The sequence below is a fragment of the Protomyctophum bolini genome (assembly GCF_963924005.1).
Source record: "Protomyctophum bolini genome assembly, chromosome: 2".
Taxonomy (NCBI): domain Eukaryota; kingdom Metazoa; phylum Chordata; class Actinopteri; order Myctophiformes; family Myctophidae; genus Protomyctophum; species Protomyctophum bolini.
Window position 1 is genome coordinate 20,359,380 of NC_137863.1, and position 54,083 is coordinate 20,413,462.

General features: G+C 42.7%; 3 protein-coding genes and 1 long non-coding RNA gene across 6 annotated transcripts; all 4 read right to left on the reverse strand.

Moving 5' to 3' along the window:
• Positions 1-9,564: 9,564 nt before the first annotated feature.
• LOC308333138 (BOS complex subunit NCLN) lies at positions 9,565-23,857 on the reverse strand (the record flags this gene model as incomplete). Its single annotated transcript, XM_080789333.1, has 15 exons — positions 9,565-9,673; positions 9,833-9,911; positions 10,491-10,544; positions 11,054-11,226; positions 11,664-11,702; positions 11,808-11,895; positions 13,078-13,256; positions 14,261-14,400; positions 14,547-14,635; positions 15,134-15,237; positions 15,458-15,535; positions 17,452-17,549; positions 18,861-19,005; positions 19,472-19,662; positions 23,710-23,857. The coding sequence occupies 15 exons, from the start codon at positions 23,855-23,857 to the stop codon at positions 9,617-9,619; spliced, it is 1,662 nt and encodes a 553-aa protein (XP_080645459.1). The 3' UTR covers positions 9,565-9,616.
• On the reverse strand, positions 22,236-22,577 carry LOC308324053 (dolichyl-diphosphooligosaccharide--protein glycosyltransferase subunit dad1-like; the record flags this gene model as incomplete). The annotated part of the gene is made up of 1 exon (XM_080775958.1): positions 22,236-22,577. One exon carries the CDS (start codon positions 22,575-22,577, stop codon positions 22,236-22,238), a length of 342 nt encoding a protein of 113 aa, XP_080632084.1.
• Positions 23,858-24,828: 971 nt separating the features above from the next.
• On the reverse strand, positions 24,829-27,978 carry LOC308332339. The gene is made up of 2 exons (XR_013965701.1): positions 27,276-27,978; positions 24,829-27,227 (listed from the first exon to the last, which is right to left on the reverse strand). It is a non-coding gene; the product is annotated as an uncharacterized lncRNA (long non-coding RNA).
• A 2,416-nt stretch (positions 27,979-30,394) lies between these two features.
• fam219aa (family with sequence similarity 219 member Aa) lies at positions 30,395-53,854 on the reverse strand. Of its 3 annotated transcripts, none has more exons than XM_080788166.1 (6): positions 53,559-53,854; positions 43,248-43,347; positions 39,102-39,195; positions 36,852-36,932; positions 32,839-32,893; positions 30,395-30,655 (listed from the first exon to the last, which is right to left on the reverse strand). In XM_080788166.1, the coding sequence occupies exons 1-6, from the start codon at positions 53,622-53,624 to the stop codon at positions 30,500-30,502; spliced, it is 552 nt and encodes a 183-aa protein (XP_080644292.1). In that variant the 5' UTR covers positions 53,625-53,854; the 3' UTR covers positions 30,395-30,499. The 3 variants fall into 3 exon arrangements, with proteins under 3 accessions (XP_080644292.1, XP_080644291.1, XP_080644290.1); XM_080788165.1 differs by having other exon boundaries at positions 30,395-30,658; XM_080788164.1 differs by having other exon boundaries at positions 30,395-30,658; positions 32,818-32,893.
• Between the last annotated feature and the right edge of the window lie 229 nt (positions 53,855-54,083).

Genomic DNA, 54,083 nt, shown 5'->3' on the forward strand with positions numbered 1-54,083 from the left:
AATGACTGGTATAATGCAAGAGCTTGACTTCAGGACAGTAAGCATGGGCCAACAATATAGTTTTAGATAACTTCCTCTGGTTTTGGAGAAATAGCCAATATGGAATGCTTTACCCATGTGACAATTATACCCGGGCCGGTCACCCAAATGGATGAAAAAAGAAAAATAATATAACATGAAAAGTATAAGTCAAGGCAAATTTTTTCTCAGCCAAGGTGCACAGTCAACAGCTATTAAAAAGGCCTGTGTCACAAGTATCATACAACTGCATTGGCACCTGTTCTTGTATAAAGCCTTTAAAAAAAAAAAAAACCTTGGTGAGCATACAGATACACACAATAGGCCTATATGTAACTGTTTTTAGATCCTTTTGAAATTTGCTTTTATTTGTAACCTATGGGGCGCTCTTATCATCATACAATCATCCATACATTGTCAATGGCAATGAATGGCAAGTCTGAATAATTTTTTTGTGCTGGGCAAAAATACAGATTTGTTCAGACACATAAATGACATAAATGCTCCATTCATTGTCAATGGTATTTAATGTTTGTGCTAGGACAAAAACAGCTGAATATAGGAGGGGCTATAGCGCCCCTCAAAAATATATACGTCTGATAGATTTTTGGGGAGACCTGAGAAGACCATTGCAAGTCTAACTTGCTTGAGATTTTCTGGATCAAGGCTCACTTCAAATATTTACTTCAATACTTCAATCAAATACTATAGGCTATATTAACAATACAATCTTATAGTGTTTTGCGGCCCCACTTGTAATACCCACCCACAGGAAATGGAAAATGGTGTAAAAAGCCAAAAAGAATTAGGCCTGACATCGAAATTAAAAAAATGTCTTAAAAACCTTATGTTTCTGTATCAGAGTGGTGCTCAATATTTCATATCAAGGACCCCAAAATGTCATATGCCTCCGCCCCCGCATCTGAAAATATATTGTTCCAGGAACCTCCCCACTGTCCCTATAAAGAAGCAAAGAGCAAGAGTTAAAATGTTCACTCTGTATATATTCAAAGATTTGAGGCACGATTTTTCTAAAATAGCAGACCTACACGTTCATAGCGCGGCACCAAGTGCCGTGCTATGAGCTTGTAGATCTGCTATTTTTCAATAGCTAAAGCATAACATAATGCTTAAAAAACCAAAAGGGGTTCCCGCCCCCAAAATGGGTTAACCCATTATGACTCAAGGCCTTCTTGCCCGAGAAATGTCTTCTATTAAACCCTTTTTTCTGAATAACCTATGTTGCAGTGGTTCTGAAACCTTTTCATGTCAAGAACCGCCCAGAATTATATGCATTTGGCTGCGGCCCCCCAGAAGCAAAGATTTGAGTTTAAAAATATATAATTCATATTCAACACTGAATTTCAAACAAAATAGCAGATCTACAAGCTCATAGCGTGGTACAAAGTGACACACTATGAGCTTGGAGATGTGATATTTCTGTTAAAATCATGACACACACACACACACACACACACACACACACACACACACACACACACACACACACACACACACACACACACACACACACACACACACACACACACACACACACACACACACACACACACACACACACACACACACACACACACACACACACACACAATAGCTAAACTCCAAAATGACACAGATGCTTTCCCGGCCTTAATGGGTCATGTTGAAATGAAGTTTTTCATCGTGCGGCAGTGAAGCGCAGGCTCTCAGACACAAACTGAGGGTGAATGATGTAGTGTCCAGACTGGAAGGGCTTCACCACCTGGAAGCAGCTGTAGCCTGCACTGTGTGTGGACAAAACAAACAGCACAGTGCAACGTTAGCACCACCAGTGGTCAGTGGTGGGTATGTTTTAGATCGGAATAAAAAATGTAAAAAATAACAAAAATATTGCTATCAAAAGTACATAAAGTACCAAAAGTAAAAAATTGTAAATTATAAATAGGCCTACTGAAGAAAAAAAAATTAAGTACAGTACTTTAATACATGTACTACACTTTGGGCACCTCATTTTACAGGCGAAAAGTCGCAAATATTTTCCAAAAAATGTCACAATGTGTCGTCGTGCATTGAAGATCGGCTATTCATCATACAGTGAAGTATAAAGTATAGATAGGGCTTACATCTTACTGTAGCCCTACTATATTTATACTCCAAATGAATGGGTTGTGGGTGGCTCTGTTTGCATGCGTGCGTGCGTACCATGACTCCTGCAGGCTGCTATTGGATCGAGACCTCTGGTACTGCTGTTGTGGAGACAGGGGGTTGCCAGGTCTGTATTAATCAAACAAACATGAAGAAATATGAGAATGTGTGTGTGTGTGTGTGTGTGTGTGTGTGTGTGTGTGTGTGTGTGTGTGTGTCTGAGCACACTTTAGATTCCATGGGCGGACAGAAGAAGCTGTGCATCATTTCCGTTTTTTTAGACAGCTGGTGGATGGAAAAGAAGCTCCACCCACGCGGCAAATTGCCGCGTCGGCCAGATTCCCGGAAAAGCTTGCCCCAACGGAAATGACGAAGTTCAAGTGTGCCCTGCAGGCCGTCTCTCTCACCGGAATCCCTGTGATGAGCGGCTGTTTCTCGGGTAGCCTGGCTGCTGGTGGTGAAGAGGCCTAAATAATTGAGAATTTTATAGAAATTAACCAAACCCTGAAGGACATTTTCAGAATTTACAAACTGACGGGAAAGGTCTTGTTCGTTCCTCCAATATTAGTATACCCATCTGATAGGGCTGGGCGACGTGGTGACTTCAAATCATGATCATTCCAAACTTTAGCCTTTGATTAATACGATTCGTGAATGTTTATTAAATATAGTGTCAATAGTGTCAGCAGATCTACAAGCTGTACACCTAATCGACTGGATGGATTTAGTCCATCATAAAAGAAATTGTAGGCTAATCTTTCATGTTGATTCATACATTAAAACAAAAACACTGCTTGGTGATTTTGATTAACCTGCATGAAAGAGATTAGGCCGATTATTGCTTCTAAATATTGGTTTATAGGCCCATATATTTGTTTTTTTGCATTGATTGCCCAGCCCTACCTCCTGATCGGTGTGGTATGTAGTTGTCATCATCATTGCTAAAATGAGTATTACAATAAGCAGACAATCTTAATCCAGAGCAAAAATTTCAGTAAACAGGTAAATATGAAGTAATACTTGAAATTGTAATCTAGGATCATAGATAAACCTAGAACCTATCATCAGTCTAAACTGTATAATATATATTTAAATAAAATCTCGCCTGTGTGAAGTGAGGGCGCTCTTATCATCATACATCATCAAAAATGAATCATCTCATTCTGGCCAATCACAATTTGTGTCCTCACTTTTGTCTTCAATGTTTGTGTTTACACAAACACTCAAAGCTGGACATAGGAGGGGCTAATATTAATCTAAATCGGTACATTGAAACTATACACACTACTGTATAGGTATAGTAAAATGTCAGATCTACAACCTGTCTAAGATGCTATATGTAAGCTTCATTTGAGCCTTTGCATAAGCCTGCAAGGTCGTCAAGGCCAGGGCAAGTGCTATACATACAACTTATGAACTATGTTTGTTACCTGAGTGAGCTCCTGTGGATTGTTTGAAACTGACCATCGCTGGCAGCAGGAGGCTTTGCAAGCTGCAGTTCTCGTGCTTGGTCAGCAGAGGGCAGAGCAGGAGCAATCACTGGCTTGATGATAGGCTGAAGAGGGCCTTCAAAGGTGTGGTTGTTGGGTTTAATCTCTGATGGATGAGAACCAGATCAGTCAGATCACGGGAGTAAATGGAACTATTGTGAGGGTTTTACATTGTCGTAGTTCACTCAGGATGTTGCAGTGCCCTTTGGTTGGAAGATACACTTTATGTGGCACACTTACCCGTTGAAAAAGCAATGTGAACAAAGGTGCCGATACTGCTTATGTGATGGGGGGACTCAAATAGCTCTTGATCTTTATAGTCGATGTTTATAGTCAGATGTGCAAGCTCACATAATGTGCTGTGAAGACCAAGTACAAGCTACTTAGCTGCAGAATACATAGGGCTGTAATACAATTGGCCAATGTATGTTTGATTATAATACCTAAATCTACAAAGTAACTACAGTATGTAACAAAAGTGTTCAAATAGTTGTACGGTAAGTGGAGTAAAAGTACAATATTTGGCTCTGTGAGATGTATAGTGGAGTAGTAAAATTTAAGTATTGAAAATTGAAAACACTATACAGTTTTTAAAAATCCTCAAATTTGTACTTACAAAGTACAGTAGCCTATACTTGAGCACATACTTTCCACCACTGCTCCATAGTCCATACACACTATAGTCCCTCCATATATACGCACGCACGCAAACAGTGATGTTTACCTGGGTTATGGAAGGTCAGCTGTCTAACGGGAGGGAACAATGGACCACCATCATCACCGTCATAGGAGCGCAACACGGAGCGGGTCGGTCTGTAGCTGGACTGAATCCTCCGTGGTAACAAGAAGTCCTCAGAAGTAATAGGGGAGAGATGAAGGACAAAAGGAACAGGAACGTTTATATATATATTTTTTTTTTATCCCACGATTTTTGCAACCCATTTTTTTCACCCAGTGTCAATTGTCTAATGTAATCCTGGACGCTACACACTCCCTCTGACAACCTGGGGAGGGCAGTGGACCTCATGCCTCCTTCTATGCATGAGGAGTCCAAGCTGCTTCTTTTCACCTAGAGACCAGGATTACTGCATATACTGTACTTTGTGAGGGTACCTACCTACCCTAGGGGACACGGGGAGAACATGCAAACTCCACACAGAAAGGCCCTTTCGCCAACCCCGCCTCGGTATGGGTACTGATGCCCATACCCGGAGCAGAGAACACGCCCCTAGCGCCCACAGTGTCCCCGGCGGGAATCGAACCCAGGAACTTATAGCTGTGAGGCGTGACTGTGCCACCGTGCTCCAGGAACGGTTCTTTATGATTCACTTTAAACCATTGAAACCGGGAAAGCATTTGTGTAACCACTTCAACCATTATTTTACACGTTGGCTATTCAAAAATAGCAGATCTACAAGCTTATATAGCTAAGCTAAGCTCACACTAAGGTTCAGAAAAGATGGGCACCACCTTCAGTGCTTTAGAGGAGTTATTATTGAAAGAATATTGCTCAGGATGTAACCTGCATGGGGCCTATTTTCACCCCTTATCCCTATGTTGTTGTTTTTGTTTAAGTGCAAATAAGTTTAAGGATAAGGGGTAGTAAGGCACTGGCAAAAATAGGGCCGTTTTGTTGGTCAGGATGTAACCTGAGCATCATGTTTGGTTGTTCTTGAAAGGATAATGTTCAAGACGTGACCATAGTATTATGTTACTGTATGTAAAATGACTGTAAAATCCACTACTTGAGCAGTTCTCAACACAAAAAGTAGCCTTACTTTTTGCTCAAGTTATATTTAGTCTAGTAACCGTAGCCTGCTTTTGTTTAGGATATTCTAGCAGTTTCCATCCCTGCTGATTAACAGGGCAGACAAAAACACACTAATTATGTTTATACTATTCAATAAATTATGAATTGAGTTTTGTTTTCTTCGTCCGGGTTGGTACTGTCCTAGTTTTCTTTTGCAGTGGAACAAACACTCTGTAAAAATAGATGGACATGGTGGAAGTAGTGAATAATACATGACACAGCTTTCACCCTGTACAGGTTGATGTAAACATCCTAGGAGTTCATTAGTGGAAGTGCTTTAATGTCAATCAAAGAGCGGAAGAGACCCAGCAATTACAGTAGACCACTAGTCTGCCCTTACAATGTGAGGGCAGACAGTTTGTGGTGTTAATTGTGTTTGGGGTCATTGTAAGGCTTACATGAATGAACCCAGACCAGAATGAACCTGCTCCATTTCCCTGTATTTAAAACAAAACAAATACAGGATAAAGTGCAGTGCAAAGCAGTGGTGTAATTAAGTACATTTACTTCAAGTAATGTACCTGAGATATCTTTACTGTAGTATTTCCAATTATCAGTACTTTTACTTCTACTCCACTACATCTCACAATTATTTGAAAACAAATGAGTTACTAGTTACTTTGAAGATTTTGATTATTATTACAAAACATGCATTAACCACTTCAGTCCTATATACATTTCAACCGTTTGAAAATGGTCGATCTACACTCACAATGCGTCGCCATGTGACGTGTTTTGAGCTTATAGATCTGCTATTTTCAGTGTTTCAGTGGGACAATCTGCATAATGAGTATTTTTTCCACTACTGGTGCAAAGGTACTGTATCCAATTACTGTAGCTTTTTCAGGCATGCATCTACTTTGCCTTTTCCAAGGCTGGAGTCTTGATGAATTGAATATGTATAGGACCACAAATGGAAACAAGCCCTCCAGGCTTGTTGTGTTACCATTTTAGCATCACTGTATAACTTGCAATAAAGTTATACAGTTAAACTTGTTAATAAAGTATTCAATCGATCAATCAATGGAGAGATCTCACATAAATTATATATAATCCACAGCTTACTTACTCACTAATCAGAAATGATTCTGAAAGTCAATCACTAAATATGAATGATGAAGTCAAAATAAGTTCTTAAAATATCTGTGGAGAAAGGTTTTATGCATATCAAGAAATTTGTCTGTGTTTGAAAAAATAAAAACATACTTCTAGGCCCGTCCTGCAGTTCTGGCAGTAGATAAAACAATTATAAAACTTGGTTGCACACTGATATACTATTACATTGTATACCGCTACCTGTTTAGAGGATGTATTAATGTAGTCATTTTAGTCATTCTAACCCTTTGCAAAGACATTTCAAACGTCACAATTACTAACTTCCATGAATATTTTTTTTGGATGAAGTGGTCTGTGTGTATAGGCTACTGTAGTTCCTTACCGGTCGGGGGTGAGGGTTATTCCTCCGGTGGGATGAGGTCGGTCGAAGCTGTGCTGGTCTTCCTTTCCCAGCAGAGCCAAACTGCTCCGAGTACGTACTGATGTGCAACTGGGGAGCCATCGTCAAACACAACACAATGCTGCAAGTCCACTTAACCACAGTCTGTCTATACTCTGTACCTACTGTTGACCTGCAGTCTACCAGTCAGACCTAAAAGCCATTCATATCCCTTCTCCTCCCCCTCTCACCTGCTAGCTCCTCCCTTCGTGGATTCTGCTGTGTAACAGTACACATACAGCCAAATCCAGAGTGTTACTTTAACAATGAGAGTTAACACTTTCAGAGAAAACTCAGATGTTGCTGGATGTGTACCATTACTTCCTTCTGACCCATTTTGACAGATTGAGTGGAATGTTACCCCCCTGTGGTTAACTTTAAATGTGTTTGCATCAGTGATTTGCACATTGTGGTTCCGTCTCTGCATGACTGCTGGTTTGCCAGGCATGTAGCGCTTTGATGCATGTCCCTTATTTGCATATATGAAAAGAGAAGGGAACCCGCACACTCGTATGCTCCAAAAGATAACTTTTATAATTAGTTATTTGCATATAGCAGTGGTTCTCAATGTGTGGTCCAAATGGACCATGTACGCTCCAAGTTATTGGAATCCTTGAAATTAAAATGTTTGAAAACCAAAGGCATATCATGCTCAATTCCACATCACTGCTTCTGTATAACCAGCCCAAGAATCCTAGCTATAAAACCCATAGGCCTACTACAACAATACTGTATAGCAAACAATTACAAACAATTAAGAACATTAGGACAGTGGAATGTGTTAACTATAGGAGCAACTGTGATGAATCTGGTGCTGTAAGTGGATTTATGAGAGTGATCCTCAGCGAACCAGAACACCTCTCTCCTACTGTAGCCGTTACCTGAGCTAGGCTGTTAATCCCCCCCGCAAGGCCCCCAGCCGAGATGCACGCACCTGGGGTCACTATCCATTACATACGTCCCTCGTGTGTGTGTGTGTGTGTGTGTGTGTGTGTGTGTGTGTGTGTGTGGCCTCAATATCTTCCAAGGCATGGAACCAACCACTACGGTCTGTTGTTTAGCCAGTGGTGGAAGTAACCAAGTGCTCAAAGTACTGTACTGATTTAGAGTTCTTTACCTCAGTACTTACGATTTTCAGTACTTTTACTTCTTCTCCACTACTACTCAGAGGCAAATGTTGTGTACTTTTTTGTACTACCAGTGCAATTCGTTGAAATCTTGAGTTACAATTTACTTTGTAGATTATTAGAAAACGTGCATTAACCACTTCAGCCTTGTATACTTGCCTATATGAAAATAGCATATTTTCAAAAGTATGTATACTGAAATGGGACATTCTGCGTAAATGAGTACTTTCACTTTGTGTGCTTTAAGTACGTTTTGATGCCTATACTTTTTCAAGTATAGCCTACATTTTGAATACTGGACATTTATACTTATACTTATGTAACAGAGCATTTCTACATGGTCATTACAAGTAAAGCATCTCAGCACTGTGTTCAGCTCTCGACTGTAATCGAGACAGCGGCCCGACGACGTTGCCAGATCTGTGATGATGGCGGAACGTCCAGGCAGGCATGCAGGTATAGTTTAACGATGTAAGGAAGGAAGGAAGGAAGGAAGGAAGGCTTCTTTTCTGGACCGGATGGATGACCGCTCGCTCCCTCCACCCTGGGTCACCTCTATTCACATTCAAACAGGGCTCACGTCAATCAATAATTCACCAGGGCTCTACAGGGCTCCCTTTGTTTCGCCACACGCTTTCTTCCTGTGTTATCTGTGACAGGAGATCTGGCTGTTGGTCTCAGCGGAGCGCTCTGACAGCCACAACTCCAATCAGGGTCCAGACGGAGTGACGTCCACGCATGAACAGTCATAATAGCCGTCGCTGTCGTCAGGCGGGACCAACCTCGTATCTCTCCATATTTTCAACTTGCTATTGTTCTTCATAGATTATTAATGGCCTACTTTGTCATACTACGGTGTCACGGACAATAAGGAAAAACAAAGCCCATCTACAAGCTCACAACGTGTCGCATGGCTTGTGGATCTGCTATTATTGCCATTTAAAAGTGTGTCAGTGGGTTTTATGAATATTTAACCAATAAAAAGTATTAACAAGAGTTTGTGACTAGCCTAAATAATAATTACATTACGCAGCTTGGGTTTTTTTTAACTGTTCTGAAAGGTAACAGTTTGGGAATTTGGACATGCAAGGTTTCCACCGACAGAGACGATGTGGAGATGATGGTATGGAAGATGTGGAACACTGCAGATGTTCTGATAAAAATCCAATCCGAGGCCCCTAGCTGCCGAGATGCGTTCAGATTGATTGCAAGATGTATCGTGTTTCCGATTACCTTATTGGGTTTGTTTACTTTTCATCTCATCCCCTGATGAGACATGTGTTACAAGACTGTTTTTTGTTTGTTTGTTTTCTTAATGTTTTTATTATCATTATTATTTCCTTTTTTATTATTCTTTTTTTTGGGGGGGGGGAAGCAATGTACAATTCATTGGATTTCTGTTTATTGAAAAGAAGGAATGAAATTCAAATGATGCAACACAGTCCATGATGTACAAAAAGGACTTTTGAAACACCTCTGATTTATGAATGCATTAATTTCCATTTTACAGTCCATATTACACATCATCAACTCACTGGTGCTTGGCCTTCACTGCTGCTTTGAGTTTTGTGTACAGATAGCCAAAGTTCTGTGAACGAAAAATGAATAAAATCATGAGCAAAATGAATGTTGACGGGCCGGTTCATGCATTTTTGGTGTATCTTGGTATCTGGGCTTCATATGAACACGAGTGAATTCAATAGCCCCTCCTGGACAATAACAATGAGTGCATTGTGTGCAAACCAACCTGAATAGCATAATAAATAATGCCCAAGTAAGCTGCAATACAGCCACCGAGGAACAGATCAAAGGCCGCAGGTTTCACTCTGACGAGACAAAGAAAAGACGTTCAACTAATCTTTAATTCTTTATAGATTATTTTTGAGGGGCGCTAGTCCCTCCTATATTCAGCCATTAGTGTAGATTTCCGGCCTGCACAAACATTAAATTCCCATTGATAATGAATGGAGAATTTTACGTCATAGTATCTGAGCAAATAGGCATAGTGTCAATTTAACGTCATGATAAGTCATGATACGATAAGAGCGCCCCTCACTTCACACGGGTGTGATCTTTTAATAATATTTAAATTACATAAAGACCTGGATAAGTATCGATTTCCCTCCATGCAATGGATGATCGCCTGGTTTAACCACTCCCCCTTGAAATTGCAATGAGATTAAACCAGGCTATATGGATGCTGCAATAACATAACAATTTCACAATTTTGTATATTATACTATTTGTATTATGTTATGGTGCATTGATGTTGTCTAAGTTGTGACAGTGAACAACTGCATAATTTTGTATTGTAATTTGTACTATTATGTGAACCGAGACACATTCCTGTCAAGTCTTTTGAAATGGCAATACACTACTGAACGTAAGCTCAAAGTCATCCTTACCTGTACATCATCACTGGTTGGTTCATTTGATCAAAAAATGTCATGTCAGGATCCCTGTAAGGGAGATAATTAGTATAAGTAAGTAGCATCGAGCCATGTGGCCACTGGCCCATAGACATAGGTCAAGACCCTACCAATAAAACCCTTGATGCTGAGTGCAACACAGGTATGTAAATTGTAATTGTTTTAGCCTTAAACATTTTGTACCCTGGTTTACTTGTACAGAACTTGTACTATGTGTATGTTTTTGTGATCTTTGTGTAAGAGGACCACAGTGGAAATAAGTCTATGACTTTGATTTATTTATCCTTAATTTTCTATTAACCAGAAATTAATAAGTCAAATCAAATCCACCTTCACACAGTCCTGTGTGAAGGTGTGTCTGTGGACCTGTCCTACCTCTTGTCCTGTTTGAAGGTGTGTCTGTGGACCTGTCCTACCTCTTGTCCTGTTTGAAGGTGTGTCTGTGGACCTGTCCTACCTCTTGTCCTGTTTGAAGGTGTGTCTGTGGACCTGTCCTACCTCTTGTCCTGTTTGAAGGTGTGTCTGTGGACCTGTCCTACCTCTTGTCCTGTTTGAAGGTGTGTCTGTGGACCTGTCTCAGGTAGCGTCTGAACTCCTGCTCCAGTGTGTTGACCAGGACCATCTGACTGGGCTCCTTGTCCAACAGCTGGGCGGCACGCGGCACCGACGTCAAGAAGGACATCAGACTGGACAGACGACTCTCCTGGATTTCCTGCGTCCCGACATTTTATAACACAAAGTGTAAGGACGTGGATACTGGTTGACCTCTGCTATCGAAAACCTGTGCTGTGTTTTATTCATGTTTCATTTATCCAGGTACATCTCTCTACATTTTGAGTATAAGCACTTTAGTTAGCACTTATACTATCCTTGACAATTTTTTCTAGTAAAACAAGGCCCGAACAGTAACACCTTTACTTAGTTGATCATATTCAGATGGGCCCTGTTGACCCTATATCCCCACTAAATATCGATATACAAGCTCACAATGCATCACATCAAAATCCCTAACCCCCCAGAAGAGGGATGCTATAGGGTTGAAGAAGTGGTTAAGTAACAAACATTCCACTGCAATGCCACCAAAGTAACACCAGAGGTCAGCACAGCACACTCCATCTCACACAGACAACTGCAAGAAATGAATCTCACCATATGGCCTTTGAAAACCTGGAGGTCTTTGGGTGAACCCTGTGTGGGAAATGGCAAGAATTAGTCAGTGTTCCATTGATATATGATTCTATTAACCTGGAATTCACATTCAGTCCTTTTATTTAGTGTATATTATATAAATACCTTGTCAGAGAGGTTGTACATAAAGCGTGCCAGGGATTCTGCTATAATAATGCCATTACGCTTGAGTTTCCTGAATTCCACTTGAGACCTGAGAGAGGAAGATCCACATGTGAATATTCAAGAAGCAGGTTCTCTGATACTGTTGTGTGGATGAAATAATGTAAGGCTGTACGAGTGTACGTCATGATCGTGACAGTTTACCATCGCATTTAACGATTGAATTGTGTTGTTTGCATTGAACATTGGAAGTGAAACATGATATTTATACTACTTTACACAGCTAGGCTGATAATGACAAATAACTTAAATATAAGGTACAAAGTAATGACTGATCGTATCAAAAATCGAAATAAATAACCTAAGTAGCCTACTATGACCAAAATAGGACATATTTAATAATTGTATACTTAAAGCAGTGAGAAATAGCTGATCTACAAGCTCACACCAAGCCACATCATGGCATGTTGTGAGCTTGTAGATCTGCTATTTCCACAATTTCCTTTCGAAAATGTTTTAAAAAGTACAGTATGTCATTTTCCAACAGATTCATTCATACAGATGAATGGAGACGATTCTGACGATTCTGCAAAAAACAATAACTGCAATTATCTCGAATAATTGTTATCAGTCAGTCGATTATGTAATACTAATCGCGATGGGCCAATATGAATATGAAGTAGATTTAGATATCATTTTATACAGACTTATAGCATGTTACGTAGACAGCACTAGAATTGCATTTTATGTAGTCATAGCACTTTATAGTATATACTGTATGTATGTATAGTATAGTATAGTATGTATAGTTTATATGTATAGTTTAATTATATAGATACTCCACTGTTACGTTCTTAGCTTACACATGTTTCATGATAACTATACTTTTTATGTATGTGATGTATTGCCATGCTTTTTGTTATTGCTTAATGTAAGTCGCTCTGGAGCCTCTCTGTATATATGATAATATATATATGAATATGAAGTGAGCCCAACCCACATGGTGTCCAGGATGGAGCCATATGATAATACAGTATATATATGAATATGAAGTGAGCCCAACCCACATGGTGTCCAGGATGGAGCCATATGATAATGATAATATATATATGAATATGAAGTGAGGCCAACCCACATGGTGTCCAGGATGGAGCCATATGATAATGATAATATATATATGAATATGAAGTGAGGCCAACCCACATGGTGTCCAGGATGGAGCCATATGATAATGATAATATATATATATGAATATGAAGTGAGGCCAACCCACATGGTGTCCAGGATGGACCCTCTCTGCTCAGCCTCGTGGCTGTCCAGGTGGGACAGCGTGAACGCTGGTATCCTGCGCAGGCTGTAGCGCTCGTGCTCCCACGCCACCGTATTCTCCACCAGGTTGATCTTCTTGTGGACCATGCCCAGCCTCACCCACGGAAACCTGGACTGAACCACCTGCGACACACACGCAGGGATCATTGTGGTGGACATTATTAATGTCAAAGTTCCCACGTTTTGCCACAGACACAAAATGAAGTGGACAATAATATTACCAGAAAAGAGATAGCCCTGTAACTCTGTTACTCTGAGAGTGTTCAAATGGATTCCATTTGTACACTCTCAGAGTCAAGAGGGTCTTTGCAAAATAAAACATTTGAGAACCACTAGTACTAGTTGGACTCCTAATGTGCCATAGTGTCATAGTAAATAAGTGCCATATATATTCTGAAGAAACCTGCTGACTGACATTAAGTTAATTGGTCTCATGATAAAAAAAATTGGGGGGTAAACTATCCATTTTAAATTGACAAAAAAGTGAAAGTAAAACTTAACTGATTTGTACCTATCTCAAGCTAATTTAGATTTTTAGACTGAAATGAATGGAATCAGCTGACTTTACTCAAAAATCAAACAAACGATGCTTTGGAATAGGAAAGTCCAGCACGCTTCAGCCAGCAGAAGGTAGAAGGGCTCGTCAGTGCTCAACAGGGACAACTTGCATCAGAGAAAATAATAATACCTGGAGACTTCAGGAGAGTCTTTACAAAATAAGAATACCTGGAGACTTCAGGAGAGTCTTTACAAAATAATAATACCTGGAGACGTCAGGAGAGTCTTTACAAAATAATAATACCTGGAGACGTCAGGAGAGTCTTTACAAAATAATAATACCTGGAGACTTCAGGAGAGTCTTTACAAAATAATAATACCTGGAGATGTCAGGAGAGTCTTTACAAAATAATAATACCTGGAGACTTCAGGAGAGTCTTTACAAAATAAGAATACCTGGAGACTTCAGGAGAGTCTTTACAAAATAATAAAACACCTGCAGACCAGTCGAGTGCTCATATGCTTTGGAATGTTCTCTGCAGCAATGTCAAGTATACTGTAGTCAAGGGGTCAAACATGGCCGACCAGCGGTGTGGTCATTTAAATCTAGTTGGACGGACATGTTTTACCTCTTCCAGCTGTTGTAGGAAGGAGTGCATGGGTGTCTCGGGTCTAGGCGGACGGGACACATGCATGTAAAGCTCATCCCCATTGGCCAGAGTGTCCAAACACAAAACCAATGCCACGTTGTCATGAAGCAGACTCGACTCTGAGTGGATGGTGAAAAGGCAACAATGCAACGGTTAAAATTCAACAACACTGCACTTGCATGCACTAAACACAGTACTATAGACATTCCAGATACCCTAACAACACACACAGTAATTCATGTTTTTGTTTGTGGAGGGAATTCACCTGCATGGTCCAGATTCTCTTCAATCCATTTCCTGGTCCCCAGGAAGTTGTACTTGCCTCCTCCAGTGAGGGAGAACATCAGGTGATAGCTAAAACACAAATAACAATACTGCAAGAGGGAACACTCAAATTGGGGTTCACCGCTCCAATTCATGCACACAAAGCTCCAACACCTGAACAGGCTGTGGTCTGGTACGGCTCAAGGGGCTGAGCCCGGCCTTATTGCTCAAATTACACTACGTATATTACGTAGCGCATGGAAGGAACACGTTATTACCAGTTCCTTTCTCCTCCATCAGGCGCCCCGGCTGGCCCGGGATAGGTAGTTTAGAGACCAGGATTACTGCATGTTTTTTGTGAGGGTACCTACCCTAGGGGACACGGGAGAACAAACTCCACACAGAAAGGCCCTTTCGCCTCGGGTATGGGCGCTGATGACGCGGCAGAGAAAAACATGATGTTAACTCACGGTGGTCTGGTGCTCTGACTGCTATGACCCATGATGTTAACTCACGGTGCTCTGACCGCTATGACCCATGATGTTAACTCACGGTGGTCTGGTGCTATGACCCATGATGTTAACTCACGGTGGTCTGGTGCTCTGACTGCTGTAGAGTTTCTGGAAGAGACGAGCCAGCTCTAGAAGGATGGCGACCCCGCTGCCGTTAGAGTCTGCTCCATGTGACAACCACTGTGGCATGCGCGCACACACACACACACACACACACACACACACACACACACACACACACACACACACACACACACACACACACACACACACACACACACACACACACACACACACACACACAAATCTGTAATGACTAAATGTGCATTCTTTAAGGCAATGTGGTCAAATCCACTGCAGAAACTAGTGGCTGCTACATGTATTAGAAATAAGGACTCACCGGCGCCAGCCCATAGGAGTCATAGTGGGCAGTGATGACGATGGTAGGCGGGTCCTCCCCTGTTCCAATCAGCACTCCCTGAAACGCCCACCAATCAAGTTGCAATATAAGTCGGAGATTGTAGCTGTAGCAAAACACAGTAGTCATAAGTATAGGCCACACATCACTGATGCTTCTGGGATGAAATTCACTGAAGCGCTTATTTAAAGTCATTTATTAAATGATTATTTAAAGTGATAATTCTTATTGTGTCTAGTCTGAATGCACCTTTAGACCAGTGGTTCCCAGACTTTTTCATGTCAAGGACCGCCAAATTGACATTAATCAGCCCGCGGACCCCCATTTGAAAAGATATGCCAGGAGTCAGGGACCACCATAAGAGAATATTTTTACGGCTCTAGCAGTGATTGTCAACCCGTTAAATTTCAAGGACCCCCAGTTTGACATGCATTAGTCTACGGGCCCCCATTTAAATGGCATTTCTATCTCTGGGACCCCCAATTGATATTGTAAAATCACTGTTAGTTTACAAATTGGGGGAAATGGACCCCATTTGTACACTCTCAGAGTTACAGATCCATAAGGGTCCATTTGGTTCCAAACTATCATTTAGCTGGGGACCCCCTGGAACTCCATCAAGGACCCCTGGGGGTCCTCGGACCCCACTTTGGGAACCACTGCTTTAGACCACAAGTGACTCATATCTCACTGTTTCAATCCGCCTCGTGGGCAAACTTAACCTGTCTTGCGACAAAGCTTTAATTTCCTCTCGCACTCTTTCAATCTCTCGTGTGTGAGACGAGACCTTGACCTATATGGACAAATATTACATTTCCTCATTCCCCTCCACCATAGATATTTAAGTGAGGCTCATGTTCCTTGCCGAATGTAATTACTTAGAGTGTTTGCCGGATGCTCTCTGTTTAATAAGCAAACTTACTTTTAACTGCTGTGTGTAAAGACCTCATTCATAAAAAGGCACCAAGAGAATCCTCAGCGACTCTGCTCACCCTTTTCACGACTGCTTCCAAGGACCATTCATGTACAGTAACGACTGCTTCCAAGGACCATTCATGTACAGTAACAGTAACTTATTTCTATGAGTTTGTTCATTCTCTCCATTACATCATTACATTTCCCTAGTTGGGATAATCAAGTTTAAGCTGACTTCAACGTAATTTCACTTAAACCTCAATAAACTCAATACAAACCCTGTTGGCCTTCACCGTTTTCATTAATCTAACAAAAAGTCTATAATGTACATGCCACTTTTTATTTACTATATTTACTTTTTATGTACTATTAACTATTTAAAAAAACAAATAGCTGATGTACAAGCTCACAATGTGTCTCACAACGTGGCTAGTTGAACTATTATTTGAGAACGACTGCACCAGAGCATACTGTAACTACCCCCTGGTCCCCATTGAGAACGACTGCACCAGAGCATACTGTAACTACCCCCTGGTCCCCAATGAGAACGACTGCACCAGAGCATACTGTAACTACCCCCTGGTCCCCATGTTGAGAACGACTGCACCAGAGCATACTGTAACTACCCCCTGGTCTCCATTGAGAACGACTGCACCAGAGCATACTGTAACTACCCCCTGGTCCCCATGTTGAGAACGACTGCACCAGAGCATACTGTAACTACCCCCTGGTCCCCATGTTGAGAACGACTGCACCAGAGCATACTGTAACTACCCCCTGGTCCCCATTGAGAACGACTGCACCAGAGCATAACTGAGGCTTCAGTTTCACACTCACCTCCAGGGTGACCAGTGTGTTCACACTCACCTCCAGGGTGACCAGTGTGTTGTCAGTGATCACACTCACCTCCAGGGTGACCAGTGTGTTGTCAGTGATCACATTCACCTCCAGGGTGACCAGTGTGTTGTCAGTGATCACACTCACCTCCAGAGTGACCAGTGTGTTGCCAGTGTCACACTCACCTCCAGAGTGACCAGTGTGTTGTCAGTGATCACACTCACCTCCAGAGTGACCAGTGTGTTGTCAGTGATGGCTTTGATAGGACTGTTGTTGTTCACTAAGATCTGGAAGGACGTGGATGTGACCATACTGCGGAGAACTGCATGCACACACACGCACACGCACACGCGCGCACACACACACACACACACACACACACACACACACACACACACACACACACAGCAAGAGACCACCAAAAAGAGAACATACAAGTTATTACGCATGCATAAAATCAGTGGCAAAGTGAGCTTAATGCAATCAGAAAGGATTTTTCAGGCTGGATGTTTTGGCTGTCAAGGCCAGAAAGTAGTTTTTGGCCACTTAGTAGGCGCTCCAGCATAACTTCCGGCTATGATGACGATGTCACGCGCATATACCGTAGAGTCAATACTCTTCTTTACGAAGCAGCAAAAGTAGCAGATCTACAAGCTCAATACGAGCAGCTCGTGGATCTGCTACTTTTGATGCTTTTGTGTGACACTGTAGCATTATAACTATTATTATTATTATTATTAATGATACATAGCTTGTGGAGTTAGTTCAGTCAGATATACTCGAGGGGTTTCATGCCGTGCTCAAGGGCGCGTGTATATACTCAAGGGGTTAATATGATGCATTATACCATGTGGGTATATTCAGTGTGTGCAAGACCCACACATCATTCGCTGATGTGGTGGTCAGCTGACCAATTGGGCGCGGCTACTTAAGCTCACTAGACTGCTTGCTTCTTCCTGCCTTCCTTCCTTCTGCATAATGGTTCCTGGTAGTTATATGTTTGCTCCCACCACCACGGGGCTCTGTTATTTATGTTCCCCATGGGGGGTTGTTATGGTATATCTATCTCCCTGCTCTTAATGTTTAATGATGGTGTTAAATTGTGCCGAGCAGGGAGAAAAATGTAGCAGAGCCGACCGCCTCATTCTATAATAAATATTGGTTAAATCTATTCGTGAGTTATCTGACTGAATTATTATTATTATTATGTTTTTTTGCTATTAGTCTTAATCTTATAAAAACACCAAAATAAGTCATGGCGCCTGACCACTGCTATTTAATCCCTCCCTCCATCCATGGTGTTGTCCTGTCTCTCTATGCAGGACGATGCTATTGCTACGCACACCAAATCCTTGTATAGTATTAGTGGTCATACATGGACCACAGCAAAACAATCTATAAATCCTTGTAGTGGTCATACATGGACCACAGCAAAACAATCTATAAAGTATTCCTTCAAGAGACAAGAGAATGGCCGTGCACACCGATATAGCCAAAGTGCCAATCATTTAATTTAGGGACGCAGAGAATAAAATAAACGGACCAACAAATACATTATTGGCACTTTGCTATATCCACTCTCTTGTCTCTTGAAGGCATACTTTCTAGACGGTCCTCTCTCTCTCTCTCTCACCTCTGACCAGGATGGAGGAGGTTCGTGCGGCCGCAGCCTGTTTCACCTCCTCGTACATGCAGAGCAGCTGCTCGTCCTCTGGGGCCACGTAGACGGGCATGCGGATCTCCTCCAGCAAGGCCTCGCTCTCGCTCTCCATGAACGACTGCATGTATGCATGGGGGAAGAGAGGAAGCCACTCAAGGGCACGGCCAACTGGATTGTCACGTCCATTCCAGTGTTGATTTTGACAGCAACTTATTTTTCTCTTTTTTATATGCTTTTGGGGTTTTTTCTGTCTTTATTTGATAGTGTACACTGTACAGTATACACAGTAAGATGACAGGAAATGGGGGGAGAGAGACAAGCAGCAAAGGTCGTCGGGACCGGGATTAGCAGCCTAGGTGCGCGGACCGCTAGATCGTGCTACTATGACACTAAAATGACACTGGGATGCTTTCCCAGACTAAATGGTTAAACTTGTATTATACTCTGTTGTACAACGATGGTGTGAAATATTGTGAAAATAGCCAAGCTTGTAGATGTGCTATTATATGTTCGAATGAAGGCAAAAGTTTGAATATAATAATGGTGATATTGATGATTCAAAGTCCCATGATGTGTTGTGTTACCTGTACGACGTCCTGTGGAACAGCGGAGGTGTTCCTGGGCATCAGCAGCAGGATGGCAGCAGCGTTCTGTCTCTGTGACTCCAGGAACTTCTCCGTGGTGAAGTCTGACACCTTCATGATGACACAGCGGCGCGTCAGGACCGGCTCGTCCGACGAGCGAGCCTCCGCCACCACGATGGCTCCCCGACAGCCTGCCATAGACGAAGACACACAGACGCTGAAGTGCAACGCTCGAACAGGCCTACTATATTGTAGTGTGTACAATATAACGTTATATTGTATATAATAATACAATATAACGTATACCGGGGTGGTTATATTTTGTCTCCCTGCTCTTCCATTGAGACATTTAGATTGTGTAAATGGTCATGTCATGTCTCACCTAGACAGTAGACACAGGATCTGACTCGGATCTTGACCTGATGGCCAAGATTGTGTGTGAGGGGACTTAATTTAATTGACTAAGCCTTTTTGAATGTCAATCTTTTTTAAAGATATATTTTTGGGCCTTTTCTGCCTTTATTGAATAGTGTACAGTATGGAGGGGAGAGATAGGGGGAGGTGAACCCGCGACACGCCACCAGGCTGGCTTAGCAGCATAGGTTCCTGGACCGCCCAGGCCTGAATGTCTCATTTTAAAGGAAAACCCTCTCTCTTGCACATTATGCCTGTGTGCCAGTGATCCGTGACACTTTGCCTACCCCTCACTAGAAAATAGTTCATTGGCAATATAATGATCACAGCAATAAAAAGTTATTTATAACTAATATCGGTGTGCCTGGTGCTCAGCCAGTTAGTGTAGAGACCATGTTCCTAGTGAGTGTGAGGACGTGGGTTCAAATACGAAACTCTCCTGTCTGAAATAAAAATAAATTAAAAAAGTATCCAAGGCGCGGGGTCCCGAGATGAAACTAGGAACCTTGCGGTTCCCTTCTAGCTGCTCTACCAGCCACTCTACCCCCACTCTACCCTACCCCTGATCCACTGCCCACTTGTGGGTTAATTTTAACGTCTATGCGTGCTCCCTATACTGTATAAACGAAATCCATTGTAATCATTGAAAACACAAGGCACTGGTGACTGAAATTGTCATTCTAAAGTGTGATGGGGCCATGAACGTTTGTTTGTTTTTGAGGGGCACTAGCCCCTCCTATGCACAGCTTTGTGTGTATGTCCGTCTGTATGAGCACGGAATGTGCTCAGCTGATTGGCTGAGCACGTAATGTGATGTATGATGATTATGTATGATGATAATAGCGCCCCCTCATTTCACACAAGTGTGATTATTTTCAATTCCATTCCAGGGGCGCCTATGCCCAACTTTCCGGGATTGTGAAAACACAAACATTGAAGATAAAAGTGAGGACAGAAAATTGAGAAAGCAAATTGTGATTGGCCAGAGTGAGATGATGTATGATGATAGGAGCGCCCCTCACTTCACACAGGTGCATGACTTTTTTGTTTAGTTTTTGAGGGGCGCTAGCCCCTCATATGCCCAGCTTTGTGTGTACCAAATTGGAGATGATTTGATCTGCTAGCTTTGTGTGTTTTTAATGAAAAATACTTTGATACTGCATTTCACAGCGCTCTGCGCTTGGGGCTTTGCCCAGTCGGCTCTATCCGTTTGAAATATTTTCCATTATCCTTTAACATCTATCATTCCTTTTGTAGCCTATTAAATCGCACAGCTTTATGTACTGTAGATGTGTGATGCCATGTGTCTGTCTGTCTGCCTGCAACTTACTCACTCACTCCCTCACAGGAGGGGGGGGCATGCCAGTCAGTCTTGTCTGGTCTGTGCGTCTGTCTGGAACTAATCTCACAAACTGCTCGACCGACCGGCTCGACCACAAGCTTTTGCTCATTTTGAAAACTTGAATTTCAATGGAAGACAATGGGGCTCGGATAGGGCCAAAACCATGACCAAATCACATCATAGACCATGCCCATATATGGAGCTGACCAACGTCACGCTACAAGGTTATAGCCACATTTGATCCCAAACCAGACAAAGCCACGCTGGTCCCATGCGGATCTCAGGATTCAATTGATCCAATTTGGGGATGATTTTCATGTGGACCTATTGGCCCACAATGCAAAATGCAACTTAAGCTAATCCACGGGAGGTTAATGAAGTATCATTACATTCACACCCACATTCTGAATATGCCAACTCAAACACTTCTCCACCGAGGCTAGGAGACTCCTTACCACGAGCCCTCCACACCCTGGATGGATCGTTGACTGCTGGAACACCAATGGTCCAAATCCACGTTGAGGAAGTTCATCAACACTCCTTCAACCAACCCTCCTGGGTGCGACTTGCCACGGAATGCCTGGGTCAACCTCAACAGACTTCATTCTGGAGTAGCTAAGACCGAACTCTACCTGCACATGATTGGAGTGTCTGCCACTGATCTCTGCGAATGAGGAAACCCACAGACTGTTGAACACATCATGGATGAATGCCCAATCTTCAAGTCACCACATGGAGTCAGCGGCCTAATTGAACTGGACGATGATACCACTTCTTGGCTAATGTCCAAATTGCCTGTGTAGCCCTACACGAACGAACAAACAAACAGAGGAAACCATGCAAGGAATCAACGGGAGCGGTTCAGTGTGTTGCTCAAGGACACTTCAACACTACACTGAGCTGGGGATCGACCCGGGGACCTTCGTCTTCCCAAGTGGCCGCTCTACCACCTGAGCCACTGCCGCCACAATATGGGTTCCTTTCATAAGCGGAGTCGCAACGTATTCTTCAACCAATGAAGTTCACCACGGCAAGATGGAGGACCGTGTGCCCAAACAGGAAGTCGGCAAAAGCTCTATGTGGGGAGATGGAGCAGAACTCCGTTCTGTTCTGTGGGTCGATCTGAACACGGAGACACACGGCAAGAATGAAGCATCCCACGCAGGAGAGGAAACCTGACAGGAAGCTGTTGAAGGGGAAGGTTCCGACGAGCAGGCAGTACAGGAACTGCAGCGCTCCAGTCAGAAGAATGTACAGCAGGTACGCGTCCAGTACCTTCAGCTTCTGAGGCGTGGCGGCGGCGTATTGCCCTGAGAGGCGAGATATTAAAGATATCCCTGACTTGGACATGATTTTCTGGTTTCAGAGTATTATGCTCTCCGATGTGCTAATAGTATGCTACGTCTAGCACCTGGTCCGTTTCTTCCTTCGTGTGCAGACGGTGTGTTTAGTGTGACGAGATAGATCGGGGTGTGGTGGTGGTGGGGACACAATTATCAATTACTCGGATGAGAAGCAAAGGAATTAATGCAGTTCCAGGGATACAGTTTAGACTGTTATTGCTATTGTCTGTGAATGTCGATAACCTGGAAACGGTTGTCCTGAAACGGTTATCTCGGGCAGTAGGTTGGAACTCTTTTGAGCCAATTGGCCGTTTCTTTTATACAATGATGTAGTGATGTACTGTAGGCGTGATGTTGATGTAAATCGGATTTACAGTAAATATCCATATTTGGGCATTGCAAGTGGAGGACGTCCATTCATATTTGGGAAGTAAGCAGTGCCATCCACATTACCTTTAAATCAATTATTACATTATTCATGAGCCTAGTAGTGTTAAAGGTTTTGGTGAGAGGAGGGGTGGTACAGTAATCGATGTGTGTTGCTATACTCTTGGAGGAGAAATACTTTTATTGTCCTTTCGTGTGGAGTCCGCACAAATAAATGGAAAATCTGATCAAATAGAAATGATGAATGTCTGACCTGAGGGGAGACATACACACACACACACACACACACACACACACACACACACACACAGACAGACACGAAGACAGAGACAGACAGACAGGCTGATCTTTCAACAGATGCTTTGGGGGAGGGGCCTTGGGAGACCCCTCAGACAGGGTTAACCACTTTGGACGTGAGTTGGATATGTACTTTGACCACTTATTGGGGGTCTCCGGACCCCACTTTAAGAACCACCACGATCCATGAAACATCATCTGTATTCACAGCCAGCCTCTGCTTTCACACCAACAAACTTCATGTCCTCTTTCACTATATACAATATACATCCATACATTAACCACTTAAATCATATATACTTTGGCCATTTGATAGGCCAAATAGACGATCTACAAGCTCACAATGGCTCGCGGTGCAAGGCCTTGTGAGCTTGTACATCTGCCATTTTCTAAATTATTTTAAAGAAAACTTGTGAAATGGGACCCTCTGCGTAATGAATACAAAACGTACCTACCGTGTTTTTGCGGCCCCAGGTCGTAGTGCTGCATCCTGTAGGCAGTGAACTCGTAGGAGGAGACGGCTGGCAGGGCAGAGGCATGCATGGGCCGAGCACTCAGCAGCAGCAGCACCACCGGCAGCAGCACTGCCATTCTCATCGACATGACCACACCTTGTCCCACACGGAGTTTGTCACAGCCTCTGTCTGGAAGAGAAGCATTGAGTAAAGTACGAGTTGTGCATAACATAATTACATTCAGTTACATGCTGGGGCAGAGACACCCATCTGAACACGGCAGCCAAATTGGTTAACATGCAGGTATAGGCCGTGGAGGCATTCGTGACTTTCAAGTGGGCCCTGATCCAGACAAGGTTGGGAACCGCATGCTTTGTTTTAAATGGTGAATAAAGTGCTTACCCGTCTCTCTGGTGGTCTCATGGGTCTTTTCACCTCCTGCAAAGGCTCAATGTGAAGAATACACAATCCTCAGGGGTCTTCAACCGGCGTGCACACAGACACAAACTCACTGTAGCTCCTGAGATCCACCTCGTCTCTCTAGGTAAGCAAACTGCTCACCATCTGCTCTCAAGGGATCAACTCTACTAAACCTATTCCTCCAATCCCTCCATCTTATTCAACCCCCACTCCACTCTACACACACACACACACACACACACACACACACTCTAAGGTAGGTAGGTAATCTTCACACAGTCCAACATTTAGGGGTGAAACACTTAATCGAACAAATCAATTTAATTATGAAACAACCAATAAACTATAAAATCATTGATAAACAATTCATATTTTTGGCATATATAGGCTATAGGTAGGGATGTCCCGATCACGTTTATTTTAGTAAATATATACAGTAGCAGCCCAAGGATGGCTTGAGAAAGACTGAGTAACTGCTATTGAACAACATGGAAGATATCATTTCAAACATGAAACCATGCATTACAGCAGGGGTTCTCAACGTTTTTGGCCGGGGACCCACGGAAGTGCTTTGGCAATGTCTCGGAGAAAAAAAAAAAGGAAAAAATATGGGACCCCCCAAAATAATTTGGCGACCCCCCCCCCCCACACACACACACATGGTGCAAACACAAATTAAACATAAAGACAATTGCCAACTTCAGATAATCAGATTTATTTATTTTTATGTTACATTACACAGAACATTAATATCGTTAAATACTAAATGGAGCTAGTTTACATCGGTTCCACAATCAGAATACGCGTATGACAAAAAAAAAGGAAAAAAAAGCATCTCTATGTTAAAATGTATAATTTCCCAGATATCTCAAAATAAATTAACACATACAACAGCGGATAAATATATTGTTGTTACGATGCATTTACTTAAGGCAGAATCTACTTCAGTAAACTCGTGTTATGAGGTGAGAGTGGGCCGACATCCCAAATGACTCACTGACCCACCGTACGTTGGCCAAACGTACTACATGATATATGGACATAAAATGTGTGTGAATGCATTGGAATAACATTTAGACAAAGTTGGTACAATCAACCAAATATAATAATAATAATAAAAACTAATGCAGGAACATAGTAGACAAAGGTTTTGTCAAGCGACGCTGTCATGCGACACATGATAAATTAACTGTAAGTCAAATTTTATGTACAGTTACAGCTTTGACAGTCTATAACCTCAGGTAGAGGCCCTCTACCTGAGGTTGAAGAGTCTATGGCCCTTATTTATCAACCAGGTGTACACCCAATTGTGGGTGTACACCGCATTGATAAATAAGGGCCTATAACCTCAGGTAGACTCTACCTGAGGTTATAGACCGTCTTGGCCGCTGTCTTACGTGAGCCATTGTACTACAATAGCCGTTTGTCAGTGTGCTATTCTCCATATCGTTATTCACACACACATCATGGCACCTAAAATTCAATATGCACCTAAAGAATGTAGACATGTCATAAAAAGCTTGTGTAGTTTTGAGGGTTTCAGAAGGAACCTTATAAACGTTGATGCTACAACAGGTCAAGGGTGATGATTTAAAAAACAAAAAAACATTATAAATAAAATCCCTTCATAATTTTATGGATATTCCTGGATGGCACATCATTGAAGTAATACTGATATAAAGACTCCTCCCTGCAACATATCATTTGAACTCTACAGTATGAAAGAATATTGTAACCTCTAGTTGGAATGAAATTCATGCATTCCGTCTTAAATTGGTTTGGACTCCTGTCCAAAACTAGAAAACGCTTGTAATGACTATTAGCTTATAGTCTCCCCAAGAAAATGACAAATAGTCCGAAAGTAGGTTTACATGCATAATTGTCTCTGTCGGGTGGAAACCTCACATGTCCAAAGTTAAACCTGTTCACTTTTCAGGATTTAAATAAAGAAATAGCATATATACACAAGGTCAAAACACCTACAAGGTTTCGAGCTTGCAGACATGCTATTTTTTTTTATACTTTTGTGTGACACTGTGGTATGATCAAGTAGGCCCTTAATTTACGACAAAAACACACAAAATAAATCAATATGGAGATAAGAGGTTTCTGCCCGACAGTAACGCCATAGTACTCTCATATCCCACGGTTATGGTGCCATTCCAGTAAACGCATCTATACCGCCAAGCTGTGCTACTCATATTGTCTATTGCACGCAGTGACCAATATTGAACCGACAACCTTGTGAGTAAGCCAACGCTCTACTGACTGAGCTACCCGGGGGGGGGGGGGGGGGGGGGGGGTGCTATTCATATCTTGACCTAAAATATCTTTGTGTTGAATCTGATCACAAGTTCACAACAGAGCATAATCGCATTAACCATCGTGTCCTCGTTTTGGGCAAATCTTCCAAAAAAAAGAAAAGTGATGTTTAAAAGAAATGTGTCGTTTCCCCTCGTTATGAGCTTGTAGTACGGCTATTTTCTATCAACAAAAAAAATGACACTTGTGTGAAGTGAGGGACACTCTTATCATCATACATCGCATTCCGTGCTCACATATCACTGCTATCGAATATGTCCATCTCGTATTTTTCAGGACTTCATTTAACTCTTGACAGGGTATGAATTGAACCAAATGGGCAGCTGCTGTAACACTAAGGATTTAGCTTTGTGCGGTTATCAGGTATTATTTTATTCAAACACTTTATTGTGTTGGGTTATTATTGTACACCGAGGATGAAGTTTATAAGTGTCAAACCACTTGGATTCGAACCCTGATCTCCCGCACGGAAAACCACCACATGCCGTACCGCTGATCCAAAGGGAAAATGCTCTCCTTGGCCATGAACATATTAAGGGTTTTGGCCAGAAGCTAGGAGTCAAAATAACAGTACAAAGCTTATTGATAATGGGTACTCAATAAGCTTGTTATCGGGTTTTTTCGGGTATCGAGCTCCATCCCCATTTGTGATCTTTATCTAGTGAAAACGGCTGACGGTGAGTCTTTTACAGTGATGCAAATCTTGCAAATTAAAATGTGTGCACTCCCATGCTTCAAAGACTCGTGTTTTTCCCTTTCAGCATCACTGGAAAATACTCATTACAACAAACCATTGACAGTAGAGAGTCTGTGTCCGTTGCTACATACTGTAAAGGTACGTACTTTGTCACCCATTCCCCCCCAAACAATTGTGCATCGATCAGATTATTGGGTTATATGAACAGTTGAGCGCATGTGCAAATGTACAAAGAGACACAACACAAACACACGGAAAATAAAAATAAAGTTAAGATATTAAAACCTTCACTGATATGCGACAACCTCCGAGTGTCTCTAAGGATATGTTCCGATATGATTTGCTCCAGGCAGCATACAGCGGAGTGCCGACATTCACCAGTACTCATAGCACATGGTCTCTGTGGGGTGGAAACCACATGAGCATGTGCAAAACTGTTACTTCTCAGGATTCAAAAAGAGCACAAGGAGCAGTTCTGCAAGATCTTGTCGATCTTTGATGCTTTTGTGTGATGCCGTAGTGTGATCAGGCAGTAGGGCGTTCATTTACGAAAAAACACAAAAAGTTTAAACACGGAGATGGGAGGTTTCTGCTCGACAGCAAAGATATTGGCGTTGTCGTATCTCCATACTTCACCTTTGAATGATCTTCCACTGTCACTTAATGGCTCACTTTGTCTTACACACGGTTTCCACCCGATAATTATATCTGTCAAGCTTGCGAATCCTTTTTTTTGTTTGTTTGTTTGTGGTGAAAGGCATTGGAGATGGCAGCAGTGTATTTTCTTTCCTATTCCCCGCCCCCCCCCCCCCGTTTCACTTTCATTAACATCTTCCTGCATACACGTGACGACGACCATGAATGATAACGTTGGCCCTTTTTGGCTAGTACTGCTGAGAGATGTCCAGTGCATATCAGTGCAAACTGAACCGACCTTTAGGAAAACGAGCTGAGTCCCTACAGTAGTGGTCTTCAACGTTTTCTTCAGGCCAAAGGAGGACCCCTTAGCTGAGAGAGAGAAGAAGCAGGGACCCCTTCCCTACATATTATTTATTATTGTATACCATTGTGTAAATGTTTTGATCGTTTAGACATGATGTTATGGGCCGCTATAACCGATAACAGGCTCGACAAGCCCAAAAGCTAACCGATACTCGGGACTCGATAAATTCAGAACCGGGTTTGTAATGGACCCAGTTTTCAAGGTGCATCCCTAATTGTGTTGCAGATTGAACCTTTTAATAGAGTTGCTGTTGGATTCATGCTAATGTGTATTTTCAGGTAGTTTAGATACCTTTTAAATGTAGTCAACTTGACCGTTGGCTCTGTACTTGGTTGGGTCTGATTTTGAAGAAACTCTCCAAAAATAGCCGATCTGTAGATCTGGCATTTCCGGCTAATGTTCCCCATCATCACACAAAGATTTTGTCGGACCCCCTGAGGTAACCTAGGGGTCCCCGGACTCCCCCACATTGAAGACCCCTGCTCTGCAGAACCTCTACCGTTATTGCAGCAGTTTGATGTCAAATCCAAGACGTGGTTTTTTTGGCCAGATGTAAACCTCACATAGAGTAGATGACTTCCGTTGGCACTAGGATGTGGCTAAGTGGTCAATAAAAGGCTGCTAAATAATCGGCATGAGCTGCTCAGTTAAGACACAATGCAACAAGCAACATGCAAAACAGATTTTTCTTTGTTTTTGTTTTTTTGTCTTTGTGTTCGATATAAAATATCCTCTTGCAGTTGGATGTGAAATAAGTACTACAGTACAGTACAGTACAGTACACCCGTGTGGTAAACAGCCAGTCAAAAAATAACTTTTCTACAGTTTTTTTCTTCTTTTTTTTTTTGCCCCACTCAAACTGTAATCACTACATTAGTGCTGTAAGCATTAGGGTTCTAGTATTGTAGCTTCATGTTTTAGCGTTACTTACTTTACTTTACTTAACATGGATCTAATATCACACACCGTTTTATCCGTGTCGGATACGTACCAGGATAGGAAGACAGCAGCAGCGGACTGAGAAGACGAAAGCGGCGGTTCTCAATCGTTTTAATGTTCGAGAACCCCCATAACTCTGAGAGTGTACAAAAAGGAACCGAATGGACGCCTGGCTTACGGTCAGGAAAGTCGGAACTTCCTTCTTAGACTTATCTGACGAGACACCTTTCATATTAATTTAGCCTGCTGTGCCAAACCAAACGTGAAGGCATCATCACGTGACAAAAAAGAGCAGATCTACAAGCTGACAACCTATCACGGTGCAGCACAGCAGCACATTTGACCATGTTAAGTTCTTTTTGCCTCTTTGTTAGGCAAAAACAATGTATATCCAAACATTTTCCAAAACATTTCAAAACGGTTTCAAAATATCTCCACGGATTTCATGACCATGGGAACCCCATTAGCTTGTTTGCGAGTTTGTGTACATCTTTAGTGACCGCACGAACATTGGTTAGAACAAAACATCTAGGTGTGCTGACCAGGAGACCACCGAAAGTTATGAGAGCGCTCAGATTTACATCATTTTATAGCCATCTCTCTAACCCAAACGGACAAAGTTTGGTCGGCGGATGGTAACATGTACTGTAGCCCCATTAACGGATGGTAACATGTACTGTAGCCCCATTAATGGGTCCATTCCATTCCATTTTGTACACTCTCAAGAGTTACAGACCCGTTAAGGGTCCATTTGGAACCTCTCTCAAGGAACCCCCGAGGGTGCCGAGGAGGACCCCACTTTGAGAACCACTGATATAAAGCCATCGCTCGTGTGTTTTTCTATTATTATAATTTTTTACCATCAATGATGCACCGCTTCCACCACGGTGCACACGGGCAGTTTGTTGAGAGACTCTCACAGGAGGGGGTGGTGTTGTTGTTGTTGTTGTTGGGGGGGCAGATCATCCGAGAAGTCTTTTCATCATGTTCGTTCCTCCTCAACAGGGTAGTACACCTGTCGATGATCCTTCCACGCCTGAATATCCACAACAACAAAAAAGGGGAAAGTCAAACAAGACGTGGAGATATTTCCTTTAATGTCTCTCTTTTTGTTCCTCCTTCAAGGGAACGTGTTCTTTCATTGTGTCTTGAATTTCCACAATGCAAAAAAAAAAAGAAAAAGAGCAAGATGCACGGATCCTACCATAGGAGGAGCGTACATATATAGTTGACCTAGTTTAATCTTTTCTTTAATTATTATTTCAGGTGACCCCCCCCCCCCCCACCCCTCCCTTTGTGCCCCGCACTGCCATCCACAAGTTTTTTTTGTCGTTCTTATTGTTGTCGACGACTCCACTCTGCCGCCGCCCTGCTGGTGTAAAAAGCCTGGGGGTGCAGGAGGGCGGTGGCTACTGGATCTGACAGGCCGTGGACGGGGTGGCCTGGCAGCACATGCAGGTGGGGTTGACGGCCTTGGGCGGGATCAGGTCCAGGTCCTCGTCGTCGGGGATCTCGTCCAGTCGGTAGCCGTCCTTCAACAGCTGGATGTTCAGGTCCTGGTTGATCTGCTGCCGAACGGAAGGAAGGGGGAAACGACTAGACATCAGCGGAGGGAAAAGGTCATTATAGTTCACCTGTAGCAAAGCCCTGCCCTCGAGCACTTAAGACACCTTCCAGCCAGGCTCATTCATTCCAATGTAAATATCATGGATTTTACACATTAAACACTGGCTCATTGTTTTTAACTAGACCTTCAAAATCTCTTCCAAATCCGTCAACAAGTTCTGCCATATGCACTGGAATTTCTTTTTTAAAACAATGTTTTATCATATAGGAAAACTATTGGTGGAGAGGTTTGTCTAACCCATGTTATGCTTAGCTGTGATATAGGTCAATTACATTATTACTATGTGATATAGGTCAATTACATTATTACTATGTGATGTGTCAATTACATTATTACTATGTGATATGTCAATTACATTATTACTATGTGATATAGGTCAATTACATTTTAGTTAACTGAAATACAAAATGTGGAATAATGTTAAGCCGTTTTTTCTCGGATGATCCCCCCCCACAACAACAACCCCTGTGAGTCTTTCAACTATTTATATTTTGCGGTGTACAGTACATACAACATTATAAATATTTGAAGTTTTTCCACAAAGGTCAGGAATTAGAAAGCGTTTTCAGAATCGGCCTCAGTCCTAAATATGGGTTAACTAACTTCAGTCAATAAACAAAGATCATAGAGAAAAATAGTTTTAAGCTAATTTTTAACGAATTCTCTCCCCCCAAAAATTGTGAAAACAGCAGAATATTTGCCCCCAGAACAGGGTTAAACATTAACGTGACACAACAAGAGGAACACATGAACAGGAATCAATGAAGTCAATGTGAACTAGCGCAACAAGTAATGTAATGCACCATTACAAATGACAGCCCAAAACATGAATGCTATACTAACCTTTACAAATGACAGCCCAAAACATGAATGCTATACTAAAACACATTCATTTGAAGGAGCACTTAACTCATTTTAACATGATCTTTAATACCATTTCCTCACTAATGCTCATTATAAGATGGCACCATCAGTGGCGTGCACAGCCATTTAGAGGGGCAGGTGCTCAAGTGAAAAAAGGGCACCTTGTGCAGCATGTGGAACTGGCCGGTTGCTGTGTGAGATTTATAGATGTTGTACTGGGGTTTCAAAAGGGCACATTGCTGTCCAGAGGGCAATGGGCAGGTGCTCTAGTCTAGCACCACCTAGTGTCCATCTGTGCATGCCACTGGGAACCATTGCCGTCTACTCACTAGAACCCTGTCCCCTGGGTATACAATGATATTATTAATGGGGATTCCAAGCCAATAGAAACTATAGCCTCTTTCTTCCTGGAAAGCTAGCATACTGAAATGGAAGCCATCGTTCTTGTGTTAAAACCATTCAAACCGGGACAGTGTCATTTTAGATTTTAGCGTTGGCTATTCAAAAATGGCATATATACAAGCTCACAGCACGTCACTTCGTGCCGGGCTTGTACATCTGCCATTTTCAAACCTTTTTGAAAGTGTTTGAAAATATGTAAAATGTTTTGAATTACAAAATAGTTTGAGAACTACTGATGTAGAAGGCCATTTTAGAATTGGTCCCAGGTCTTAATGGGTTAATAAAGCATACAATAATAGGTTTAAATCTGGTTTTGAAATTACCAAACCATAGGCTTGTGAACTGTCCACAGCCCCCTCCTCCTCCTCTGAGACACAGACTGAATCCCCCATACCACCCATCCCTTTTCCCCCTCACTGTAGGCCTCTTTTCCCTTTGTACCTCCTTTATGATGATTTCCTGTTCTTTGGCTATATATAGAAGTGTATATTTGTACGTCTCTAAATGTTATGATGAATTGAAAAAGGTTTATTGGGTCGTCCACTCACTGTTAACAGTTTTTGTATTGAGTTGTGCTTGAAATTGTACAAACTGTTAATAAATAGACAGAAACCTTACAATGAGCATTAGCGAGGACCGATTATACGAAGATGGGTTGAAAATGCGTAAAGTGGACCTTAAAATAAAAAAATAAAAAAAGCATTGAAACCATTTCCCCCAATGGGCGCACAAATACCTGAGTGACGCATGACAGTGCTGTAGGTGACACAGTGGAGGGAGGTGGTGGTGTTGTGACGTTATGTAAGCTACAGTGTGTGTGTGATGTATAGATACCTGGTCCCTCAGACATCTCACCTCGGCTGAGGAGTATCCTGATGAGGAGTATCTGGACATGTCAAAGTCGTCGTCACTGCGAAACGGAAGAGGAAAGCAAAGAACGTCACAGGCCAACAACAACAACATCCCCCTCCCCGCGAAACACAATCATCCCATTTAGGCCCGACGTCAACATTTAAATAAAAGAAAAGTCTTCTAAATCCTAACAGTTTTCTGAAATACCTCATGTTTCTATATCAGTGGTGCTCAATATTTCATGTCAAGGACCCCCCGAAGCCAATATAGGAGTTAAAAACGTTCGCTCTGAAAAAAATATATATAAAGATTTGCGCCACATTTTCACGACCTTTCAAAAATAGCAGACCTACAAGCTCTGAGCTTGTAAATCTGCTATTTTTCAATAGCTAAATTATAACATAATGTTTAAAACACCAAGAGGAGTTCCCGTCCAAAATGGGTTAATACTGTATATCCCCCCGGCCCCAATGTCAACCCGCTCTTACGCCCTACCAACAGTCATTAAGGCATGCGACTCCCTTGACTCCTTCGAAACTGCTCTCAAGGGGCACCTTACAGACGGCTGCAATTCGAAACTGCCCCCCCCCCACCCCTTTTCCCCCTCACTGTATATGTCCCCCCCCCCCCCCCTTTTTACCTCCTCTATGATGATTTCCTGTTTTTGTCTATATTGAAGTGTATATTCGTATGTCTCTAAATGTTTTGATGAATTGAAAATGGTCTGGTGGGCCCTATTGTAAACAACTGTAATGCTTTATGGTGTCGTCCACTCACAGTTAACAGTTTTTGTATTGAGTTGTATTGAAATGTACTGTAATTCCACAAACTGTTAATAAATAAATCAATCAATCAATCAATCAATCAAACCCCAAGTTTGTTTCAGTCGTTTCCAGCACCCTCTCGTGGACACATTGTGAACAGAGTGACATACTACATGCAATACAAGCATTCATTTACAAAGACAGTGAGCCTCTTTCACAACAGTTCCGCACCCTTGCTTTGCACGACTCAACTAATGAATTGTTAAAAGAAAGCAATCCATGATTCATTGGACATATATATAAATTAAGAGTCCCATCTGCACACATCGGTGCAGGGGGTAATTAGGGAACGCAAGGAGTTTGACATTTCCAAGGGATTGATTTAGTGTAGCCAGCAGAGACAATCTGGAACCTCTCCTATTGATCGTTGGAGCAAAAAATACAGGGCCTAATTAATGAGGCCGCAGCGATCAGACGTGGCGCGCACAGTCGTGCACACACAGCCGTGATATGAGAAATGTCATGTCATTGTCGTCAGGAGGAAAACCTCACATGTTCCAAAGGGCGTTACTTTTCAGAAAACGGACAAAGGAACCTGTGTTCCATGAATGGATCCAATGTAGTTATTTAGTCACTAGCGCTTGTTAAAACCCATTCAGGCCTGACGTCGAAATTTAAAACAAATAGTTTTCTAAATCATGACAATTTTCGGAAAGATTTGAGGCACATTTTAACAATTTTTCATAAATAGCAGACCTACAAGTTCATAGCGTGCCACTCGCGCGCTATGAGCCTGTAGATCTGCTATTTTTCAATAGCTAAATTATAACATAATGTTTAAAACACCAAAAGGGGTTCCCACTTCCCGCCCAGAATGAGTTAATACTTTTCATTGGTTAAATATTTTTGTAAAATATTAGAGCAATATTTTTTTGGGAGAAGGAAAAATATGTCAAAAGTAACAAATATGGAGATAAGAGGTTTCTGTGCGACAGCATCGATTTAGCACCTTTCCGACAAACTTTAGATAAGTCTGACACATGTGAGTTGGGAGGGGGGGACATGCACTGCTTGCAAATGTCTCCGGGGTTCTTTCAAATTCTAGATGGGTCTGTATTTGTACAACCCAGAGTAAAATGATTGGTAGGGAAAGTGACTTTTATTTTTTAACACTCTGTATAATGATAGCAATCATTGGGTTTTCTTCAGCAATTCAGTAACTGTTATTTCTTGTTGACATACGAGATTTCCACTACAAGGTTTCCAAGCCAGTGACGACATTGCGGATAACAAACAAACAACTGTTGTGCCCTGGCTGGTGAGGACCCGGGTGTGCATGAGTCACCCGAGGACCCGGGTGTGCATGAGTCAGCCAGCCATGTCAGATTTGACAGAATACACGACGTCATCTTGGCCGGCAGCCAGAGAGGCTGAGCTCACATGTGAGATTCCCTTGTTGTGTGACAACAGGCGACGGTCTGGGAACATGGGGATATGGGGACATGGTATATGGGGACATGGGGATACGGGGATACGGGGACATGGGGATATGGGGATACGGGGACATGGCCTGGTATATGGGGACATGGGTATACAGGGATATGGGGACATGCGTATACAAGAACATGCATATACAGGGATATGGGGACATGGGTATACAGGGATATGGGGACATGGGTATACAGGGATATGGGGACATGGGTATACAGGGATATGGGGACATGGGTATACAGGGATATGGAGACATGGGTATACAGGGACATGCATATACAGGGATATGGGGACATGGGTATACAGGGATATGGGGACATGGGTATACAGGGATATGGGGACATGGGTATACAGGGATATGGGGACATGGGTATACAGGGACATGCATATACAGGGATATGGGGACATGGGTATACAGGGATATGGGGACATGGGTATACAGGGATATGGGGACATGGGTATACAGGGACATGCATATACAGGGATATGGGGACATGGGTATACAGGGATATGGGGACATGGGTATACAGGGATATGGGGACATGGGTATACAGGGATATGGGGACATGGGTATACAGGGATATGGGGACATGGGTATACAGGGATATGGGGACATGGGTATACAGGGATATGGGGACATGGGTATACAGGGATATGGGGACATGGGTATACAGGGATATGGGGACATGGGTATACAGGGATATGGGGACATGGGTATACAGGGATATGGGGACATGGGTATACAGGGATATGGGGACATGGGTATACAGGGATATGGGGACATGCGTATACAGGGATATGGGGACATGGGTATACAGGGATATGGGGACATGCGTATACAGGGATATGGGGACATGGGTATACAGGGATATGGGGACATGGGTAATGGGTATACAGGGATATGGGGACATGGGTATACAGGGATATGGGGACATGGGTATACAGGGATATGGGGACATGCATGCATTAACCCATTAAGACCTGAGATCTTCAAATGCCTTCTAAACCAGTATTTCTCAAACTTTTTCCATGTCAAAGACTGCCAAACTGCGATCTACACGATCATTTTCACTATTTTATTATATGGTCCAATGTTCAATGCCCAAAACATAATTCACAATTATTTGTATGGTAATTAATTACTTTGTCAGTTAAAATGTCATGAATATGAGCTTGTAGATCTGCTATTTTTCAATAGCTATATTATAACATAATGCTAACACCAAAAGGGGCTCCCGCCCAGAATGGGTTAAAACATAACGATGCATTGGCAGCTGTGAGTGTGCGGCTATACATTATTTTCACTCAGTATTAACTATCCCGTTGGCTGGCACCTCGCAAGGACTGGTGTGACCTCACAAGGACCGGTGTGACCTCACAAGGACCGGTGTGTGCTGTGCATCCTTTGGCTTATACTGTCTGCACTTTGCAACTGGACCTCAGACTGATTTCTGTATAATGTTACTCCTCCTAATATTGATGATTTCTTGTTTAGTATTGTCTGTCTTTATATATCTTGAATGAATTGAACACATGCATTATTGTTTGCAGCTGTGTACAATCAAATCAAGCGCTGTTGTGACAGCATTTCTCTTCTCTATCCAAGTCTTCTTTACTAAAGAAGACTTGGGTAGAGAAGAGAAATGCGATACACAAGCCGAAACATAGCATTAGAGCATAATGTGGGAACATGCAGAGTGGAAACATAGCATTAGAGCATAATGTGGGAACATGCAGAGTCGTGTTGAAGAAATGCCTTACCTGTCAGTGTCCAGGGCTACCAAAGGCTTCTCATCTGGGCTCTGGTCTAAAGAGGAGTAGCCTTTGTTTGGCACCACCAACCTAGAGCAGGATAAAGGACACGCACAAACACAAAAGAACGACCCATAAATGTCCAAATAAATAATCACAAAAGTGGCGTTTTACATGACGGGGTGTTTGTGTGTGTGTGTGTGTGTGTGTGTGCGTGCGTCCATGGAGATGGTGACTCAGAGTTGGACCGATCAGTGTCAAACTATGTTGAATTATATTATGTATTATAATGGACAATTTAGTGGGCATGACCTTTGGACAAGTAGAACATGACCTGTTCTTGCCCGCCGGGCAAGTGCCTCTAAGACCTTACTGTAGGGTCAACCCCATGTGAGCATCTTAACGAGGCTGACCTTTCGCATCAATCGGCAGATTGTGACATTTGTTTTGAAAATATATCCACTGTGTGCTCAAATACACCCACTTTAATCAAAAGGATCAGCCCTCTTCCTGGCATCATGGATTAATGTTGTACAACTTACAGTTAATACACTCACAATATATCCGAAAAGCAATAATATCTAATCTAATATTGAGCGCCTCAGTGCGTCAAATAGGAACTGTTCCAAAAATGAACAAATGTTGACGGCGTGTTTCACTCATATGGATATGAAGAAGTAACTGACTATGAGAAATCGAGAAATAATGTGACTGCCGCCGAATTAGTAACATTTTCACTAGAAACAGACTATCAAATATGACTGACTGACTGACTACAGAACTTCGCAGTCCCTCCCCATTTCATGAGACGCCAGGCCCAGGAAATAATTCCCCATGCATTTTTCCCATAGACATTTCAAAAAAGTATTTATTTAAAGATCTGTAAACCTTGACGAAAGCCAACTCGGATCGTGACAAATCATAACAACAAATTTTGGGCCGAACAAATAATTACAAAGAAGAAAATCAAAAAAGTGTTTTTTCCTTCATTCTAATTATTTGTTTGGCTTACCAATCATGATTTGTCACGATCTGAGTTGGCTTTGTTCGAGGCTTACAGATCTTCCCATAGAAATGTCTATGGGAAAAATGCATGGGGAATTATTTCCTGGGCCTGCTGTCATGAAAAGGGGACTGCGACGCTCTATGGTAAACGATACAGAGATAACTCCCCGACAATATCGCTGAGACAGTTTGTTTAATTTTGGACTGGCTTATACAGTATGAGGCGATTTTAAGAAACCCAATGTTATTCTCCGTAGAGAAGATACTTCCAGGAACATGGGGATGAGCGAGTCACATCAGGACTTCTGTGCTCTATGGCACCGGTACCAAACTGGTACCGAGAACCAGTATCCATCCGTACTTCCATCCAATCACTGGCCCCTCATTGGCTACCACCAGGTCCATTAAACTAAAAAGCAGCGTTGGGGATGCGGCAGTCTGTCCAAGCCTGCCACTGACAGACAGAGACACAGAGAAACTGCAGCTAATCCGTGGCCTTCGGACGGTAGCCATGATAATCTCCTGGCTTCTCAAGGGTCGTGGAGCAAGGCGGACCTGTCTCTGCAACAAGAAGCTGCTTCCTCCCACCACTAATCCACCCCAGAGAGATGGCGGGTGGGGGTGGGGCTTTGGGGTGTGTAGATGAATTTAGGGCCAATGCTTTACTCTTCTATCTTCATCATTCACACTCTCAGAACAGAGACCCCCCCCCCCCCCTCTCTCATTCTCTGAGAAGCCTCGTTTGTTGTTTTGTATTGCGGCCTCAACATTAGGAAGTCTGACGGCGTAACTGGAAGGTTTGGCACTAAAGTAAAGGCTTGGATGGGATGCGATGGGGCTGGGCATACTGCAGTCCCATGGTGGGTTTGTTTTGTCATCTCAGATTTGTTGCAGTGTTTCTTAATTATTCAACAACTTTAACCACTTCCAAAACCCAGTCTAGACCCAAGTAAACTGGACCCGAGTTTGTTTTTTTCCTCCGTCTTTACATCAGATCTCTTCGGCAAAAATAGCAGATCTACAAGCTCACAATGCATCTCATTGAGAGCTTGTAGATAGGCTACCCCCCTCCCGCCTCCCCAAGAATATAACAGACCCACCAATATGAAACATATCATCATAAACAATGTTGTTGAATGTGTGGTTGGCCTAATAACACATTAGGTTGAAGAATATGCATGATGCCATCATTAGGTTGAAGAATATGCATGATGCCATCATTAGGTTGAAGAATATGCATGATGCCATCATTACCTTGTCCTGGAGTTCTTCTTGGGCTGTTGGTTGACAGGACTCCCCACTGTGCCGTTCTTCACTGATCCCTTCCTGGCCAGATCCCTCTGTTTCTCTGACAACAACCACAGGATGTAGGGCCATGGGTTAGACTACAATAAAAAGGCTAATTCTTATTTTCAGTTGGAATTAAGTAATCCGAAATCACCACCAAGTAATACCGTTGTGACTTCAACCGCGTAGGCGAGACCCAACGGGCAGTAGGATAGTAATAATAGTAATTTGTCTCACATTAGGAGTTTTGTAATTTGTTCACATTAGGCTACAACATATGTAATATAACGTAACTTACAGTGCAGGCAACAATTGGACAATTTGTCTCAAATAGCCTTGAAACCAGAAGGGTTCCAGAGCCATGTGGCCCATATAGGCCAAGCCTATCTCCTGTTTCTGTAGCATGAGACGACTTGATATACAAGTACATCCCCCAGCCGTGATGCACAGTATACCTTGCTAAAGTGGTCAGGAGGTGCACATCCCAGGCTAATTCAACGGGTGCTCGAACAAAAAAAAGAATAAGTCTGCACACCGTTTAAAAGCTCCCCTTGGTAAATAATGTTTTTGGGGAGCTTTCAAAATGGTGTGCAGACTTTTTTTGCACAGTACACCTTGGACATGATGCTAGTAGTATGTCACAGGGACTTGCCCCAAATCCAACCCTTGATACTGCGTGCCAAGCAGGGAGACATTGAGGACCATTTCTAATAGTCTTTCGTATGACGTGGTTGGTCGGGGGAATCCCAAACCCCAACCTCCCAATCTCAGGGCGGACACTTTAACCACAAGGCCACTGAACTGTAAATACTACTGTTGTGTCACAGAATGTAGTTAGTTTTTCATCTTTATGCGAGAATTTAGTCTCTGAAAATACGTTTTCGGGAGATGAGAAACACGCAGATGGTTAGAGCAGAAAGGGTGACCTCAAGACAAGTACAAATTTGACTGAAACTAGAAAGATGCCTTCTCTGGTCTCATGAACTTGACAAGTGTGTTCTTCCCAAGGATATAAGTTATTATTTGGTATTGAGGAACAAACCCAAGACTTCAGCATGTGTATTTCAATTTTGTATGCTTGTAACTGTACCGTTTATAATGCTCAACTACGTGCTGACTAATCAAGCTGCCAAGCTACTGTGGTGAGTGTGAGGGGATTTGAAGGCTGATTGCTATGTGTGCAATAGGGTTTTTATTGTCAAGAGTCTGTAATAATAACACTGGCATACAGGCATACACATTAATCCACCCTCTCTCAGACATCACTGCATCACCCCATCAAGACCACAGCAGACTGTGGGAAGCAGGAAGCTAAATGGAAGACTAATCAATCGTGGATTCCCTTCAAATGGTTTGAGGACACAAAGACTAAAAGGGCTTTACATACACCAGGGGTTCTCAACCCGTGGAGTTTTTTTGCAACTAAAATGGCTGGAAAATATAAATTAAGTGTTTACATAGTACATGGTGCATGCATAAAGCATAAACGTAATGATTATATCTGGTTTCAGTATATATATTTTTTTTTTTTCTCTATTATTAAGGTTATTTTTGCAGTCAGTTTGTATTGGTGGTGAGGAGGGGGCGGGGCGGGTTCGCAAGACATGGCCAAAGCATTTCCGGGGCCCGGGGTCGCCACTCCCCAGCCAAAAAGGTTGAGAACCTCTGACATACACCACTGATTCCCAAACAGAACCCAAACAGAACCCCTGACATACACCACTGATTCCCAAACAGAACCCCCGACATACACCACTGAATCCCAAACAGAACCCAAACAGAACCCCTGACATACACCACTGAATCGCAAACAGAACCCAAACAGAACCTCTGACATACACCACTGATTCCCAAACAGAACCCAAACAGAACCCCTGACATACACCACTGATTCCCAAACAGAACCCCCGACATACACCACTGAATCCCAAACTGAACCCAAACAGAACCCCTGACATACACCACTGAATCCCAAACAGAACCCCCGACATACACCACTGATTCCCAAACAGAACCCCTGACATACACCTCTGATTCCCAAACAGAACCCCTGACATACACCACTGATTCCCAAACAGAACCCAAACAGAACCCCTGACATACACCACTGATTCCCAAACAGAACCCCTGACATACACTACTGATTCCCAAACAGAACACAAACAGAACCGCTGACATACACCACTGATTCCCAAACAGAACCCCTGACATACACCACTGATTCCCAAACAGAACCCCCGACATACACCACTGAATCCCAAACAGAACCCAAACAGAACCGCTGACATACACCACTGATTCCCAAACAGAACCCAAACAGAACCGCTGACATACACCACTGATTCCCAAACAGTGGCTCGAGTCGGGACCCATTTGTGGGTCATGGAGATATTTTTATGGGTCCCTTTATTTTTTGTTTCCCATATTTTGTTCCGAATTATTATTATTATTTCAACAAAAAAAAATTCTCTTAAAGTACAAACTAAGAGCAACACAGCGCCTGCATTCTCTTTACAGTACAAACTAAGAGCAACACAGCGCCTGCATTCTCTTTACAGTACAAACTAAGAGCAACACAGCGCCTGCATTCTCTTTACAGTACAAACTGAGAGCAACACAGCGCCTGCATTCTCTTTACAGTACAAACTAAGAGCAACACAGCGCCTGCATTCTCTTTACAGTACAAACTAAGAGCAACACAGCGCCTGCATTCTCTTTACAGTACAAACTGAGAGCAACACAGCGCCTGCATTCTCTTTACAGTACAAACTGAGAGCAACACAGCGCCTGCATTCTCTTTACAGTACAAACTAAGAGCAACACAGCGCCTGCAAATACACCGTCTTGGAACTTCCGCTCCCGAAAAAGCATTGTCAACTGTTGGCAGCGAGGGTGGGTCTTCCCTCTGTAGAACCAGTAGAAGCCGATGCCCTACGCTACGGGACTCCCTTATTTGCGGAGCCTGGGAGTCGATTGGGCGCTGATGGGACGCTTATTTTACAGCGCCGGCTACTACTAGCAGGGTATATGGAAAACGCTCGCGCCAGAACATTATTCACTATTCTCTGCCTATCGGGTCACAACTCGAACGACCCTGAGTCGGCTAAGCGAACTTCGTAATGTTCGACACAGCAACTCTGTGGTGTCTCACGTGGCTCAAATTCCCTTGAGACGGCGGTCTAGTCCATAGAGTTATATATGAGCAAGCGCCCCATCAGCGCACATGGACTCCCAGGCTCAGCAAAAAAGGGTGTCCCGATGCCCTACCTTGTTTATCATAACGTTTTACCATACTTCATACATTAACCATACATTAATTCAATAACGGTTTGGCACCGTTATTGAATTACGGTAAACCCAATCAATAGTTCACAACTTGCTATATTTGCAGAACTGCTCCAGTATGGGTGTATGCGCTGCAGCCTACAGTGTAGTAGTCAGGAAATTTCATTTGAAAATATGAGATATGCATCATTTGAAAATAATAACGCAGATCAAAAATATACAGCTCACAAGCTGGCATTAAAGCATGAAATAAAAAAGAACAAGTCCTTCAGTAACATCTGCGTCAGTACTTTATACTACTGTAGTGCGTCGAAGTGCGATAAGATAGCATCAGCTCAGAAGTCTTACAGGAGTTTGTAGACAAGTTGCAAAATGCAAATGACAAAATTCCACTCTTCCAGTCACTGACCGAGTTCTGCTCTAAAAGAAGGTCAAGCCACTGCTTCAGGGCTCCACAATGTGGTGTCGGGCACCAAAAATAGCCGATCTACAAGTTCACAACGCGTCACAGTGCTCATAATCATCAGCACACACCTACCCCTAGTGACCCCTAGTCACCCGTCTGCAATTTACAACACAACCTAGATAATGTCTTCTAGCTTGCCAACAGAGTACCCCATGTGAACGGGCCCGTTATTGATCTGTGAGTTGAAGGTTGTTATCGTCTCTGTCGGGCGGAAACCTCATGTCAGTCCAAAACTTTTACTTTTCAGGATTTTCAGACTCACAAATAGCAAAGAGTAGCAGATCTACAAGCTCAAAACGTGTCGTGTGCATAATATCTGCTACCAGTGTGATCAAGTCTGGCGTTATAAAACCTTATATTACCTATTTGGACCTGCAGTGGTGACGGCTTGTAGTTCATGGCCACAGTCTCTCCTTCCCTGGTGTCGGAGTCGCCCTCCGAGGTGGAGGAGGCTGCTGGGTCCTACGGGGACAGAAGAGGAGGATGTTAGCCTGCTGTGATTCAATTAAAACCCATTTAGGCCCGACGTCAAAATTCTAAAGCATAACATAATGCTAACACCAAAAGGGGTTCCCGCCCAGAATGGGTTAAGCAATATTCGATGCAAAATAAAATCTCACAACTGAAAATATTTGTATGACCAAGTCCTTTAATGTGTGATTTGTGAAACACTGTGAAAGGACCCCCCCCCACACACACACACACACACACACGTGCCGTTTCCTAAAGAATTAACACAAGATGTAAAATTATAATGTTTTAGTAATATTGTTCCTTCCGTTCTACATGCTGCCAACAAAAGGTGAAGAAATCACAGATTGCTTTTATTTTAAATATAGATTATATATATATATATATATATATATATATATATATTCCAGACTATTACGAATTTATGGAAGATGCTTCTGAACATAGTGCTAGTTTGACCACTTCAAATACTCCAATCTTATAATAATAACCGAAAGTATGAGCTCTCAAGGCTTGTACTGTAGATACTAGGCTATTTTCTGTGCGCAACATGCTTACATAGAAGACATGCTGCTGACGTCTATGGAATCCAAATGACTGAATTCAGTCGTGACGACTGAGACCTTTAATATCCATGATATTACACGGAGGGTGAGCGCTACTGTGGTTTCTGGCATGACAGTGATGTAGTCAGGACTCTCCAACGAGGTGGAGACTAATTCCACAAGCATCACGATGAAGCCACCCTTGCCATTATACAACAGTTACCATCTAAATTAAACATAAAAATGTATTGTGGGGAATTTGACAACCTTTCTGCGAGTGTTATCTCTGGAACTTATATCTCTGGAAATACCTGAGGTCTGAGTCCATGTTTACCCATCATTGAAATAGCTTTGGGCTAGGCAATTACTTTCCCCAAACTGAACACACAGAGAAACACAACTTAACCATTAGCTCAATCCCACTGTAATGAAGATATTTGATATCCGTTGATCTGATTTTGAACACAGGTAGAGAGCCTGTGATTATACAACAGGAACTACCTGTTATATAATCAAGTCATATATGACCGCAAATTAATATTGTATTCAACGGGAAAAATGTGATCCGTCCGTCCAATACTAAGATAGTAACTCAAAATCACACCCCTGTGAACTGAGCAGTGCAGCCTGCTCAACACTACCACTGGCTGGCTGCAGTTATAGTTATAGTGGTCTGTGTAAATGGCCCTTTAGGCTTCTCAACAGTGCCACTTTAGGTCACCCAGCAGTATTGCAGCTGTTCGTACTTTAAACAGACAGGCAGACATACACACACGGCCAGTCATTGGAGTGGTTAGGCACCACTCAAAAAATTTACACAATACACCCCCAACAGACACGTAATCGCCTGAAGCCAGTGAAGCCACGTGGGTCACACCACGGACCAAGTCTTATACGTTCCCTCTTGCTCTGAAATCCACTAACAGTAACAGGATTCATTAACCTGTGTGATACTGCCTGACAGCCTCTGTGTGCTCAATAGGCCTGAGTGTTCCTCCATATCACTGGCTCTGTTTGACTAGTAGTAACGTATGTGTGCTTGCTTGCGTGTGTGCGTGCGTGCGTGCGTGCGTGCGTGCGTGCGTGTGTGTGTGCAGTGACACTATGGGGAGGAGGCCCAGGCAGAACAGAAGGGGTTGCTGTTAGAGTAGACTACTTCCCAAAGAGAGAGGGGGTGTGGGGGGGGGGGGTTTGATGGAGGGAGGGAGTGTGATGGCCTTAATGTAGAACAAGAGTTTAAACTTTTGACCTGTGTGTGGACTCCCTTATTTTGCCATATGGAATGGATTCCCTGGTGCATGACAGGAGGGAGGATGGGAGAGAGAAAGAGAGAGGCAGGGCAAGATTATACATAAAGTTCCAACGGTAAAAGACAAGTACTCATTAATGCAGAATGCCCCACTCCACAAGTTTTCAGAATGTATAAAAGTTCATCACAAATAATAATAATAATAATAAAATTGAAAACATTCAAGTAAAAAAAGAAAATCTGAATTGTACTTAACCCATTTCGACCGAGACCAGATTCTACAAAATGTCTTCTAAATCATGACGGTTTTCTGAAAAACCCTGTTTCTATATCAGTAGTTCAGTACAAGCACAGTACACAGCACATGACATGATGTACTTGGTTACTTTCCGTCACTGGAGAGGAGAGGGTTGAAACAGAGAGAAGCTGGCCTGTCTGCTGCAGCCAGCCCAGGGCTGAGCCTCTGCCAGCATGACAGAGGCCTGCATTATGTTCAGTGTACAGGCCTGACGTTGTGTGTGTGTGTGTGTGTGTGTGTGTGTGTGTGTGTGTGTGTGTGTGTGTGTGTGTGTGTGTTCATGCGCTGCATAGGGGAAGGCTGCCAGGCAGTGCCTCACCGTAACCTGCTGTATTCCTCATGGAACCACCTTATAGCACTTACAAAAAACAACAATGCATCCATGATGCCACTAAGCCACTGTTGTGTTAACTGTTCCAGTGGAATCTACACATCTTCTTTCTAACTAATATATGCACTGCTATGACGAACTAGCCTCATATCACACAGCCAGTTGAATCTGCCATTGGAACAAAAAACAAAGCCCCAGTGACTGATAATGTCTGGCAATGACGAACACCCTTTTGTATGATAAAGAATATATAGATATCTGGCCCCAACTTATTCCGTACTTACAGAGATTAAAATAGGGTGCATTTTGCATCCCTAAATGCACTTTATAGTTAAGGGACGCAATAAAAAACGACCTCTGCATCCACGGGATGCACTACTGTACTACTGTACTGTTTTTTATTCTAGTTTGTTTTGCTAGCCTTAGTTATAATAATCATTTATTCTGTTTTCTACATGAATATAACCAAAATGGCAAAATATGTGGGACTCATCAAATGTCCCTGGGACTCACATAAAAGACCATCCCTGCATCCCGGGACTCATTACATTGAAAACCTGTTTACATCACTGCCTTACGGTATCTTGTGGACACACAAACCACTATTGTCGCGGAGTGGATGATAGATAGAGGAGCTACTGGGCACACAAAACAACCCTCTGTATCAAATATACATGTATTCCAAGGCCTTGGAAATGGATAATAATGATTGCGCAGTCTTTTCTTAACCCATTTTGGGCGGGATCCCCTTTTGGTGTTAGCATTATATTATGCTTTAGCCATTGAAAAATAGCAGATCTACAAGCTCATAGCACGCCACTGAGTGTCGCGCTACGAGCTTGTAGGTCTGCTAATTCATTTTAATTGAAGAACATAGCTTTTTCAAAAAACTGTCAGGATGTAGAAGACATTTTTAGACTCTTATCTCAGGTCAAAATGGGTTAAGGGCAATGGCATGTGGCACGATGATTGGTTTCATTATTGTAACACCCAAACCACACCAATGCATAATGTAGCTGTAGCGGAGGCGTTTTAGGGATTTAGGCTGGTTTCTCAGTTGGCTGAAAAACTCATGTCCAAAATTGTTACTTTTCAGGATTTAAATGTAAAAGTAGCAAACATAGCAGATCTGAAAGCTCGAACGGATCTGCTACTTTTTATGCTTTTGTGTGACGCTGTAGTATGATAATTAACACTAATAGAGCATTAATTTTGGGAAAAACACTATGATATGCACTGCTATGACTAACACCAAACTGGTATGATAAAATATAAATATACAATATGGTGTTACTGCCTCATTTCAGAAGTACTGTAGCTCTATTAATCAGTACAAGTACTGTACTAGCAGGCTCCACGAAAGGAGCCCCCCACACAATTTTAGGTAGATAGGCACTGGCCTATTTAAATATTCATGAATAAAAAGCTATGAAGATACTAAACAACAACATTTCTGAAGATTATTCAGACATTATTCAAGCATCTCTACTAGGACTATTTCTAATACGGTACAGTCTCATACTGTGGTCTAGTCTCACAATGGAACACTAAAGGATTTTAGGCAAATTCCAGTCTAATGAAAGATTCATGAGTGTCTAGGAGGAGGAGGCGAAATATGGAGCTTATTTTGCACATCCATTTGCATGCTTAGTGTATAGATATATTGCACATGGACGACGGCAATTTAAAAAGGTCAGAGCCACAGCATACTACTGCAAAACAGTGTGCCAGAGCCATAAGCGTTTATAATCTAGCAAAAAACATAGGGCTAAATTAAAATTAGAAACTCCCGTTCAGTTTGAGATATTGTCATGCCGAGCCAGGGCTCATATCTCTTAATGACATTCTCAGCACACTGACGCTACCATAACAATCAATCACTTAGATTAAGAGAAAAATCTTTTCCCTTCTCTAAGAACTAGTGATAACTGATAAACAAACAACTGCAACTGGCACAGGCCTTTTCTTTGCCAGATATGAGCCCTACACCGGATGAAATAAGGTTTATGTGGTGAGGACACATTATTCATTAGCCATTGATGACTTCTGCTAACAACACATACTAGCAGGTGCTGGGATTGGAAGTTGAACCAATGAGGTGACACTCTAAACTGTACATTGAAACTATAAACACTATAGGATGCCAGATCAATAATGACCTGGCAGCCATCTTCTGTCTACTTACTACATAACATGCTATCGAAATTACATGTTTAGTGTTTACATAAGCCTGCAACGTCGTCGAGGCTAGGGAAAGTGCTACGGCAAGTGGTACGGCCTAAGGTGAAGTCTGAAGAGGTAACTATTGTATAGCCTTCCTTTACGGTGCCACCTCCAAAGTTCTCAAGAAACTTCGGTAAGTGCAAACCTCTGCTATACAAACCTCTTTACCAGAACCTGATCCAGAGACCACATCACACCAGTCCTCCATGACCTTCACTGGCTGACTCCCAGTCGAACACAAAATAGATAAAAATACTGATCACCATCTACTACAGCTAAGGCCCTCTCTGACCTCCTCCAATGCCACGCCCGGGACGCCCCCTCCCTCATGTCTCTCCCCTGTCAGCTGGGGTGACAGGGATTTCTCAGTTGCCGCCCCCCTCCCTTTGGAAGTCGCTCCCACCTAGCATCAAAGCCACCCAAGCCTTGCCGTGTTCAAAGACTCCCATAAAAACCCACCTTTTCAGAGTTGCTGTCCCCTGCCTAACTCAATTCAAATCTCCCTTCATGCCTAAAGAGACTTTGGGTACTAAGAAAAGCGCTACATACATACATTAATATGCTCTACAAATGGGATCACGGTCATCCCTTCAAACATAAGGCATATTCCAAAGCAAAAGCAAGCTTTGTGATTTCTCACACTCACATCCATTGTCCATTCCACATAGAACAGACTCAACAGAGGAATGAAAAGCCAGACTTAAATCTGAGGAATATTCAGGATAATGCCATCAAATTACCTGCCAATTAATAACACAAAGAAAATAAATAAAATAAAAGGTGGCCAACAGTGGCCCAAAAAGAAATCAGGTGACAGATGACTTTGTGCTTGAAATAGACCAGGCTGTGTCAGTCTAAAACTAAAATGTTGTTTTTAGTAGCTTTGCTTTGCGCCATAGCATTATGTAGTTTCTTCTACATGGATTGGTGCAAACTGCAAAGCTATTTGACTTCTCTGTAAACAGAAACGAAACAAAGAAGTTAAGAACTAGGTCCCATATTGACATAAAGTAACTGATTCACATTTGACAGACAGACAGACAGACAGACAGACAGACGAGAGTTGCATGGATTGTACGACCTACAGTTAAAGTTATAGGCTAAAGTCGCCTGCTATAGCACCACCATGAGGCTGATTTGATTTATTAGTTTCTTATTGGCCTACTGAGCGTGTGCATTCAATGTTTCACACCGATAGGTCCAGGGTGTTCGAGATTAGCTGTCCACAGAGTCAGACATACGCGTATTATGCATAAATGCAAACACAAACGGACACTCGGACAGCCTGTTCAGAACAGGAGACACATTGTTAAGAGTCTGGATCACACTGAAGCACAGAAACAACTAACAAGTGCAAGTACTTTCACTTTGACGTCTACAGTGAGTCAAAGTCGTACGATTTGTCACACACGTTACCGCAGTGAAATTTGTTCTCTGCATTTTACCAATCTCTTGGAGTAGTGAGCCGCAGCCAAGGAGCAGTGAGCTGCAGCCGTGCCCTGCTCGGGAATCATTTGATTAGTAGATTTGACCCCCCAATCGAACCCTTTGATGCCGAGTGTCAAGCAGGGAGGCATTGGGTCCCATTTTTACAGTCTTTGGTATGACCCGGCCCGGGGATCGAACCCTGACCTCCCAGTTTTAGGGCAGACACTCTAACCACAAGGACACTGAGCTGGTGAGTGACATGCTGGTGCTTTGAAAGGTCGCTAAATGACTGATATGGCCTCTAGAAAATCAGCCCAAGGACACACACACACACGCACGTTCATATTACTATACTGTAGTTGTGAGGACATTTTTGCTATTACAAACCCTAACCATAAAGCCTAAGTAGATACATGTGGGGATGTTTGGCCATCACAAGTATAGTAATACAGTACACACACACACACGATTATATGAGGTGACCCCTTGCATCGGTTTCATCAACCTGTTCTCCGGTTGGGGTGTGTGTGTGTGTGTGTGTGTGTGTGTGTGTGTGTGTGTGTGTGTGTGTGTGTGTTTCACAGTGCCTGGGATGATGAGGAGCTGCAAAGCTGCTGACACAGCACAGATGCCAGGGGATTGGTGGGATTATCTAACGCGACATCCTCCTGACCAATAGCGGCGCAGGCCGATGGATCAGGTGACCGCATCAGAGAAGCCGTGCGCCATCCTTAAGATGACCAGCAGTAAAGCTAAATTATTATAGTCTCTCGGGTGTCGGCAGATCTCAGATATTTCATAGCGACACCTTGAGGTCAATCGGTCAGCAAAGGCAAAATGATGAAAGGCCTTTTTCAAGGATATTACTTTTGCCATTATAAGTCATTGCGGCTCAATTGCAGTTAGAAAAAAAGAATGCAGTGAACAAGCTGTTAAGTATAATAGGTTATTAGGTTCCAGTCACTAGTATACAATGTTGAACATCTTGAACAACTTAAAGCCTGAAAACTGGCGGTTAGTCATTTGGGTAGGCACTAGGCATCTACATTACAAAGTTATTTCATCATACTTTCATTTTGTTTGCCTACAGTACATCTCAAGGGTCCTTTTGCTTTCATATTAGACGCGGCGAGTCAAAATATCCCACACAAAGCCCCTTCATCCCTGTGAAATTGATTTCGGAATTTGAGGCAGGTGCCAAGTTGATTCACGAGCTTCACGAATCACAATGAAGTTATTAGCATCAAAATACACAGCCATGCATCTCAGACCAGCTGTCAGTTTAACCAGCGTTCGCTTGTGGCATAAAAGAGAAGGCAAAATGAGAGAGGCGCACGTTGTTATTTTCGTCTCAGGGGAAGCTAATCGCATACAGTATACCCCAAACAGGAGAAGGCCCAATCTGCTTCAAGGGAGCTTCACGGTTAGCGCTGAATGATCATTCACATTAGTTCCGAGTCTGAGAGTGGACTCTCGGCTGTAATGCAAAACGCCTTTACAGAACGCAGACTGATGAAACCTTTAAGGACCACTTCACCACTTTTCAATGTATCTTCATAGGTCCTCACTAATAAATAATAATCATGATAAAATGGCACGATTTTTTTCTCCTCAGTCTGTCTCATAGGCAGTTTAGAAACCATCTTCCAGTGACACCATCATTATGCAGATTATTTTTTTAAACAAGATTTCTTTACAAAAATGTTTAGATTTTCATTATCGTGAGAACGATGGCTTCCATTTTCGCATTGCAACTTTTTTCAGGACTAGAAAGCCTGCAGTTTTTATTAGCTTGTATTCCCCATCGATGATGTCACTGGAAGACGGTTTCTGAACTGCCCACAGCCCTCATATGAGACACAGACAGAGTAGAAAGAAATTGCGCCATTTTTTCATGATTATTAGTGAGGGCCTATTATATGAAGATAGGTTGAAAAGTGGTGAAGTGGTCCTTTAATGGGAATATTTTATTGTTGTTGCATAATGCGTCGGGCTTCCACTGCCGGTGGAAAGGGTTCTCGTCTGTGATCTCCACTCCAACCGGCCTGAAGGGCTGCTGGACTGTTATGGGCTACCATGGATGGACGAGGGTGGCGGTGAATGATGGCAGAGTTCCGCTTTAGCCTGCCCATATACCGCTGACAGCCAACACTCTGAAAGGCACAGCTGTTTGAGGGCGCTTGGTTTTGAAGTGAGGAGAATCCGGCCTGCATGTCCAAATTAGTGTGACTGACCGTGACGGGAAATTTTGAGTGAGAAAGAAGCATTGATTATTTACGTCAATGTTTAGAGATAAAGGGCAATGAAGGCATGCATGCTCGGTGTTGCTCGCACTGGGTGGGTCACTTCGTTATGGGAAGCTGTGGGATTATGGATGGGCCGATAATTGTCGTTTATCGCAATTAAAATAATAATCGCAACGCAGAGATTTAAAGTTATTGTGAAATTCAGTTGGCGGACTGCATATCAGGTTTACTTTGGACCCGAGTTGGCACTGTACTTTTTTAGCTTTTTGTCTCTCTAGCCTACACAAAGATCGGTAAATCCAAAAATAACCAATCTACAAGCTCACAAGGCCTGTCACAAGTATTACATAATACTATCTAATACATGGTCTAATCGCAAATATTTGAGATAATCGCAAAACATGTTTTGCACAACAGTCATAGTCGTCATAATCATTTCCATGTTGAAAAACATTCATTATATTTTCAAGTAGTGGAAATATCCGGTCTCTGATCGGCTATTTCCACTACTCATGTTTTTATGAAGTCATTTGTCATATCTGCCCTTTGTTTATCTGCCTTTTGTTTACGAAGCCTTAAATAAACATGTATTCGACAGAAACCCAATTAATCGCAATCATTTCAATGGCAATAATGAATCATCCAGTGAAATGTCATAATGGTGACAGCAGCCCTAAAGCTCACAGGGAGCATTCTCCAGGACTCAGGAAGTAGCGAGGATGATAACACCATCACAGCAGCGCTTCTCAAAGTTGGGGGTCCTTGAAGGGGTCCAAGGGGGTCCCCTAGTCTAGCTAAATTAATTAATAGCGCCACAATCAGTTTATCCCTACATACAGTACATCAGCAATGCGAAAACATCAGATCTACAAAAGCTCACGACGCGTTGTGAACTTGTGATCTTGTTGTAGATGTGCTATTGATTGTCAACCAAAATCTTGTGGAAAATGTGGTATATAGAGCGATTTAAGCTACAAATGCATCCTACTAGAAATAGTAATCTAGGATCAAACCAAGAACCATCAGTCTGACCTACAATAGTGCAGGAAATCCTGATCTCTCTGGTAGGATTATAGATGTCAAAACAGGTGATCTGAGCTGTCAGACACTCAGACTGTAGTCTCTGACTCTCTGCAGTATAGGATGGGAGGACAGACAGCATCCTATTGCTATAACTGGTGGCTAGTACAGAAGACCCCAGTCCCAGGTTTACACGTCATGCATGCAAAGGAACCACGTCATTATTGGTTTTAAAAAAAACACAAAGCACTAGTCTACTCTGTCTGTGACGTGGAATAGAAATGTCAGCAGCAGCAGTAGTAGAGGGCCGGCCCGTGTCGTACTTTACAACGGGATGATCCCGTAGTGTGTGTGTGTGTGTGTGTGTGTGTGTGTGTGTGTGTGTGTGTGTGCGCAATGCATGCAGGCCTGAATCGTGATGTTATTTCCCTGCTGCTATAATCTAGGGGATGAAAGTGAAAGCTTAGGCAGCTGTCAACCCATCCATGCACATTTATGTATCCGAGTCATCCATGCACATTAGGCTCAAATGTACATGGACCTTTTGGTTGTGAATGGATGATATGGATTCACAACACCACATTTGAGGGTTGAGGCACTAGTAAACATAATTGGATTTAGTTGTGGAATCAGTATACTGCTCTTTGCCTCTTACAACCATGTTGCTGATTTTTTGATATCACCGTTTTCATAAAAAAAAACAAGCCATTTTCACACACAAGTCATGAATATGTTAGAGTGAGAGACAGAGTGTGTGAGAGAGAGAGAGAGAGACAGCGAGAGAGAGAGAGAGAGAGAGAGAGAGAGATTGATGAGTCGCATCACACAATAAATGTGTTTATTTTAGTCTTCTGTTTCTTACCAGAGGCTGTGTCTCTCCCTCTCCGTTGACTGGAGGTACTTGGAACCTGTCGATTTCTTCCATCATGTTTGTGATTCAATGATGAACGAAGCGCCGCGGCTCTTATCGATGCGATGATGGCTGAGCTGCTGTAGTAGTGTCGACAACAACAACACAACCGAGACTTCACTCTTTAATTATTGTCCCCGTTTGTATTTTGTCTTGGTCGTCGTCGGCTACTGGATCCTCCGTTATTTAGCATTATTATAAAGCCATGGTTTGTTTTCCTCCAGTCTACCATACAGCCTGTCAGAGGTGACTCGACAGCAAAACAGCAGCACCCGCCTCACTTCCGGGGTTCATTAGAATATTCATGTCGAGTCGGACCAATCACCGGCTAGATTGGCATTCTGACATGGGCGGGGTGGGATGTAGCCTCGGGGTGGGATGGGAAGAGTATATACTCTAGGATGGGATGGGGGGTGCTGGTCTTGTGCTTGTGGGCGGTGGGGAATGGGATAAATATATGTAGTGTGTGTGTGTGTG

Coding starts and splice junctions, on each gene's coding strand:
- fam219aa (XM_080788164.1), bottom strand. CDS start 53,624: ATGATGGAAGAAATCGACAGGTTCCAAGTACCTCCAGTCAACGGAGAG. Junction 36,933..39,101: donor AAGAAGAACTCCAGGACAAG/GTAATGATGGCA, acceptor ATCCTGCTCTAG/GTTGGTGGTGCCAAACAAAG. Junction 30,659..32,817: donor TGAGATGTCTGAGGGACCAG/GTATCTATACAT, acceptor TCCGTTCGGCAG/CAGATCAACCAGGACCTGAA.